The sequence below is a fragment of the Haliotis asinina genome, chromosome 5, assembly GCF_037392515.1.
Source record: "Haliotis asinina isolate JCU_RB_2024 chromosome 5, JCU_Hal_asi_v2, whole genome shotgun sequence".
Taxonomy (NCBI): domain Eukaryota; kingdom Metazoa; phylum Mollusca; class Gastropoda; order Lepetellida; family Haliotidae; genus Haliotis; species Haliotis asinina.
The window spans coordinates 18041828-18113916 of NC_090284.1; the positions used below are offsets into that span (position 1 = coordinate 18041828).

At 40.0% G+C, this 72089-nt stretch overlaps 5 protein-coding genes across 5 annotated transcripts; all 5 read left to right on the forward strand.

The window, feature by feature from the left end:
• Nucleotides 1-2067: 2067 nt before the first annotated feature.
• Nucleotides 2068-5538, forward strand: LOC137284998 (uncharacterized). The gene is made up of 4 exons (XM_067817102.1): nucleotides 2068-2168; nucleotides 2776-3351; nucleotides 3593-3700; nucleotides 4275-5538. The coding sequence occupies exons 1-4, from the start codon at nucleotides 2166-2168 to the stop codon at nucleotides 4401-4403; spliced, it is 816 nt and encodes a 271-aa protein (XP_067673203.1). The 5' UTR covers nucleotides 2068-2165; the 3' UTR covers nucleotides 4404-5538.
• A 10870-nt stretch (nucleotides 5539-16408) lies between these two features.
• Nucleotides 16409-18744, forward strand: LOC137283423 (uncharacterized). Its single transcript, XM_067814896.1, has 4 exons — nucleotides 16409-16483; nucleotides 17113-17763; nucleotides 18149-18253; nucleotides 18591-18744. The coding sequence occupies exons 1-4, from the start codon at nucleotides 16409-16411 to the stop codon at nucleotides 18693-18695; spliced, it is 936 nt and encodes a 311-aa protein (XP_067670997.1). The 3' UTR covers nucleotides 18696-18744.
• Nucleotides 18745-24991: 6247 nt separating this feature from the next.
• Nucleotides 24992-28487, forward strand: LOC137283654 (uncharacterized). Its single transcript, XM_067815263.1, has 4 exons — nucleotides 24992-25288; nucleotides 25527-26219; nucleotides 26830-26937; nucleotides 27796-28487. The coding sequence occupies exons 1-4, from the start codon at nucleotides 25136-25138 to the stop codon at nucleotides 27913-27915; spliced, it is 1074 nt and encodes a 357-aa protein (XP_067671364.1). The 5' UTR covers nucleotides 24992-25135; the 3' UTR covers nucleotides 27916-28487.
• A 3904-nt stretch (nucleotides 28488-32391) lies between these two features.
• Nucleotides 32392-36290, forward strand: LOC137283793 (uncharacterized). The gene is made up of 4 exons (XM_067815480.1): nucleotides 32392-32538; nucleotides 32901-34073; nucleotides 34188-34295; nucleotides 34759-36290. Exons 1-4 carry the CDS (start codon nucleotides 32392-32394, stop codon nucleotides 34960-34962), a joined length of 1632 nt encoding a protein of 543 aa, XP_067671581.1. The 3' UTR covers nucleotides 34963-36290.
• A 507-nt stretch (nucleotides 36291-36797) lies between these two features.
• LOC137284623 (uncharacterized) lies at nucleotides 36798-41772 on the forward strand. The gene is made up of 4 exons (XM_067816512.1): nucleotides 36798-37344; nucleotides 38954-40273; nucleotides 40678-40785; nucleotides 41007-41772. Exons 1-4 carry the CDS (start codon nucleotides 37213-37215, stop codon nucleotides 41232-41234), a joined length of 1788 nt encoding a protein of 595 aa, XP_067672613.1. The 5' UTR covers nucleotides 36798-37212; the 3' UTR covers nucleotides 41235-41772.
• Nucleotides 41773-72089: the final 30317 nt, after the last annotated feature.

The following is a 72089-nucleotide window of genomic DNA, read 5'->3' on the forward strand; positions in this document are numbered from 1 at the left end:
TGTCGGCATATCATAAGCAAACCATATGACAGCGTATAGAAATGTTAGACCGTACTTAAATCGTTAAAGCCACTACGTCATCTGAATAGATAGGAAAAAAAGGTCGGTGGAAGTTACTATCCTTGCTGTACACCATGTTGATCATTAAATGAGTCATAAGTAAATCAGTTCAACTTTCTGAACATTATCCGTTCATACAGAAAGAGAAAACGTCCATATGGCCTAATATCCGCTAAAAGTGTCCATCATATTATAGTGAATATGTCACTGCTCACCTGAAATACATGTAGTACGAGAATAGATGGTGGAAGTGACAATGAGTTGCACATGTCTAGAATTAAAAGGGTTAAATGCTTAATATGTTCATGGTTGTAGCCGTGGTTGCCGTGGTAAATCAACTTTTGAACCAACAATTCTTGGAGATAGAGCATGACTGATCGCATAATAAAGTCATGAAACGTGGCGGTATCCTCCCCTTGCACAGACAGGGAGTTCACAGACGCCTTAAAACAACACTGAGTTAACAGATTAGCTATTACCTGTTACCTACACGTAACCAACAGAATAGTCCAAAATAAAAACGCAAGAAAAAATCAAGCTATACAGTAGAAGTTGTCTAAACCGGCACTCATTCGGATTGAAGAAATAACCCAGTTAAGAAAACATGCCAGTTTGTAGTAACTTTAAAGTCACTTTGGCAATATTTCAGCCATATCGTGACTAAAACAATATGTGGATTAACAATAATGAAAGGTAGATTGTACATTTATGTCAACGAAGGACAGTAAAATAACTAGAATACCCAAGATATACATGTAAAACTAGTAATTAAATCTAAAACATTTAGTTATAGGGGAGAATACAATAATATAGATCGCCAACAACTGAAGGTAGATCGGCCAGATTGTAGGGATGATGATAAATGTACAAACCATGGGCGGGACTGAGATTGTATGCCGGTGTTGACAACTTGCCGGACTGGACAATGCCGGTTTCAACAGCTTTTCCTGTATTATTTATTTTGAAAGACATTAATATTTGAATTTTGATTGCTTCAGTATAAAAACAGAATGATCATTTACATTGACATTTGGGTTTAACATTCTCGTCTAACGGGGTCTGGAATCATCATATTGAAAACATTGACAAAAAATAACATCATTGGAGCATTCGGAAATGAAAATTTCTACAAAATAGAACAAAACCTCTTCGGGAATTACTTCCAACTGTAGTAAGCAACCGGACACGTTACGAGTATCGAAACTCCAACCGTATACAAGACTGAGATACTCAACATAATCTTTTATTCCACCAGCAGTTAAAATGTGGAATAATAACCCCTTGGATATTTGAATTTGCGTCTCTGTTGCATCATTTAATCTTAAATCCGACTGAGATAAAAAAAAAAAAACAACAAAAAGCATGTGGTATTTTATGAAACGCTTGAATTATCTTTGCTAATACCTTGATCGTCTGTTTTCAGAAATCTCACAGATAACTATAACTCTCATTGTTACAATGACACTGGTCTGCATAAGCTGGGTGGAAATTCCCTAACTACAGGTCAAGCTGAACCCGGAAGAATGTTTTGCTACATACATGTCGTGGAGTTCTGCGCAACGTATTTTATTGATATTTTCCGTTTTGTCTCAAAAAATGAAACAGTTATCAGAGGATCATTCTGTCAAATTGGCATTTGTGTAGAACTGCCCTCACCTCACCTCACCTCACCTCACCTCACCTCACCTCACCTCACCTCACCTCACCTCACCTCACCTCACCTCACCTCACCTCACCTCACCTCACCTCACCTCACCTCACTGAAAAACTGTGAAAATCTAAAATAAAAAACGTCGGAGCTTCAGTTTGGAACTGATCATTTGAAAGAATCCGGTGCGTACGTACATTGCTTTTCGTCGATATGTCAAACGTATATGAAAGTGTTTTTAAGTTAGAATGTATTTGAAAAGTGTATTAAAGACATGTGGGACTGACTCATGTGATAAGTCGCATGTTATTCTAAATATAAGCATGACGAATGGTACTTCAAATCACCAGTGATGTTACATATTACAAGTTTACTCACCCATATATCGTAAAGGCTGCTCGCTACAACCCGACAATTTACCTCCGCTACCCTTCAGCTGTCGACCTATCACATCTCAATGGTAAGTATAACAATAATTATCAGTTCATAACACATATCATATCAGCATATCATGATAACCCTACTTTATATCGATTTAATTTACATCTCAAAATAATTACGTTGGTGAGAGTTTTGTTTTCAAATAATCTCAAAGCACCAAGAGTATACTTTCTTTAGTGCGTATACAAAACAAATATATTTTTAAAGCTAAATAGCACATTCATTTAAATTGAGGTCGCTTTGCCACACGTTTTAACAGTTGTTGTGGATTTGAAACAGGATACGCTACGAATGTGAATGTCTGCTAAAGTACTAACTCATCAACAAATATTGTGTTTCCGAACATACGAGTTTCTCTTACTGCATTTACTGAAAATAATGCTACCAGAATATAATGTCCCCGTGGTCTAGTGGATAGAACGTGATGAGGGAGAGCGCAAGATTGGTTGTTCGATCCCACGAGTCCATAAAAACTAATTGTGCTCTGATTACCCTTGACGGTCTCAATGTAATTATATTGCATCAAAATGTAGCAACAGGTCCTTCAGCAACGATCACATTTGCAGGAAGAAGGAATATTTTCATGTTTAATGTCGTCCTCAACATTTTCTGTCTCGCCACTGTAGGAAGTGCTCTACAACACTGTTGAAGAACAGGCTCTGGATGCCATCATGACAGCTGTACAGCTCCTTGAAGGTGGATCTCAGTGCTTCCACCAGCATCGCCATTCAGGAGAAACAGGAAGAGGTACGGGAATAAATAAAAACGACACACGTCATATGTCCACGGAGAGAACAAACCTAACGTCCCCACAGACAGGTCACATTGCATCGCTAGCGACACCTCCGATTGTGCCTGAAGATCTCGCAAATGGCGGAGATCCTTCCACTTCTAGTGCAAGGAGCTCATCAGGACTTGGAAGAAATGAAGTCTTCCCCATTTCGGGCGCAGGGGACTCTACTCAGACGTACCTAGGTCCTGTATCAGGTATATCTGCTGAAGGCCCGGTATGTGACGAAAATGCAACCGCTACAGGAACTGTACCTGTTCCTCTGTTTGTCCAACGTATGGCAGATGGGATATCTAATTTTGACGAAGATGACGATGATCCTTTGAGTGGACAGACGTCGACCCAACCTGCAGCTGGTACAAAGCGAAAGACGTCGCGCACCGGAAGTAGAATATCAGTGATGGTCGTTAAGGTAAGCCAGGCTCGCCTACTTTCTTGCAGCAATAAGAATCTACGACCTGGGATAGCCTTATGGTTAAACCTTCGCTCGTCTCACCACAGACCGGGTTCAATTCCAACATGGGTACAATTTCTTGTGTCCCCCTGAGTGATATTGCTGGAATATTGGTAAACGTGACGTAAATCCAAACTCACTCACACTCTCTATTACCTGTTGATATTGATACTAACACTACCTCATCCATGTGTTTCAGAGTAACGGCAAAGAGCAGGACAGACAAAAGCGCATCAAAGCGAGGAACATTTACCATGCACAGATGAGCAGGAGGAGACGAAGATTCAGACAAGCTGTCCTGGAACAGGTAGGTCCTGCATGGCTAAGAGCATTTTGGCCCCTTGAGTATCTTGAGAGTTTTCAGGCCTGCCCCAAAGCAAATCATTTGTAAAACACGTGATATCAGGTTCGGCAAGCGAGTTTGTTCAAAATTGTCTCTGTTTACAAAGCAGAAAATACGTACCCGGTGGGATAAGTGATGTGACTAAAACCTTCTAGGGGCTCAAAAGCAACTTATGTTATCTGGGATTATAGTGTATTGTCTGAGCTTTGACCATACTGTCAGTGTGGATATAGCGCAATATAAAGTAGTGTCCTGATCAGACCAAAACTACAATAGTCACATACACTTAACAATGTGTATATTGTGGCAAACCAGGAGATTGGGATTCGAAACCATGACCATCGAATCCTCGCGTAGTCCTCGCGACTCTGCATAGGAAAACATGTATATCTGACAGATGGATTATTTATCATATCATTTTGTATACATTGCACCGAAATTTCTGCTTACGTAAGAATTACATGTAATATTTCCAGATCTAAATTGACCGTAATGTCACAGAACAATGCGATAAAATGTATGTTGTTTCCTCACCCAGGAAACAGCCTGGTTGCAGAGAGACATCTCCCGACTGGAAGCTGACATCCGGTGTCTCAGCGAGGAAATTGACGTATTCTCTGACGTACTGATGAATCACTCATGCCCAGATGTCATCAGTGACTTGTGAATAATTATTATAAATATAATTAGCTCTCGTCGACTGATGGTCCTCTGAAGGACGATAGCCACAAGCAGTGACGGTTCGTCTCGAAAGACACCGTCACTGAATCGCCGTCCCGTCAAAATGGTATGGTAAAGGTCAGTGTGGGAAAATAGTCATTGGGACATGAAGACATTTGTTATCATGCCCCGATATCAGAAAGATGCAACACACACACACACACACACACACACACACACACACACACACACACACACACACACACACACACATTTGGTCTAAACTCAAAAGATTTCTAGAAATTCAAAAATAATTTCAGCCTCGTTGACATGAACAATGTATGTCACCACATTCCAATAACGGTTCAATGCTCGTGATGTTAATCATTTGAGTGTGTGGTCCAGATACGATAATTTACAGGAAGACGTCGTACAGCATAGATATTGCTTATGTTGTGTGAACACCTGGTGTCCTTGCTGCAGCCACAGTAGGTGTTACCGTGATAACCTTTTCATTGATACCTTCCATTTATATCGACTTTGTTATCGACAATACAAGACACTATTATGGATGACAACTTCTTTAATTCTTTTAACACGACCTTTCAAGGCTAATTCTTGCCCCGTCATTGGGAAGCAACCAACATCAGAAGATTAGAACCTCAGATCAATAGAGATCAAGGCGTGTACCTACCCTCTGCCTGGTGTGTCAACAAGGACTCATAGACTCTCAATCTATCAGCTGTGTAAACAACCATGTACTGTTAAAACATTCCTCCTTTCATCTCCCCTCTGTGATTGTACATACCTAATTACATATATGTGCTTGTATATACATCTTACCTCTCTGGCTTCATGTATACCTATATATATTCTGCAATGTTACCTATGTTCATTATCCATCTGACGAAGGGGCAAGAATTAGCCTTGAAACGTCGTGTTAAAAGAATTAAAGAAGTTGTCATCCATAAGAGTGTATTGTATTACCTCACCAACTTCTAAATGCCTTTGAAGAATTTTGTTATCGACACTATGCAGATATGCATGATTTATACAGGAAGGGCTGATATATAAAGGTGATTTAAAATGTGTGACTTTTAACTGCGGGTACTTCATATGACATAAAAAGTCATTTTCAAGTTGAATTAACTTTATTGTTTTTGCAAATAGAACAAATTGTTCCTAACTGTAAATATGTGATTTCTCATTGTAACAGCTTAAACTGGCGCATGATAAATTAAGGCAAAAACTCTCGCAAAATAATTCCATTTGGCAAACAGAGCAAAATCAAAGGAAGTTAATCATATACATTCTTGTACTTAAATTTGAAGTTTTTGTCACCTATATACTTCCCTGTCGAACCGAGATTCGAAACCAGGATCGGCTGGCGTGCCAAAGTCTGTAATTCTACACAGCTTATTGTAGTTGTGAATTATATGAATTTAATTACACTTGTGGCGTCCGTCCATTTTATCCCCGCTCCGCTACTTTTCAAAAATAGAGCGATGTGTACCAGTTTCAAAGTAAAAACTTCGATTAGACTGTAATATCCTCTAAACTCTCCATTCCTTAACATTCATGTTTTGGGGAATGGAGAATTACACAGACAAAACCCTGTACATAATAATATTAGTTAATTGCACGGATGTTCATCTCCATACACAATGATGTTTATTTATGGCGACTTTTTGACCAGAATGCTATGGTTACCTAATTCGCTTACGTACTCACCCAAATTTTTGAGTTATGTAGCAGTAGCTTTTTTTTCGTAGCCCCCTATGGCGACATATTACAATTCGCCATAAAAATGAAAAGAGTTGAAATTTTTAATTTTTAACATAATCAGTGTAAGTCACATTGACAGACGGAAACAGGATGGCATTCAAAGATAAATCGATATATCGATCAAAGGTCACGCGAGTGTTGGATAAGACCTTAGTGGAAATTTCCTGCATGGGACATGATGCAATGGTTTGTTTATAAACATATCCACGTGAGGTTCAACATATACAGTGTCAAAATTTCCTGGATCACTTGAAGTCACCATCATCCAACAGCAAGATATCTGACACACCAAAACAATAAATCACGAGCTTGCAAAAGAAATCAACTTGAGCTTTTCATAAAACTATGTCAGGCCTTTAATTCACGGGGTAGAGGGTAGGGTAACCTAGAGGTTAAAGCGTTCGCGCGTCACACAAAAGATCCGGGTTTGATTTCCCATGTGAACCCATGTGAAGCCCATTTCTGGTGTCCCCCGCCGTGATATTGCTGTAATATTGCTAAAAGTGGCATGGAAATTAAACTCACTTTAATTATCGTCTATAATGTTCCAGCAATATCAAGGCAGGGGACACCGCAAACTGGCTTCACACATTCTACCCATGTGGGGAATTGAATCCGAGTTGGTGACGAGCGGACGCTTTAACCACTGGACTACAGCACGGCCACTCTTCACATTAATACCGCCAATGCGGTGTACTGGATAGAGTGTCTGCTTGCAGAGTTAAAGGTCTGTTGTTCGATCCCGGTTGTGACATACCAAAATATGGTAAACGTGTACTGTGAACCTGACTGGCGCACTTCGTTAAGGAGATAAAACATGGACTAGTAGGTTTGGGGTTTACTGCTATGTGAGTTTGGTTCCACTGGAGCTTGATGTCTTATTAGGCTAAAGGCACACACACACACACAGAGAGAGAGAGAGAGATAGAGAGAGAGAGAAAGAGAGAGAGACACACACACGGACACACAGCGAGTCGTGTTTGGTGCTGCAGAAATACTGCAAATGGAGCAAATATGGAGTGAGTTTGGTGGTACACCGCTTAAAATTAGCAGTAATTCCAACAAGATTACGGCGGGGAACACCAGAAATGGACTTCACTCCACTTATACTCATGTGGGGAATCGAACCAAGGTCTCCGGCGTGACTATCGAACGCTTTAACCATTTAGCTACCCCTACCGCCCTTTGGCGCAGGTACCGTTTGGGGGGTTATTGATGGCATTGGGTGCGTCTCACTTGGCTGTAAACCTGACCTTCAGATCAGGAACTGGATCAGAGATCCTTCAGCATTGGATATTGATGTATTGGACCAAGCTGCCTTTCAAGAATGGAACACAAAACCTGAACGACAAATTTAATGTCAGATACAAGCAAACAGGAGGGTCAAAGAGGCTAATGCTGTTGGCAGACTTTACACCCGATTTTGACATTGTGATTGGTTATTGATACCTGTGTGATTGCTTGTAAATATTAAAACCCCGCAGGACCATCGTTATCAGCATTTCGAAGTGTGCTGCTCAAAACAAACTTTAGCTTTTGTTCTTTTAGCGTCTAATTTTGCCATCTAATTATTATTTGCTCTTCTTTCCTATGGTTAAATACCTACATATGTGCTACCCACCAAACGTTTAGATGTAAATAAGGCCGCTAACTTCTGTTGCCACTATTGTTTCAGAAATCGATTTTGTAGGATGACTGATTATTCTCTGATATTCTTTAATATATCAACTCTCCAACATCTACATATTGATATCAGTATCTATCAACTATCACGAGAACATGTCGTTGGCATATTTCAATGTTTTTCGTGGACCCCATCATCAATATGTAAAATATTGATTGAAGAAAAACTATCAAATCAGCTGATTTGGCCACTATGTTAAGGGGATCATGCGTATGTTTTGTTTCTTTGTTGTTTTACGCCGCACTCAGCAATATTCCAGCTATATGACGGGGGTCTGTAAATAATCAAGTCTGACAATCCACTGATCAACATCATGAGCATCGATCTATGCAGTTGTCATACGATGATATGTCGTGATAGCAATTAATCTGATCACCCGATCCCGTCAGTCGCCTCTTTCGACAGGCATGAGTTCCTGAAGACATGTGTGTTTGTCTGTGTCTGTATCTGTGAGTGTCTATGTCTGTGTCTGCCTGTGTCTGTGTGTATGTGTGTGTCTGTCTCTGTGTGTGTGCGTGTCTCTGAGTTTGCGTCTGTCTGTCGGTATGCCTGTGTGTATCCATGTATCTGTCTGTGTATCTTTATGTTAGTGTGTGTATGTGTGTGTCTGTGTATGTTTTCGTGTCTGTGCCTATATGTCTGTGTGCCCGTGTGTATCTGTGTGTCAGTATGTCATTACCTTTTTGGAACAAAGGCGAGTGCAACGCTATTTTATATACATATGTCATCATTTTTCATGACAAGTTGCACGTACACCGGGTATATTTATGCAACACGTCATGAGGCTTTTAAAAAGGTCCATTCAATACCACGTGCTGGTTACATGTACACCCCATACGAATCCTCGATGCGCACTTCCTGACTTGTTCAACCGACCACTAAATTCTATCATCGATACGGTTCGAATACATCTCCGTATCAAACTGTGTCGGGTTGGGGTGGGGACGGGGATCCAAATGTGAAGGGTGAATGATAAAAAATTTAAGATAAATACAATATTTTACTTTTCAGCTATTATTTGATTAGATTAGATTGGATATTTATATAGCGCACATATCCACGCACTAGTGCATGCTCAAAGAGCTGGTATTTTTCCCTCGATCACCGGATGTCAATCTCAACAGACATCGTATTTCAGTCTCAACTCCCTGGGGAGTATACAACTCTTGCTGCCACTAGGCGCACCGAGTTTATTGTGGCTCTCTCATCCTATCGAGGTACCCAATTCACAGCTGGGTGGACTGGGACACATAGTCCAGTACTTTGTCCAAGTTTACTGCACGTTGCTGTACCCGCAACTAGGTGTATGCACGTGTTCAAGTGGCCACCATCTGGTCATATACCAACGGATGCGTGGGTTCTTTGAAGTGCACAGGGCTGTGTACTGTACACTAGGGGTTGTGACAACACTGAAAGAGTCTGCACACAGAGTTGACTCCAAGGTTTTTACACCCGGTCACAGGTGGGATCGATCCCGAAACCGAAACCGAAACCGAAACCGAAACCTCGCTGGATCACAAGCCTGGCGCCTAAGCCAGCTCGCCCACCATGCCTATTACCTCAGTCGCTATCTGATTCCAACATATTCACATTGTCGCAGTACCATTACAAGAAGCTAACTTTACTAAGGCTGACCTTAAGTCTCATTCTTTAACATTGCACTAAGGTAACCTTAGTGACTTACGATCACCTTAGTGCTTTGTGAAAGGTGATCTGTTAACCTTAGTGCAATGTTACAGAATGGGATTTAAGGTTAAGCGTCATAAAAGTTGCTTCGTGTAATGAGCCCTAAAGCTGTATTGACTCCTGAGCTGTGATAATGTGCGTGGCAAATATACCACTGCACAGATAACGTCTGACATCAAGTTTTATGTGGAATGCTACAGCAACTGACAGGAGGTCGTGCTTACGGCACAGATGTTCCGCCGTGTCCGGAAAATGTCACATTTCATGTAATTTTAACTTACAAACTGAAAACTTCAGAAAAGGCTTGTGGTAGTGCATGTGTGAGAAAGGGCGTGTCTGAAACATTTGCTGCTGAGACCGGAAATACCCGCAAATGTTTCTTATGTTCCTTGGAAGCAGGAAATATTTACAATTTGGAACATTCTTTCCACGTGCCTTTGACATAAACAACTCTTCATATCCTCCGATGTCTATTTTAGATACGCTTGTTGTACAGTCAGTATTTCGTGGGAGGTTAATTTGACTGAATTCACAAGGAAATATCATATCGTCTTTAAAAGAAAGGGTTTAATTAAAGTTTCCTTGAAATTGACTTTGTAACGACACGGACAGCAATATTCCAACTATATGACGACGTCTGTAAATAATCGACTCTGGACCAGACAACCCAGTGATCAACAGCACGAGCATCGATTTGCACACCTGGGATACGCAGACGTGTGTCAATTAAGTCAGCGGGCCTGACCACCCGATCGCGTTAGTCGCCTCTTACGACAAGTTAGGGTTGCAGAAGATCAGTTCTAACCCGGATCTACACGGGTCTCAGGAATCGAACCCCCGATTTTGGGGGCATCAGTTCCCCTAATTCACCATTTCCACTTTCTAGGCTAGGTATATATCTAGTCCACGAAACATGTTCTAAATATGATGCAATGACTTGTTTACAAATATGTTCATATGGTGCATGTGTCCGGACGACCTAATTCTTTGGTTAAAAATGAACACACGTTACAAAAGCATTTGAATGACACAGTCACCTAAGGTTACACTGACACATTTACAGTGGAAACTCTGAACTCTGGTACACAATGATAAGTGGTGGCGTAACTTTCATAACTAAAATAAATTTTAATATACCACTTAATTTATCAATGCAATGGCTTTCTAGTTCTGACTTTGCCCTATGAAGAACACGTGCGACATTAATGTATCCACACTGAACGAGCCCGACTACCTGACCCCGTTAGTCGCCCCATACAATCATGGGTTTCTGAAGACCAAATATAACCCTGATCTTCACGGAGTAGACTTATTAAACGATGTAAGATAAACAAATTAATTAACTATAAAATGGAGACATCGCGAGAACCTTCCGAATATCCTTGTTCCCGAATCTTCAGATCTAGGAATTTCTCCTAATTTAGCGATACTGTATTTGATATATAACTTCTTAATAATGTTGCATAATGGCCTAGAGTTTTCATTTGTTTACTTTTTGTCCAGAAAAAAATTCAAGGAAAAGACATGATAATGACGCAATGACGTGTTTATAAACATGTCAGGCCAAATACGTACATATTTCCGAACACCCACAGATTGTGTGTAATTAAAGAATACACGTATACACCATTTACATAACAATGTGAATCACGTGAAGGGTGACTGACACAGACACCAAGCGTCACACCAACAAAGTGTATAGTGTAAACTCTGAATATTGCTACATCACTATCTCGAACTCAATATATTTTATGATAGCTATTTACTATCTGTACAGAAAAAAATATCTGGAATAGCAAAATAAGTAACTCATCATTTCTTGGAAATTACAGTACATTTAGGTCACTTCTTGAACTGTATATTTTCCTATGCGCATTTAACAAAGATCTAATGAAAAGGTTAATGAAATTTGGATGTCAGTCACATAACCTGAAAAGTCAAAAACAATGTTTTTCGAAGATAATGGTTTTATATAATGATTTAGTCTGTAATAAATATAATTCGAAATTGCTTGAAGATGAATATATACTGATATGTCCATTTTATAATGGAAACAAATGGAATGGAATCTAGAACAAATTACTTTGGTAGTGATTTGGTATAAAAGGACCAAATGAATGCCAGAATGTCAACATATATAATTTATTCTCATATGAAAGACCTATCATTCCTCCGTTTCAATGGCTGTCTGAATTTTTTCTAGATAATATGAGTAAAATCCCGTGAAGGTACGGGTTAGAAATGGTCTTGAGCAACCTATGCTTGTCGTCAGAGGTCACTAACGGGATCGGAGGGTCAGGCTCACTGACGTGGTTGATGCATCATCGTAACCCAAATGCCTAAATCGATGCTCATGATATCGATCACTGGATTCCATCTCTCTGGAATATTGATATGTGCTACGTTAAGCAAATAGGGGTTTTTTTGCTTTTTTTTTTTTTGGGTGGGGGGGTGGGGTGGTGGTTCTTAAGGGTCTACGCAATAAAGTTCTGACATTTGAACCATCATGTACATTATCCATATGTAGATAGGTGGGCTAAAGCGCCAGGCCAGTGATTCAGCGAGGTTGGGGTGTCGCGATCGAGCCCAAAAGTGACCTGGTGTAAAAACCTTGGACTCAACCTTGTGTGCAGACTCTTTCCGTGTTGTCACAACCATTAGTGTGCAGTACACAACTCCGTGCACTTAAAAGAACCCACGTATCCGTTGGTATATGACCAGATAGTGCCCACATGCATACACCTAGTTGCGGGTACAGCAACGTGCAGTAAACTTGGACAGAGTACTGTGACTATGTGTCCCAGTCCACCCAGCTGGAAACAGTTGTGGTCTGTACCCGGCAACTGTAACCTGGAGGCACCATGGGTCAGTGATTATGACCATGCAATGCATGAGAAAGTAACTAGGTCGTTTGTGTGTTACATCTCACCAGATTGCCTTAAAAGTGTCATTAAAAAGTCCAAATCTAATACAGCTCCAGGGCCTGATGGCATTCGAAACCGGTACTGGAAACTGTTTCCCTGTGTCCAAGCACCACTCCTTCACTGTTTCAATTCTCTTGTGGATACAGGTGATGTTCCTCCATGGTTCTGCAAAGGTCGCACAATACTCCTTCCCAAAAAAGGAGACTTGACTGATCCCAAAAACTTCCGCCCTATCACATGTCTAAATACTCAATATAAATTATTCACAGGGTGTTTGACAAACCTCGTGTCATGTTACTGCTCTTCCAATGAGATAATTTACAGAGAGCAGAAGGGGGCGAGAAAGGGATGTTGGGGGTGCAAGGATCAACTTCTTGTACAGAAAATGATTTTGGAAGAGGCTAAACATACCACCGCAACCTCTCCATGTGCTGGATAGACTACAAAAAGGCATACGACTCTGTCCCTCACGAATGGATTCTGAAGTCTCTTCAGTGTATTGACCTCCCTGAGCGACTACTTGATTTACTCAAGTCTTTAATGAGTTGCTGGTCGACTCAACTTGAGATGTACTCGCAAGGAGAGGTGCAGACATCGGAATCTATTCCAATCAGAAGGGGAATATTTCAGGGGGACTCCTTCAGTCCATTGCTTTTTTGTCTGTCTCTAAATCCTTTGAGTTTCCTGCTCAACGGGGAGGAAGAGTACCATCCCGGACCTCCTCAGCACAGATCCCCAACACCTCTCACTCATCTCCTCTATATGGATGACATCGAGCTCCTTGCCAAAGGAGAGACCAATTTGAAAGAACAGGTTCTCCTTGTCGAGTCCTTCTCTAATGATACTGGAATGACATTTGGACTCGACAAATGTAATACTCTTCATCTGAAACGTGGCAAGGTAACTAATGATGGATCGGTCAAGTTACAAGGGGGAGGAGTTATTGAGCATCTTGTGGAAGATCAGGCCTACACCAATCTTGGAATGCAAGTTCGAGACAAGCTCCAGAATGCCCTGATTCAAGATAAACTTCTGACCGAGTATAAATCTCGTTTAAAGAAAATCTGGAGTTCAGAGCTAAATGCTCGAAACAAAGTCAAAGCCATCAATACTTTTGCTGTGCCAGTCCTCTCCTACTCCTTTGGAGTAGTTGATTGGACAAAATAAGACATCCAGAGTCTTGACCGCCTGACCAGAAGGATCATGTCTGATAACAGAGCACACCACCCTCGTTCCTCTCTTAATCGTTTATATATGCCAATCAGTTCTGGAGGTCGGGGTTTGATTAATGTGCAAGCTCTTCACGACAGAATTTTATTGTGTACTTTTGCACATATTTATTTGTCAGATGATTCTCTGGTGATGCACGTCAAGATTCATGATGAAAGCAAGAAATTCCACAGCTACTTTCAGCGTGCCAAGGTTGTTGGACACAATTTGAAATTTGAAGTTGATTTTGTTGATGGCGATGTACTGCTGGACGGTACAGTGATGGGAGTAAAAAAGGTGAAGTCTTTCACCAAGTCTGCCCAGAGTCGGTCCTTTGTGGAGAAGCTGTCTGAGAAGCCATTGCATCGTGTGTATATGCAGTGTGTGGAACAGAACAGCAATCCAACCGACTCCTTCGCCTGGATGAAGTCGGCTGGTCTCAAATGTGAAACTGAGGGCTTCCTTTTCGCTGCTCAGGACCAGTCACTTCCCACTCGAAATCGCCAGAATGTTATTCTTAAAGAAAACATCAATATGAAATGTCGTCTTTGCAATAAATTTACAGAGACTGTCCAACACCTTGTCAGTGGATGCCCTTCATTGGCACAAACAGCATATCTTAAAAGACATGATGGCATGGCTCGCTGCTTTTATTATCGTCTCCGCCATGCCTGTGGCTTTGACTCTGAGGTCCATCCATGGTACGACCCTGAACATGTCCAGGGCGTCCTGGAAAATGATGCTTTCAAACTTCTCTGGAATAGGCCAATATACAGCCTGAGACGAATTCCAGCAAACAAACCTGATCTTGTCCTTTTTGATAAAGCCAATGAAATTATTTATATCATAGAATTGTCTGTCCCTTTTGACAGCAATGTGATTAGCAAGATTCAGGAAAAGCATGATAAATATGCGGGCCTCGCCTTTGAAATGTCTCGCTTGCATCCCAAGTACACTGTCGTCAGGCTCCCCATTGTTCTCGGTGCCCTTGGTTTGGTACCTCCTGATCTCTTGGCGCAGATCAGGAGAGTGCCCGGGTTCTCCACCAGGAGCACAGCCCTTCTGACAATCTGGGTAATGCAGAAGGCTGCAGTGTTGGGGAGCCTCCATATTCTCCGGAAAGTTCTTGGTGGGTTCGACTAGGCAGTGTTTCCTGGGAGAAGTCCCATTCGCTGTCTGGGCTGCGTGTAGAGGGGGCGAGGGCCCTGAGCTGATGATGAGCTTGACCAGCCTGACTGTGCCAGGATCACCCGAACCCTCTCTGCTGCATTTTCATTCTAATCTGTAAAAAATAATAATGGAAGAAATACCATTCATTTTATCATTACGCAATAACATCCATTTTAGGAGTTTGCTCTACATAGTAGTAGGAAGTGCCCCAGTGATCTATGTGTACTAAAGCGAGACCACGTCATCCTGCAGTGGTTATTGTCATGATGTAATACCGTAAAGACATATGTTTCTTTTTTGTAGCAGCCCAGCCTTATCATCGATCCCAATGTCCACACGCTGAAACAAACTGACATCAGCCTGTAATAAGTCTTATAAGCGATGTATTATCAACAAATTAATTAACGTTAAAATTGAGTACCTGTTGACTCTACTTCTGTATCCATCTTCCGGAATATTCAGTGAGTGAGTGATTTCTCCTACTTTAGCTAAACCGTGTTTGACATATAATTTCTTTGCAGTGCTGCATAATGACCTATAAAAAAATCTATCCTTGTCAAATGCAACTACACCTGCGTGACGTCATATGAGTGACCAAGTGTAGGTTCACACCGCCTTTAGCAATATTCCAGCAATATCACGGCGGAGCACAAAAGGAAATGGCCAACCCCATTGGTCCTCCTAAGGTTTAGAGTATTTCTGTGTAGCAATGCATTAACAGCACATTGGCGTATTTACAAACAAGTAGTTAACCAGAGAATATTTCAGACGTTCATATTTTACTAACTTTAAATACAAGTCTAGAACTCTCAGTTGTCTGTATTTAGAGATGAGTGTTGTGGGTATGGGCTTGTATTAGGATTGTTTCATATTTTGCCGACACCCCGATTTCCATAACTTGTATATTCCCATTATAAATACATTCAACTATCACACAGCAGCAGCCCGTAAATATTCTTCAGTCGCTTTTAATTCCAGTTATTACTGAAATGCTCTTTAGTTTATAGAACTTATAATTGTCGACTGTCCACATTCGCTTTCCCGGGCGTTGCTGGGGTGGTATCCTCTTTTGCCTGTCGGGCAAGTTGTTCATTTAAGGAGTAAGAGCACCTCGGGGCATGGTCGACTGGGTTTGTTTGTTTTTTTTGTTTTACTAATCCCACCCGGCCTTCGTATATTTTTATTCATAAATTGGGATTGGTGAACAAGCTTTACAGCTTCTATCAACACCGCTCCCATGCATCATAAAACACGAAATTGTGATTCGTGAGCTGATACTCACCCGCCCTTGTCAAGGAATGACAAATGGTCATCATGGTCAGCTGTCCCCAGGGTTTGTTTTCCTAGTTTTAATCAAATACCGATGACCGATGAATAATGTACGCATGTGACATACGACCATCTTCATTCACAATCACCCGTTCATAGCGCTCATGTTTCTAAATAGAGAAACACGTCATGGACAAACATTAGTACAAAAGCGCTCACAAACAAGCCCCATCGTTTTACGCTATAAGCCCGATAACTCATCTCTCAGCCTGTTAAATACTCGATATGGACGCCATATCGGAAGTCGATGTCATGAAAGAGACTCCTGCTGAGATCTTAAGTAATACATTTGACAATAAGGTAAATCACTTTGTATTTTCAATGATGAATACCAAGAGAACAGAGGTAGATAAGGAGAGACTACAGTTTTGTTTCGTAGTTAAACTGTAATTTTGAACTGGTCTCTATTCAGATGTAGTAACAAGTCACCTTCTTTAAGCTAAGAAAGGAGATTGCCATGAATTGTTAAGTCTCACTTAATTGAAGTTATATAAGTAGAAAAAAAGTTGGTTTTCTTCAACATATTTGAGTAACTAATCTTAGTGAATGTATTAAAACGTGTACCGAAAATAATTGTATTGCTTTTATCTTTACCATCATTTTAATATCATATTTGGCCTTGAAATTGAGTAAGTTCTTTCGGGAAACATTATAATATTTTTGGCCAGTATATTTTAATTATTTATGTTTAATATGAATACACAAAAACGTATCAAAATACTTGTTCGGAACATAATCGTATTGCTTTTATCTTTATCATTTTTACATCATATGTGAACATGGAGACGTTGTTTTATATCATATGTGAATATGGAGACGTTGCTTTATATCATATGTGAATATGGAGACGTTGTGACCTATTTTTGTGACAAATACTAAATCCTACATTAACATTAGAACTCCAACACCAACGTGTCTGTTTTCAACAGGTCGAACTAAATAATGACCAACAACAAACAGTCGATGTCTCGTGTCTAACGGCACAGAACCTTCACGGTAACCTGATGGACAGTGACGTCAGCCCTAGTGTATCTAGACTGCTTGATGACGTCATGAATGTTATCTATGGTGAGGTCCCGCGGTCAGTGTTGCAGGACTTGATAAATACTGACGACATGAAGGTCAAGAAAGGAGGACCTCCTTCACTGCAACCAGGCCCTATTTCAGTAGAAGCTCAGTATCCTTCATCACAAGGCGAACAATACCACGAACAAGGCACCGGATCCTGCAGCAAGCAAACGTTTGATAAAGGTGTAGAGAATACGGCAATCGGGGTAGGACGAAATGAGGTCAGTTCGGACTTTGTCAGAACCGTTTCGCTTTCACCAGAGAAGGCCGAAAGTGCTGGACACAGCACTCCTTCATACAACGGCCACCTCACACAAAGTGCCCACAATGACATCATCGCATATCTGAAAGGTCCTGGTCATTCAACAGGTGGTCTTTTCAACGACCCCATCGGAGACAACCAAAAGAACTCAATTCCCGATGGTGCTGAAACGCCCTTACTTCAGAAGACAGTTGGGACCCATGTAACCCTGGCAACAGGGAAGGGGAGACCGGAGGATAAACGCCATCAGGTATATACACATGTAATGTGGAAGCTGCCTAAACCGGCACTCATTGGGACTGAATAAATACATGTAATCTGTTTTAGGCAATGTAGAGCTGATGATAATGTACAAGCCATGGGTGGGGATGAGCTTCCATGTCGGTGTTGACAACTTGCCGGATCGGACAGATGCCGGTTTGGACAGCTCCCACTGTACTTATATGTAACACACTCAGGAACAATTCCCCTCGGTCCATCCCCCTCCGCTGTCGAGTGGACAAAGCGTCTGTCTGGGGAGGTTTAGTCGGTTGTACGATCTCCTGACCTCGAATTCTAATTTTACGCCGCTTATATGAATGAACCATCCTGAATGACGCTTTAAACCTTCTTTCACATCTTGTCTTATTCTACAGGCCCGTCACTGTGACGACGCATTGGCTAGGAGACGTCAACAAAACAGGAAGGCGGCCAAGAAATGCCGAGACAAGCGACTCCAGAACCTGAAGGGTTTGGAACAGGTGGGTACTTTGACAGGTGCTTTAGCGGGTACTGACCTGGAAACTATTATGTGAACTTTAACTGCGGGTACTTTGTTGGGTATCCTGACGGATAATAACATGAGTGAGATGATACTATAACGTATATTTGAACGCGCACTAAAATGACTGCCACAGACTGTGGCCGGATACTACACGGTACGGGAGTATACTGACGGAGAAAAGAAAGTATCCACCCTCGTTTGACGACGGCTAAAATTACACAAGCACGAAATGACGGTTGGACGGTGATGTTTAGTACAGACACTATCATGAGAGATGTTAGATTTAAACATACTATATGTCGATGATATTTCAGAGGGTGAAACTTCTCCAGCAACGCAGTTATTTAACAGAAGTAAGACAACAGCTTCTACAAGTTCGAACAAGGTTGAACCAACACTGGGGAGATAACCGTGCATAACACTGATCAAATCATTCTTCCATCACTCTTCCTTAGCGGAAGTTGAATAATACCGGAAGTTGGAGGCAGGTTTCAGCTGAATGACTGTGCAGTGGTTTCCTGAACATGCGCAGGCAACAAAATTATGACGCAAGCCAAGCCGGGAAGACAACAACGCTTGCTGACACGACCTTAAGAAATAACTGCTCCCTCTAATGCATTACATCTGAGGAAGAAATGGTCACATAGTTCACTCATAATATCAACATGCAATTTATATAATAAAAAGTTCGAAAACATTTGATTTTGTCTCTGTTGACATCTTGGCTAGTTTTGTTGGTCAGAGCGTTTTGACGCGATACATGATATATTTGAGCATTACAGAGTATGATGCAGAACATAATGTCTTTGAGCATTACAGAGTATGATGCAGAACATAATGTCTTTGAGCATTACAGAGTATGATGCAGAACATAATGTCTTTGAGCATTACAGAGTATGATGCAGAACTGAGTATTTGAGCATTTACCGGGTATGATGCAGAACATAATGACTTTGAGCATTACTGAGTATGATGCAGAGCATAATGTCTTTGAGCATTACAGAGTATGATGCAGAACATAATGTGTTTGAGCATTACAGAGTATGATGCAGAACATAATGTGTTTGAGCATTACAGAGTATGATGCAGAACTGAGTATTTGAGCATTTACCGGGTATGATGCAGAACATAATGACTTTGAGCATTACTGAGTATGATGCAGAACATAATGTCTTTGAGCATTACAGAGTATGATGCAGAACATAATGTGTTTGAGCATTACAGAGTATGATGCAAAACATAATATCTTACATATTAAGATATATATATACAAAAAATATTAACCATGCTTTCATGCCAAACCACGTCGGAACTACAGAGTCAAACAAATGTTTTAGTAACAATGCTGGTCAAATCTAAAGTGTTCCCAAATCGCTTACACGAACTGATTTCGTTCTATACTGAAAATATAAGTGAGTGAGTATAATTGAACGCAGCCATATACTACAGCAATATCACGGCAGGGGACACCGGAAATGGGCTTCACGCGTTGTACCCATATGGGGAATCGAACCCAGGTCACGTTACGAAGCAACGAGTTACCCGCTAGGCTACTCCACCGTCCGTAATAGCCTAAACAAAGTAGGCAATTAAAGGAAAGAGTTGTGTAAAAGCATGCACAAAAAATCCGAATACCTTTGTAGAGTGTTAGTTCACAAGGCGCATTCTCAAAGCACTTTCAATGAGAGAAAAGGTATACGTAATGAAATATTTGTTTGAAAAACCCTATGAACAATATCCTGAAATAAGGCCAATGATTAATAACAGGAAATAATGTCACTGATCATTTCACTGGTACAAGTGTAACAAGGTTTATCTATTTGTGGTTCCGTTGTAAGCTGAGAATCAGCAATGACGCTAACGTTTCCTACAATGTCAGCGAAAGGGATTGGCGCAACTTCGACAGAGGTAACAGGAATGTCACGCAATTTATGTTTCATGCTTTCATCGACACTAGCGACCTATGCTGGTCGCATTGGACGCGATCAATTGATTGACAGGTTGCCATAGCAACCCGACGGGGCAATAAATGCTCATAACATCAACCACTTCACGGACGTATTGGGCATTACAGTGTTAAACTCTGAACGCATATTTAAAATATCCAGACAATTGTTTATCAAAAGGCTACCGCCCGGAATATCAAAGTTCCCATGTAATTATTTTGGATTGTATTGTATTGCTTAAGAGGCGAGCAGCGTAGCTTTGTCTGTACAGTTCCAGGGATGTACAGTAGCATAGTGGTTAAAGCTTTCGCTCGGCGCGTCGATAGCGCGGGTTCGATTTCCCATATGAGTACAATGTGTGAAGCAAATTTCTGGTGTCTTCCACCCTGGTGTTGCTGGAATATTGATAACAGAGGCGAAAAACCATTCTCACTCACTCACTGTACCGTTTTGTCTCTTGAGTTGAGTTGCCTCTTGAGCTGTACATACACAAGCAAGCAAAATAAACTATACGTCCAAGTTGATACAATCACAAATGATTTATTTGTGAAAGTTGGACATATGACACAATACTCACACGCTCTTTTTTTAAGAGTATATTGTGACTGAAAAATACTGGTAACAAAAAATATAATTTCACATACCACGCAACTATTTACGGTTATTTTAGATATCTCATGTTCGATTTTTTTTTTTAAATATACTTTTTTTACAACCCAGAAACAAAATTGGCGTCGTGCAGGTGAATACGCGTTCCTTACTCCCGGCTCCACTGAAACAGCTTAAACAGTGAAGAAATGTTCCGGTTTCGACAATGTTCCAGATTGTAGAGCTGATGATAAATGTACAGGCCACAGACGGGACAGAGATTTCATGTCGGTGTTGACAACTTGCCGGATTGGACAGATGCCGGTTTGGACAGCTTTCACTGTAGTTTACACAAAATGATCGAGCCAAAGATTATTTATTGCCGCCTGTTGCAGGAATTAACGATTTTTAATCTTAAGACATTTGATAACTTTTCTTTCAGACTTCTGTTAAATGATAAGAAAGTCGGGAGTATTTGTTTTACCGATCAGACTACAAACAAATACTTTAAAAAGCATGGCATATCATTCTAACGTACTATGCATGAACGCTCAGTCTCCTGCATTTAATCCGAGAAATCCCAGACACATACACCGTTCTCGTAACAGTAAATGTTTCAACGGACGAGTTCACTTGTTCTCAATACTGGGCCATGTCTCTATGTCATTCACAAAAACAGATCAGACGTCGTTGAGATTCCTCGGAAATAGTGCATTGGGAAAACCCATGACGACACAACCAGGAACACGTCCGATTATTATCGGATGGTAATGTATGTATAGCCTGCCATCCGTGCATGCTCTCTACAAGTACTATCACACCAGCAGTTAATAATGATTTTCTACTAGAAGAAAACAAATTCGATAATATGCCTACAATGATTACTCAGTGCCATATAGAAGGTGGTAAAGTGTAATATATGTTGTGTTTGGGATTATACTTTCTCAGTAAAGTGCTTTTGTCGGATTGAGTCCCACTTGGGATTCGAATCCACTCCCCCGAGTCTATTTGCCAGCACATAAAATCAGCCGCCTACCCGCTCAGTCACCGCCCCTTCCACGTCGGACTATACTGAACAAGAATCCGTACTTTACTAAGAAAGTATAATCCGAAATATAACATATGTTAAATATGACTGCATTATATACATATTTCAAAGTAAAATGAAAACACAATGCGAAATGAAAAGGGACTAAAAATAATCACTACTTAAATACAGTGCAAGAGGGATGGCCATATTATTAAAAAATAATATAGAACTTTGTGTCATGACTTTAAAATAGATGACTGTAGTAATTATATTAAAGCTGACCCATTTATTGATGGTATTAGAATGACACTTGTAAATGTATATGGACCTAACAAAGACGAACCCAAGGACGAACATATTTATGTATATATACATTTGACAACCAAACTCTAATTATCTGTGGTATCCAAATGTAGATTTAGAAAAGTACAAAAAATATTAAGCTCAAACCTAGGCATCTACTGATAGAAAAAATGGAAGACTATGACTTTGTGGAAAATGAAATCAATCAAAAAGAGGCATGTTTCGATTTTTCCATGTTTGCTCAGATATCCTTAATATTACACACACCTCAGACATACTACCAGGATACGGGCCTGTCCACTCAGTCATTACATTAACCTTATCAAGTTATCTTAGTAACGAAAAAGGAAAAGGATATTGAAAATTCATTATTTCACTATTACAGAGTGAAGAGTACGTTGATATTGTCAAACAATGTCTTCTTAGAAACTATACAATAATATGCTTGAGACAGTCTTTCTGAGGAATCAATAAAACGAAAAAAGAAATTTCAGACCATTTGCTTTTAGCAACTTTCCTTGTGAAGGTAAGAGTGAAATCTGTTTCATTTTCTTCATATGGAAAAAACGAGATTATTGATATCAAGGCTCTGGAAGATTTCTTGAAGATTGAAAAAAGATTTGACTTCCTCATACACGGTGATCCAACATACTTTATTCTCGTTTTAGAAATATAAGTGAAAATGCAAGGTAACTGTATTATGTTCTTCTTGAAACGAAGTTATCTAATGTGTCTGCTGTATTGCTTTTAATGTATTTCGAGGAACCTTCGAGATGGTATCCACGAGCTTCGGTATTGGATAAATTTAGCTTTAGACCAAGATGATAACATGGGGAAAATATTCAGTCAAAAGTCCACCTTTCGTCAAACACAAAAGGGGCATTTTTCTTCTTTTTGTCAAAATGAAAGGTGCTGTCGACAAGGTGCTCCTCTCTCACCTTACCTATTTCTTGTTGTGGCTGAAATATTTTGGTGATTCGCCAAATCCTGATATTAGGGTTATCATTCATATTTTATAGACAACAAACTCAGAAGTGAAGATAGCTTAAAGGACTCCTACTAATACTCTTAATGATTTTTAAGAAATGAACTCGTCCGTCAGACCTCAAAAGGAACGCTGATAAGACCAGGGCTTTGTGGATTGGAAACAAAAATAGACCAAGGACTGATCTTTGTAGTAACATTTAGCACTTTTGATAATGTTCCATCAACAAAGAACAGAGACACGCTGTCGTCTAACAAATGGATAACCTGTGGCGTTAACAGGTGTGTGTGTGTGTGTGTGTGTGTGTGCGTGTGTGTATTTGTGTGTGTGTGTCTGTGTGTCTGTGTGTTGACTCTGTGTGTATACACACATACACACATATATATATGCGTGTGTATGTATATATGTGTGTGTAGATAGATAGATAGATAGATAGATAGATTAGATTCGTCAAAATACAAGGGAAGTTAACAATAACGTGCATACTCGTAGTAGTTGTAGTAGCAGCAGTAGCAGTAGCAGTAGCAGTAGCAGTAGCAGTAGCAGCAGCAGGAGGAGTAACAACAGTAGCAGCAGTAGCAGCAGTAGCAGCAGCAGCAGCAGCAGCAGCAGCAGCAGTAGTAGTAGTAGTAGTAGTAGTAGTAGTAGTAGTATGATATTCGTCGGGCCTCAATACCATTTCGCCATTCAACAAATCTCCCATTATGGTGGCAGTTGGTCAAGCTTTCAAAACTAGCTAAATATATATAATAACTTTGCAACCTCTCAGGCTTGCACAAAAGAATTGGCTTGTTACGCGCCTGGGTGGGCGGGAGTCGGAATGCAATGCTCTATTAGATGGTATGCTGACTTTATTTGAACGGATCAATAGGTATAGTTCAACATCCGTATGCTACTTTACGACTTTACTGAATAGCTGTAAACGTGTGTATCGATCAGTGAAATGCTGAATACAGTCCACAGAACTATCTGATTTAGTACATAGAGTACACTGTTTGCCGTGAATATGTTAAAACATCTGTTGCGTTTATTTGTGGACAACAGTGACAAACGCTATTACATGCAGGTTACGAGTTTACTAGGAATGACGTGTGGTCCGATAACAGTCGGATTTGTATTTGAAAGGTACGCTCAATTCGTGGTCGTGTGGAAAATAATTATGATTTTATGTTTTACGGTATTCCCATTGTTAATATTTACCCTTAAAATCAGATAAGCAAAGAAATCTACACACTGACGCTTGTAGAAAGAACAAGTACAATAGTCTGTAATACAGTAAAACCTGATTGGTTGGTTAGGTTGGTTGGTTGGTTGGTTGGTTGGTTAACGCTGTACCATTTCAGATATATTTCGGCCAATAACCATATATGGACCAGACAATCTAGTGACCAGCATCATGAACATCGATCTACACAATTATGATCCGATGACATGTCATCGGACTAATTCTTACCCAGATCTTCACGAGTCCAATAAAACGGACTATTCTCATATAAGATCAGTGTTACGGAACATTACATATCAACACCTGAGCTCTACCGGGATCGGGTAGTCTGGCTCGCTGACCAGTTGCGCAGATCGATGTTCATGCTGTTGATCACTGGATTGTCTGGTCCAGACTCGAATATTTACAGACCGCCGCCATATAGCTGGAATATTGCTGAGTGCGGAGTAAAACTAAACTTACTCACACATTCACTCACTCACTTACTCCTGTATGGATTTAAGTACCTGGTTTAAAACATATGTCTTTCGGAAACAAAACATTAATCAATCACGTATCAACACTGGGAATATTTCATGGTTGACGGGAACGTGTCGCAATCACCCCGCTCAGCTTGTTTCCTAAGGAAATAGATATCGTCTAGTTCTAAAATTAGACCCACGTCAAATTAAAAACCATGAATGTATTTATTCACAAGTGTGCATCAGAATACTTTGTGGCAAGAGACCTGCATGTAGTATAGAGGTATCTCGTGTTAATGTTATATACTGGGGTGGACGACAATGGACCAGCCTGTCCAGCTAGATATTGATGACACGACACTTGACGCCACCATGGACGTCCTATTCAGCGGGTTTGTCTCGGGAACGCTGACGATGGTACCGACTACAGGGGCGGGCGACGTGACAGAGCTCCAACGTGGATTGGGAGAGTCGGTAAGTAATGGGCACCTACTGAGGGAGGGAAAGAGACCAGAGAGAGAGAAAAGGAAAGAGGCGGACGCGGAGGTGTGTGTGTGTGTGTGTGAGAGAGAGAGAGAGAGTGAGTGAGTGAGATGATGGGGGATGGAGGGAGAGTTGGGTGTAGGGGGTGCCAGTGAGTATGACAGATTGGGTTAACTGAATCGTTTTTCACTAATATTACACAAAAATTCCCTTTTCTCTTTACTTCAAGGTTGCTACTCAACAACTTCACGGGCAAGCGAATCCGCCTACAGCGAGCGCCCAATCCCAACGAGCCTCACAAGTCTCTCACTGCGAGCAGAGTACGGCAGTGAAGATTCAAACGGCTGTCCCATTTGGACAGGCGTGGGATGCGGCCAGAGAACAGATGCTTATCGACGTTCTCAGCGTTGTCGCAAACCCTGTATCCTCGGACGCCGCCCTATCGTCACTGCAGCCGGAGGACGGCGGACAGGCTTCCCAACCATCATTACAGACGGAACAGCCTAGTCTCTACACAAACATAGCGCCATCTGGCGTCAACGATTCCACTCACAGCAGTGGGTGTGTGTTGGGCGCTCCTACACAAGACAGAGGTTCAAATTTACCTGCTTTTTCTCAACTGGCTGAGCTGATTCAGGATTACGAGCATCTATCTGGGGCAAACGTGGTTCGGAACGACACTGGTCAAGACGGTTCAATGTCCAGCCAAAGTTCTCACACTCTGGAGACAGTACAGCTTCAGGATATTGCATTGCAGGACAATACGGGTCATGTTCCTGAGGATGGCAATATAGATCAGTGTACACCTCAACATAAGTCGAGTACATGCTGCCAGACTCGCTCACAGACAAGGAATAAGGTACGGAGGTCTAGGTCCAGAGTCTCGGTGAGCTCCGTAGACGAAGAGTCGCAAGAGTTTAAGGTAGGTTCCTGTTAAGGAAAGTAATTTATGTTTTTCTTGTTACAAGGATGTATACGTATATTGTTATACCCTGCCGACCAAAAGAAAAGTTGCAGTTGACGAGAAAATTACAAAGGTTAACAAAAGTTACTTTGGTAACATACAAGCACAAGACACTTTAGGCCGAAAACACGACTGGGATATCCGTATCATTCACTATTGCACAGACATATCTTGTTTGTTCCATATTTTGATTGTATTAAACATTTGTGTATACTTTGTGCATGTCAGTTGATAACTGGCTGTGATTTAAGGTTGTAGATTTAATGAATATAATACTGCCCCTCAAACCTTGCTAATCCGGAAACCGCATAATCCGGGCAGTTACCGTTAAGACAGGCCTTAGTAAAATTGGAGGGATATTACTCCCCATTCATGTGTAGTGTATTTTGATTTCACTAGGATGGCTCTGTTAGATCCTGGGTACGATATGTGAAGTTCATTTCTGGTGTCACCCGTTGTGATATTGCTGGAATATTGCTAAAAGCGGTGTAAAATTAAACTCACTCACCCACTGTTTGAATTTACGAGGTTTTGATGTAACACTTCAGACCCAATCGTTTTCACACAGGAATACCTTAACACGCTCAATCCCCAAGAACGAAAGCGAGAGTTGAACCGACGGGCGGCCAAGAGATGTCGTGACAAGAAGTATGAGAAGGAACTGGAACTAGAGGCTGTAAGTTGAATGATCATTGTGTACGCTTAATAGCATGCTAACACGTGCTTAGACTTTTCCTGTATGTTTAGTGCAATAGAATACTAATCTTACTGAGGAAAAATACATTTAACATAACCAAAAAGATATAACACTAAACAAATAAATCTGTCCATTTATTCTAAATAAATCTAGTTATTCGCCAAACATGGAATACAGCCGGAGAACTATACATCGTGAACACATTTTTCGGATATTCATTCCATGGAAAGGTTAAAGTGAAAATATTGTCCGAAAGAAATATGTTGTGAAAACAATAAAGTTCCGAATTCTCATTTTCTAGAAAATAGATCATACTATTTATCCCGTAAACATTGAGTTGTGATAAATATGTCTTTTCGTGTGTTTAATCCACGGTGAGAAATAGTGTGTAACTTAGCCGTACAAAATCTGTTTACCTTTTGCAACCCCACCCCCACCCCCACCCCCTTTTTTTCCAACTAATTCTCAACTGATCAACACCACCACCACCCTCCGCCCATGAAAACAATAATTGTACGACTCCCCTGTAAACAGAGGGGACATTCGCCTGAGACACTGTGTCGTGAAAACAATAGCTGCTCATTAATTCTCGTCATATATTATAACATCTTCCCTATCCATACCGCTCCACCATCCTACCGTATATCACATGTCCGCTAACCGTGGAGGTCCTGGCTACTGTATGAGCCTTAAGTAACACATGCTTGTTGTAAGAGACGACTAAAACCAGACTCACTCACTCACTCACTAACATGTCCGCTTCCTCACGAAAGTTATGACTTTAGGTTTGTTATGTACAACTATGTTTTTGATGTAGTTTGGTTTTATTTGTTCCAGAAAGCCAAACAGCTGCGGGAAAAGCGAAATGAACTACTGAAAGTCAAGGCCCAGCTACAGGAAGAAAGTAACACTATTGCCTCCAATCTCCGCCAACACGCTTTCTGTCCCAGACGTTAGGCTTCTGTGGTGGAGATTCCAGATTTTCAGCCAGGGCCTGTTCACAGGAAGAAGGCAACTCAATTGCTTCCAATCTCCGCCAACACGCTTTCTGTCCCAGACGTTAGGCTTCTGTGGTGGAGATTCCAGATTTTCAGCCAGGGCCTTTTCACAGGAAGAAGGCAACTCAATTGCCTCCAATCTCCACCAACAGTCTTTCTGACATGAGATCGGCAATGCACCATGGGGTTAAAGAGAATTTTACAATTTGAAGGGGTTTGACATGAGATCCGCAATGTAGCATTGGATTAATAGGCATCTTACTCTTCCATTGGGTCTGGCATGAGATCAAAAAAAACATTTAAGGTGGTTAGGATCCTCGACATTATAGTACTTGGATGAAGCAGGGACTCTAGTTTTGTGTACCGTGACGAAAGAGCCATATAGCCTTCGTTGGTTTTGCATGGCTGAGGAACTGTTTTACCCTTTAGACAATTTCACTGCACGCATAAATATCTGAGATTCAGGTGATTGACTAGAATGAATGATAATGTGTAATTTATCTAACTGATTTTGATTAAAAATTATCAGTGTCCACTTGTCATGTGATCTGTGTCAGCTTGTTGTACACTAGGGAGTGTGTGGGTGAGTGTGCGAGTATGGTTTTACGCCGCCTTTAGCAATGTTCCAGCATTAGAACGGCGGGGGACACCAGAAATGGGCTTCACACATTGTACCTATGTGGGGAATCGAACCCGGTTTGCGACGTGAGCAAGCGGACGCTGCAACCACCGCCCATGTACACTAGGAACAACTGGCACGTTTCTAAGGAGATATCACGGACTGACACGAATATAAACGTATACCTGGATGATATGCATAATAGATAAGCATGATTCAATACACAAAGTATTTTCTGGGAACAGCATCTAGTCAGTTACAGGTGTACGTCAGGAGAGGGCGAATCTAAGTGAATGGGTCAGTGGCTCTATCCCCAGCTGCATCGTACCCTATGATTACACCGTATTATAAAATACAGGGGAAGCTGTCAAAACCAGCAACTGTCCAATTCGGCACGTTGTCAACACCAGCATGAAGTCTCAGTTCCACCCGTGGCTTGTACATTTATCACAGTTCTACAATCCAGCAGGTTGTCTAAACCGGACTATATATACCCACGCACGCACGCACGCACGCACGCAACGCAACGCAACGCAACGCACGCACGCACGCACGCACGCACGCTCGCTCGCTCACTCGCACACAGGCAAGACATGTGCTCATATACAAACACACCAACACACACTAATGCATGTATAGAATTCCATTATCCTTGAACACAACATTACTACGCGTGCGCTATGGAATGTTTTCACTGTGGGGGAAGGCTGTGAGACTGGCCACATGATGATGCTACCTCCATACCACGACCAATCGTCTGCTGCACAGTAAACAGTGTGGAGTGTGACTTAAGCTCTAGACACCCAGACCAAATCCCCAACCGGGTTTAAAAAACAAGCCAAATAGAACAAACAACATCGACACTTGGTAAAAGTTGTGGTTACTGGCGAAGAACTAGTGTCTTCGGAACATTTCCTGCCACATTATTTGCAATGAAGATACATACACATATCATTAGTCTAGTGTCCCGCTGGACATGTGCAGGTTTTTTGTTGTTGTTTTTTTTTTCTTAGGGTCCTCCTGGACACATACAGATTGTCTGGAGTCCTCCTACACACATACAGATTCTTATTCCAGTGTCCTCCTGGACACATACAGAATACCACACTAGAGCATTCTCCTGGACACATACAGATTACACATAGATGATTAGTTTAGTATTCTCCTGGATACATACAGATTACATACAGATTATTAGTCTAGTATTCTCCTGGATACATACAGATTACATACAGATTATTAGTCTAGTATTCTCCTGGATACATACAGATTACATACAGATTATTAGTCTAGTATTCTCCTGGATACATACAGATTACATACAGATGATTAGTTTAGTATTCTCCTGGATACATACAGATTACATACAGATGATTAGTCGGGTATCCTCCTAGACATTTACAGATTACATACAGATATTACGTCTAGTGTCCACATGTTAACGTCCATGCAGTGGCACGCTTATCACTGCAAACATAGCACATGTATCTACGGTTACACAGTATATACACTTCGCCGTACAGCTTCATTTTTCAAAACGTACGTGACGTGTTTTCTCCACGTGCGTTACCATAAGGTACTGCGTATGAATACAACTGTTTTATTGAGCACATCGGATAACCCTTGACAGAAAACCCGACCTTGAGACGATCAGATGAATAACGATGCATCACTGCACCCTAGCAGCGTTCAAAATAGCTACTGGCCTGCTAGCCAAATGCCAGCTGATTGTCAATCGGGCCAGTAATATATGTTAAAGCTATCCCAACTGGCAAGCTGAAAATCTGAGATAATTTGTTCTCTGTTTGATGCACATGAATATGATGAAGGCAGTTATTAAGATGTTAAAAGTCCGCCCACAAAATTTCTCGATGTTTTGTTTTTCACTTGTCCCACGATTTATTTAAAAATGTTAATATCGTTGCGCAAAAAGAGATCGTGAACCATTACAACATAAAAGTTAAGCTGAACATCGTCAATTACCAAACATCACACCATTTCTGACAGATGATACCGAATATTTTGCAGAACCAGTGAGGTATTATGTGGGCCACCAATTCTGTGACTTTTCAAATTAATTCACACAATGCATCCCAGTCAATTTTGTATATTTAGATGGCAATTGTTGGTCAAGATTTAATGAATAATATCTTCTCTCCCAAACCTGGTTAGATCGGACACCACAGAATCCGGACAATTACCTTAAAATTGGAGGGGTATTACTCTATATTCATGATCTGTTAATCCAAGAGTATTTAATTTCACTGCGATAGTTCATTCAAATTCAAGAGGTTCCGAAGTAGAACTCTAAACCCAGTTATTTTCACAAATCAAGGATACCTCAGAACGTTTCACCTCGTGCGAAGCAAGCGAGAGTTGAACTGGCGTGCGGTCAAGAGATGTCTATATTGTAAATTTGATGGCCGTCTCTCCGTGCACGTGTTGTTGGTCATTTCGTTCGGCAAAAAGCGTTAGTAACTCAAAGTCAACTCAGTCCCATGGAACATGTTTGAGATTATGTTTGACATTATGCGGTGTCGTAGTGAGTGAGTGAGTTTAGTTTTACACCACACTCTGCAATATTCTAGCCATATGGCGGTGGTCTGTAAATAACCGAGTCTGGACCAGTCAATCCAATGATCAACAGCATGAGCATCGATCTGCGCAACTGGGAACCGACGACCTATGCCAACGAGCCTGACCACCCGATCCCGTTAGTCGCCTCTTACAAGCAGAGTCGCCTTTTATGGCAAGCATGGGTTGCCGAAGGTCTATTCCACCCGGGGCCTTCACGGGTCGGGGTGTCGAAGAGATCCCCTAGTACAAAATTGTATTGGAACACGCCTCCAACAAGAATGGACCGCACAACATCAAATTCAAACGTCTGATAAAGTCAGTGGGAATAAGGATTCTTGATGTTAAACGCTTGGTAGGTGTAACGCAGGTGTTGGCATTGTGTTCAGTTATTGATGCGTATGTATGCTCTTCTAAACAGGCAGGCAACCTGAACCTTCAGTTTGGATAGGAAGTATAGACGTCAGCAAACATTTCAAAAACAGACATCTAATGTACGCAACATGTGTCTCGATCACCACCTCTTAACACAACGCCCCGGTTACACGTGCACTGGGTGTCATTCTAGATTTTGACATTGAGTTGATTTTTACGCCAAAAGCAATATTCCAGCAATGTTATTATTACTATTATTTAGCTTCTTGAAAATTCCAATCGTTCACATGGAAATCTTAAACTAAATGCACCACTTTCAAGCATAATACCAACACTCACAGAATGAAGGATGAACCAGGAAGCTATATAAAAATTACTTCTGATACCCAGAATGCGAAAGTATTCGAATTTGAACTAATCTGACATTAGGTATAGGTTGGCGTGTTTTTGGTCGTACAAAATGACTAACCTGCTGAAAAAAATTATGCATAAAAATTAGAATTCTGACATATCAGAAGTATGCCTCTAAAACTACAAACTCATGGGCCTGCGAATAAAAGTATATGAATGCAATCTATCCAGGAAGTATAAAGATTGTTCAGATATATAGGTGTGTGTTTAATCCTGGACAGGCACGTGGTTGAGAGTACAGATTCATCACGAGACAGAGCAAGCAAGATGATGCAATCACTCATGGACAATTTTTCCGCCACCAGAGAATGACGTGGCGTTTTGAATAGCAATAATCGCTGGCTGGCGAAGGTAGTCTCTCAGCAGCCCATTGACTCGCGAGCAAGCTTTGGTGACGGTCGCAGAAAAAAATAGCGATAAAAAGGCGTTTAGCAGAAATCGGACAGGGGAATTGAAATGGAAACCAGTGAAAGGAAACAACACATGGATGTAAGCGGTGTGGATACAGACAATCCCACAAGATATCTGAAGGCGCTTTTCGGCGACAGCAGCACGTGGAACGAGGAAATCCTCTTTCCAGACTTGGATCAGGAATATTGTGAGGTGAGTGGTTTACCGTTAGACTGTTCTGGAAAATGTTTACACCAACGGATTTTATTCTGATTACATAATGAAAATAATAATGAAAACGTGGTTATCGCATTTTTAATGATGCACCTCATTTCGACAGCGAGTACCATTTGTCAACAATTATCATTAATCAAGACATATTTTTTTTCGTTTCTTTACAATTTGTATATCGGAAAGAAATACGTAAATACATGCAGCATAGATCAATGCGTTTACATTTCAGTTGGAAAACGGAGTTATTTCATTCACTGTGATGATAAAAGCTTTAGTTATGCATCAATTATTCATGTTTAAAAATAGATGTGAATAGTAAATTAGCATGCCCTGCTCCATAGGTTGAAGGAAGTCCCCTTGACGTGTCGTACGCTTCAACAGTTGACAACCAATCAGAAGTCGGAAAGACAGATCACGTGATGCACACTAGCCAATCAGGAAGAGATGCAGATATGCATAAGAGTACGAACCAGACGTACCCATTCACACCTACAAAGGGTCCTGAACCTTACGGAACAATCATCATGGAACAAGCCTGTGCCACCCAATATGAAACTGGTAGACATTGCGGAACTGAGGTAAACGACACAGAGGCCATAGATGTTTACTTTTTCCAAGAAGCAAAGGCTACTACCGTTGTTCCTCTACCAACGACCTGTCCTCCTCTACCAACAACCAATCCTCCTCTGCCTACCGTTGCTTCACTGACTACTGATGTGGACATTGAGGGCGTCCTCCCTACGCTCTCGGGCGCGGTGGGGACACCGGGAAGTTTGATCGTGCAGCTTCACGGAAACCCAGTACAGACTCAACATCCTATGCTGCAGAACCCGGATCAACTGCCAGCATCATTTACCGACGGCGCTCAAGACGTCCAAACTGCTGCTGGACCCCCCATACAAGATGCTATTCCGTGGCAGCTTGACCTGTCTGATGCCGACCTGGCCGATATACTGCAATGGATCCAAAAGTTCGAACCTACTTACCAACCGAACCCTCCTTCTGGAGCTGCCACTGCTAGTGGTATTCCTGGTATTCCTGATGAAAACCTTCCCCCGTTGAGTGGTGCCCCAACAACAGACTCAATGATGGAGCCTGGATCCACCATCGTCGGATCAACGACGGATCCTTTTACCACCCCCAGGACCCAACAGTCCGTCGTCATGGGAGCACCGACATCCAGTCCCGAGCTTTCCGAAATTAAGATTTTTCCCCCTGGATCCACGTTCATTCCTGCAGATACCCACATCTTTCCCAGTCAGATGATGGTTGATCCAGATATGGACCTTGCAGATCTTGACGTTCTCTGCCAAAAGCACGCCGATCAATCGTCCCATCTTGGGGACATTCCGTTTCCGGAACCGGAAGTGATTAGTGTCACAGCGGTTGCAGCACCCGGCGTTCCTACAAATGCCTCAGTTAAACAGGGGCTGAAGTCGAAGATACAGCTCAAGCGACACCAGAGAGGGGAAAAGGAACTCATGGTCTCATTCGTCAGCCAACCGCCAGGAGAGGTAGGATAGCCATTCAAACTGGTTCAATATACTATCATTCGATGAATTATATTCAAACTGATAAATATATCGATATCTGTGTTATTTGCTAACATTGATTTTTTCCCCCTGCAGTTGACCGAAGAAGAAAAGCAGAAGATAGACCTGAGAAAGAAGAGAAACAAGGACTCTGCCAACAGGAGCAGATTAAACCGCCAGATGAAGATGAAGAAATTGATGCAGGTACTGATGATAGTTAGACATGTCACTTGATAATTGTTTCACTGACATCCCATTATGAATGGTTTTCCATTCAGGACATTTTTAACTAACTGTGTGTGTCAATATCGACATCTGACGCTGAATATAGCGAAGTAAATGTGATTGCGCCGATTGAAGCAGTGCTCCTGTACATAGTTCCATCACTAATTGAGGCAAGTAGCATGAAAGTCGCATGTGTTTACTACATAATGAAACTCATGGGCACAGGTGTTGATTAACGATATTTGTCATTTATTGAGTCAGATCCTGGTACGACTAAGAAACGCAACTCTGTATGGCTAACTATTATGCATCATAAGTCTGATCAGTCTTTGTCTTCGCTAACCCTAAAATGCATAGTAATTTTATAATTTACTGTTCAAATCATTCGAATTCCAGTCGTGCAAGATGAAACTGCAGTGTTTTCATATTTTCCATTTAACAGGAGAATGCCGAAGCAGAGAAAGAACTCGAGATGCTGAAGTCAGAGGTGGAGAAGTCCAGAAAGGTCAGGGACGTTTTGCAGTACTGGTGGGAGAGGCGTCTTTGTCACGTGACAACGGGCTTCCGGAAACCGCCGTTCCACATGGGAGTAAATGACTTGCTGGACGCCCTAGAGAAATACTTGGCATCGGAAGCCAAGGTCTGAATTAGGAAAGGGTCTCATGACATGTTCGTGCAAAACCCAATGCACGACGTTCCAATACGCATGCCCGGAAGTATATGCACTAACCATGCATGTCACATGGGCCGCTGTCATGTCCACGAATATGCTAAGAGACTAAAGGGCAGTTTCTTAAAGCAAAAGGTGCAACTCAAAAGAAGGTACGGGCCAGGTTTTGTTTTGATTTATGGGGGGAGGTTGGGTTTTTTGGTTTTGTTTTTGGTTTGTTTGTTTTGTTTTGTTTGTTTTTGGGGGGTTTTTTTTGGGGGGGGGTATATTTTTTTTATTTTTTTTTATTTTAGGGTGTTTAATGGAGGGGAAGGGTTGAGTTAACGTCTACGCAAGTGGGATACGGTGACATGTGTCGACTTAGTCAGTGAGCCTGGCCACTCGATCCTGTAAGTCGCCTCTTACGATAAGCGTGGGGAGGGCCAATTCTAACCCGGGTCTCCAGTTTGCACGTCGAATCTTCATATCACTGGGGAGCAGCTAAAAGCCAGCCATGACATATTATCTCCATAGTGCTATGTTTGGATCAGTTGTCCTTAACTTCTTTTGAGGAGTACACCTAATAGCTGTGCATACATTATGGGAACAAAATCACACTTGTTTAGAAAATTTGTTACACAATGCGATTTGTTAATGCGTATATATGTTAACTGAATTTCCCAATTCTCCAAGAATTGTTTGTAATTGTTTGTGGATTTAATGACAGACTGGGCTGAGCGGAACTGAATTCATATCAGGGATTCGTGATATCTTTTAAAAAAATCATTCGGGATGGTATCAGAGAGGACAAATATCTGTTACTGACGTTTGAAGCAAACCTATGTTTGGTGTTGTTGCCAAGTACCTGTTACAACGTAGGGCAGTCAGACAAGGGCAGGATACATATCCTACTCAATAGATGTTAAGAATTTCACATTGTAGCATGGCAGCTGTTGTAATGTGAGAGATCGGGTAGTTCTTAACTTCCCATGGGTAGTATAAATTATTTTCGAGAATATGACATTCACAGAAAATCGTCTTTATATGTAATCTTTAACATATCATCGAATGTGCTATTATGGCTCGTCACGAGAGTTCGAGCTTGTCGTGTTCGAGATATACTGGACAAAAATAGTTGGGAACATGTAAATTTCGAAATTATTAACAATGACATATTTATTCATTGACATACTGATGAAATATCAATCATAAAAATACCAATATCCCTAACTTATTTTGTCCAGTATTTATACACGGGGCTGATATTTTATGCGTTGCCGAATGTCCAGAAAATGTAACATGACATATATTTACAATACAGCCAAAACATATTTAGTTATCTGTATTCATAATATCTTACCTTGTGTATATAGGACAACGTTGACACATGTGTATCTTTCAGTAAATAAATGTTTATGTCAACCCAATCAACATCGCCTTTTCTACAAGAATGTGCGTTGCTGAAGTTCAAATCTGACACGGATCTTCATGTGTCAGATACACACAGACGGAGGGGCACACAGACAGGCGCGCGCGCACACACGCAAGCACGGGTGTAGGCAATGATAGCCACACTTGTTTTATGAGAATTTACATGAACACACACATTATGCCTGAACCCACATACAGAGACAACCATACAAAGCCTGTCACGACTCACACAGCGGTACGGTTCACAGTCCGAGAGACAAGAATGTTGATCAATAATTCGAAAGCTGTGTTCTGTTTATGAGGGACACACGAAATGTCGGAGCTAATAATACTAACGTTTGTAGGTCAGGTTCGCTAGTATAGCGCATTATGTCACTTGGGGTTTCCCCGTCTATTTTTAGATCAAGTCGGGCAGGCCCAGAGATTCAGTTGCCGTTTTGGGCTTGAATCTGACGGACGTATATTTTGTGACCTGGTAATATTTATGCGGACTTTCATTAATGGATTGAAATCGTGGATACTGATCTTCACATACTGGCAAAAACAGGATGAAACTGTGATACCGTCGACTAAATGAACGGTCGCAATTACAGAAACATGAGAACAATCAGCTATTGCACTTAATTGTTTTAATTCCCGAATTCTCACGGGACCAACCTGCTTGTGTCTGATTGGTTCAAATCGTCACGTGACTACAAGTGAATGGCAGATTAACAACAACGGTACAGTTTAAGTGTAAATACCCACGACCAAACTGCATATTGACAGAGAGACGACCTCACAGTTGAATCACAGAGACATTTCAAAGATTCCACTATGGCACTGGAAATCCCCAGTGTGAACAGCACTGACCTCAACAAACTTCTTTTCAACATGTTCAAACATCCCACATGTGGACCACCGTTGCGAAGCCAAATGACCACCTCGATCGTCCTAGACAACTCTGATGTAAGTACATGATAGTGCGTTTATCTGTGTATTTAAATAATAGTTCGAATTAATTTCCATTTGACTTAAAGTTTAAAATATTCCTGATATAAAGGCAACATTTGGCAATGGTATATATTTCTTATCTAGGTCTCAACGCATAACCTCCGAGGACAATCGAATAATACTATTAATAGCTCGAGGAAATACCCAAGGGACTTTTTAAAATATTAACATTCAAATATTAATAAAAATGGTAATGGTTATTTATTTCCTCATATTTATGTTTCATTTATTGTCTTTGGAACTTTTTCACATGTTTTACATGTTCAGTACTCATGTTAGTCTGTCTCACAGTCCCTGAACCACATTATTTTGCCTAATCTTCTCTGCAGTGCTAAAGCCTTAAATGAAGCAAGTGTAGATTTCTTCAGGTTCTGAATCTGGGTGTGGGTCTCCTTTTAAATGAAAATGAGTTTGTTTGTTACTATCAAAATTATTTATATTCAGAGAGTGAGTCTTAGTCTATACTCGTGTATATACGACGACCTCTTTCATTTGTTTACAGACTGATTTATTCAATAGAGGCCATTTATTCACTAAAGAATAGCTGTTTTAATAATCCACTATCACCTCATAGCACAGCTATTTTGTATGTATTTCTAGTGTTAAATTTTACCATATTTGTCAGTTGATTTAATAAGAAGATATACTTCTAAATCAGAAGATTAAAATTTTACTTCCAGTTGTCCGATAAGATAAACAAAAATTAGAAATCAGTGTAGACTTCAGATATATATTCTATAGTTCCAGTTGATACGCATTATTCATGAAATGTAGTCGACATTGTAAACAAAATGTATCATCCGTATACAGCATGTTCCGGAATTCGGCACGGTGACATTCTTCCGGGCAGCGATGTTTACAGCGATATGTTATCGACATTAGTCACAGAATGTTTTTATAGACACTCGATGTTTCATTTAAGTCTTTATATACTGAGACCGGTAGGACAGTTAACAGAGATAGTGACTGCAAGACTGCACTGTTTAATGATCGATAAGGACTGACAGTAAGTGAGTGAGATTAGTTTTAGTCCGCACTCAGCTATATTCCATCTACACAGGGCGGTCTGTAATTAAACAAGTCGGGATCAGACAAACCAGTGATCAACATCATGACCATCGATCAAGGCAACTGTGATACGATGACATGTGTCAAATAAGTCAGCGAGTCTGACGGCCCAATCCCGTTAGGATAAGGACTGTTTAAACTATGGCCTCAAATAATATGAACAAGTGGACCGGTAAATATATTGTTAGTAAACCTCGCTTAACTAAAATTGCTCACCGTAAAAGTAGGTCAGTTATACAGTAAACTTCGGGTTTTTTTCGAACACGTTTGAAACGAATCAGTTTATAACGAACACGTTTATAAGGAACTATTCTTCTGGTCACGGCCAGATTTTAGTCAAACATGCATAAAAAGAATTCCGGAAATAACGACTTAAACTGTCTTATCCCTTTGAGAACGATGTAACCATAGTTACTGTATGTTACCGTTTCCTGTAAGATAAGATAAGATAAGATACCGTCGAACCCACGTTCCCATTTTGTTTTATGACTTCCAGACGGAACTGAGCCCTGAGCCTCGGACTCCCCAGTTCTCTTCAAGTGCAGGGCCTACATTTCAACAAAGTAACAGAAACTTCGGCTTCAATTTTCCAATCCCAGCAGCTCAGCCCCCACCAGTTCTGCCACCAGATGTTCACGTCACTACCTCAGTATCAAATACAGACCAGCCTTCTCTGCCTCAAGCCGTCACAGTGACAAACGTTCATCTCCACGGCAATACACATGTGTCAGGAGACCAGCGCCAAGTTGTGGAAGCAGAGGCCTCCGTCCAGTGTCCAGCTGAACTGGGGACGAGGTCGGCCGAGAGTCCAGTAGGACTTCAGACATTCCCACTCACCTCATCTGCTGTCAAAGAAGCATCTCCTGAACGCACCTACCCAGCCAACATACCGACTACAGTGTTAGAATCAGCTCAACCTAGCAGTGGACGCTACGGACAACCTAGTCCTCAAGATATGCCCAAAGTACTGGTGAGGGGAGAGGACGGAAAGACGACTTCATTTATCAGATTCCTGAATGACCCCATCCCCTTGCCAAATGAAATGGAGTACAAGATGCTGAATATAGAAGGATACAGGCCACCAGAGGAGTCCATCCAACACGAAACAGATGCTCCTATTGATAACAAACTCATCGCAGACATTGATGCCATACAAAGAATGGAAGAGGAACCGGTGTCAGCTGGTGAAGCTTCTGAAACTGGGCCAGGAACATACCAAACTGTTCAGTACATCCAGTATGAAGCTGCTAATATCGAGGGTGTTGGAGATGATTCCCAAGACGTGCAAGATGGTGCAGGTGAACAGGTGGTGTATTGTGAAATGCCTAACGATTGTCAGGGCGTTGGAGTTGAGTTCCACGAAGTACAAGATCACACACTGGTAAATCAAGAGGTGGTGTATTATGAAATACGAAGCGATTCTCAGGAAGCGATGGAGGTAGCTGCTTACCAGTCGATTGATGAAGCCCAGAACGCCAGTGACGTCCTCACGTACACGGAACTCACCCCCAGAACTCAACCCCCTCCACCATTTCAGACCCAGCAGGAGGATCTGCAAGGACAGCAGGACCCACAGACCCAACCGGAAGTCCAGAATGAGGAATCTCAGGAATCTAAAGAGGCCTTAACTCAGAGGTTCGGTGAAAGGTTCGCCAATGCTTCTGATGAGGCCAAACAAGCACTTGCATCTGCCTTCAAGGAAAATTCAGTGAGACCACTTCTAAAGATGGAACTGAAGAATAAGATTCAGTTGAAACGGCTGAAGGAAGGAAAGGGAGAGTTGAAAGTGACGTTTGAGGACAGACCGATCTGCGAGGTGAGATGAACAAAATAAACAAATGATATAATCTGTAATTAAATATTCAGTATATTTGAAACGGTTGATCATTAAGTGATAGGGTAGCCTTGTGGTTGATACGTTCACTCGAACACCCAGGTTCGATTCATAACATGGGTACAGTGTGTGAAGCCCATATCTTGTGTCCCCCGCTGTTGCTGGGACATTGCTCCTAAAGCGGCGTAAAACTAAATTTTAACTTACACATCATTATGTCATAGGTGTGGGATGGGCATTGACAGGGGTTTGTGTAATCTTCAAACCGGCTTCTGAAATCTACACAGGGTCTAGCTATATTTAAATGTTGGTCTTTTTATGTTAAACAGTTATTTGTGAACTTCCACTCACACTGTTTCTCACTAGTATATTCTTTATCACTCTAGCCAACTGAAGAAGAGAAGGCGAAAGCCAACACGCGGAAACAAAAGAATCGAGAAAGCGCTGTCAGGAGTCGCAAGAAGAGAGAGGAACACGTCAAACAACTTGAGAAGGCAAGTCCCTTTCAACAACATTGAAAACACTCTTCTCGATACTGGGCAGTGAATATTATACTCAACAGTAAAAGAAATGCAACTCCGTTTTTGTTACGTTTTTAAATAGAAAACAAACGTGAACGCTTGAATGTGAAACTTGCGTTTCTTTTGCTGTTTAGCATACTTTAAACCTCTTAGTACAGGCCTCTAAATTCATATTTTTACTTCTTTTTTTTCAGACGGTGAAAGAGTTAGATCGTGACAATAAACAGCTGAATAAAGAAATCGCCCAACTGAGGGCCTCCATTGCAGGGGACCTACAGCAGGTTGCTAGTATAGGGTGTACTTGTTTTACCACAGATACGAGTGCCGCCAACGTTGTCGCAGCAAGGGATGCGTCTACGAAGTCGCTCCAAGAAGCTATTAGAGATGTCCTTGAATCGGAACACTATGAATACACGTCATGACGCCAAGTGTAATGACATCTTCATGTGAATCATTCAGTCTGGAAACATTGAACATATCAACGCCAAGATGTCCGGTCAGGGCATACCAAGGACAGTGTCACTGCAAATATGTTGTCGGTGAATACTACCGCATATGGATCCTTTGATATCGAGTTTTGTGACACCAAGGACATTATCACTGCAAATATGTTGTCGGTGAATACTACCGCATATGGATCCTTTGATATCGAGTGTTGCGGCACCAAGAATTGTTGCGAATATGTTGTCGGTGAATAAAACTGCATACAAGACCTGGTATCGGGTCGGGTGTGGTCTTGATCGGCGACTGGACTGTGCGAATACTTTTTGACTGTACCATGTGTGACAGCGTAACTGAGACAGAACGTAATTGTGCGTATGTGACACCATATGCTTGGTACATTGGACTCATGCTGACGCATCATTGTTACTTACACCCGGTGTTTTACTTGTACAGAATATCACACAACAACGCTGATTTGTTTGTGTATTATTATATGAATAAATTATTGGTTTTGAATTGGTGTGTGTTATATCCCACAGGACTAGTTGTCGAGTGATCCACATTGTCGGTTGTCTCGAAACCGAATCATTGGAAGTTTTATCCATATCCTCACAAGTTCCACAACGAGTTTAGACCGTCTTTCTTGACGGGGTGCCGCTTCCGTGGCGCAGCGGTTAGCGAGTCTGCGGGAGAGCAGAAGGTCGCGGGTTCGATCCCCGACCGCGTCATAGCAAAGACGGTAACAAATGGTACTAGTTGGTCCTTGTCTGGTGCTCGGCATGAATGGGCACAAGGATTGCTCACCTCGGAGTCAGTAATGTGTCTGATTGGGGTATTTATGCATAACTGCGACACTGAGGTTATCTCAGTGGGCCAACACTATTAAATCAGCTTAAGTCTGGGCGAGTACACACATACACACACACGTCGCCATGAGTGAAGTGTTCTTAAGTGTGGCGTTGGCTGTTGGGGCGTTGGTTCATTTACCCGAACAACTGAGTTCGACAACAACGAGTAAGGTCATGACAGGATGGATAAAACGTGCCCACGAGATATGTAACCCAAATCCACACCCCCTCCACAACCACTAACCCCACCCCTCGATCACCACTAACCCCACCCCCTCCACCACCACTAACCCCACCCCACAAAACCACCCTTACGTCCTTGTGTTGAAATGGGCATGTTCTCGATAAACAAAAACAACCCTCGAGATAACCGAACTCACTGTGAGTTTAGAACATGGTGCGAGCTATTTGGAAAATAGGAATTGTTTTTTCGATGCCATTCGTCTTGTTTTTATTCTAAATTGCACGATAGACACAACCTACATACCATATGTTAAATGAGGGATTACACTTTCTCAGTAAAGTGCAGATTCTAGTAATTTTGCTGGGTTGACTCCAAGCGGGATTCAAACCCGCACCCGCAAGGGTATGTTAATGTTACGGACACCAAGTGTTTTATATGTACACAATATCACACAAAAGTATTGCTGATTTGCTTATTGAAGTAATACATGAATATATCTTTAATTAACCTTTGAATTGTTATATCTCCCACAACACGATTTCTGGATGTTGAATAATTTGCATTGTTGGCTATCTCGAATACGGATGAGTTGAAATTTATCAAAATCCTCATAACTTCAGAGACGAAGTTAGACTATATATTCACAACAAGCAGGAACCTTGGTGGTTAATATAAAATGTAATACATCTGACCACATTCTAAATGGCATTGTGTATTCATAGACACAACCCGCGTGAAATTATTACTGATATTCACCCCAGTAATGGATATCTTACAACAAAAATTGTTTTATTTAGCTCATGCATGGTGAGTTATCACGCATATTTCATAGCGAACATTGAAGGAAATTACGCAGTTAAAATTTGCAGTTATATATATGCATGTGGTATTTCCATTCTATTTGTAGACATGACATGTGGATTTTCCTGTGGTGTGTTCCGTAAATATGTTCAGATAATTCACGCAGTTGTGCATCTGCGAAGCTGGACTATGTTCAGTTAATGTGTGCATATATTAGCACTTAGTACATATGGGGACGCAGATATGTACCTAATCTATTTCATGATCACTTGAACGCGTGCGGGTTTTACGCGGGGATTCCCCTTTGGCGTTGAGCCAAGTCGACTATTGAATCAGGCCACCTGTGGCGTCTGAAGCTCGACGTTCGGAGCATAGTTTTGTATACTGCTGCCATGGCAACCATGCTCAACGAACAAAACGTACTGAGTTTCTATTTTTAATTAGAAACATTCTTGAAAATTTTGGGCCATAGTACGAGATGTGGAATGGCTGCCATTTAAGCCACATTTATATATTTTTAATGTTGCAGCTCTGTGACTGCTCTGTCCTGCTAATAAACGCGTCTGGACCACACGATCGAGTGAGCGGCACAATATGCATCGATTTACGCAGTTGGAATACGAGTCAACAACCCGATCACCTGATCCCGTTAGTCACCTTTTACGCTAAATATTGGTTGCTGGTGACCAGTTCCTCGATCTGTCCGGATCCAGAGGGGACTACCGGGGACAAAAATTGCCATTCAACATCTCCTATAAAGCGGATGTTGTTGCACTTTTGCAATAACCCATTTTCAACCGTTCGAGGGACACTCCGGGCTCCATGTTCACGGTAATTACGCGCGATATGTTGAACAGAACGGATTGAAAGTTTGTGTGTCGATAGAAGAAGCTTTCATGTACCCACGATTTTTATATGTATGAGGTGACATCCATTCATCGACTTTATCGGGATGATAAATATCGCCTTTCAGATCGCGTTATCGCGCCTTCTGTATCTGCCAATCACAGTAATATGGATTGTTTATGACTCGCCCGTTGAAGATGTTGCATTGTAAACCAAAAGTTACTGTGTTCTTTCATCTGATTGGTTGAAAAACATGATCACATGGTATTCGATTCCCGGACTGTTCGCTGCGTATTGACACGCAGAAACATCGCAAACAATTGTTTTGTTGAGTCATTAACAGTGGTGACGTCATTCAATCATATTGTAACGTAGAGCAGGAATGACGTCACAAATGAGAAACTCCAGATGCTACCATGGGAACCAGCTGAAACCGCCAACTGATGACACTTCACTGCTGTACCGGTACTCAGCGTAAACGAGCGCAGACAGTAAAACCCTTTGGTTTACTTTTGGTTTACTATGTCGATAAACATCATGTGTTGGCCAATTTCCGGGTGTTATTGCGGGTCGGTTCCAAATGTATTCCCGTGCTTCTAATTGGCCAACACATGATGTTTATCTCCTAATTGTAAACCAAAAGTTACTGTGTAATCTAATTGGTTGAAAAACATGATTAAATGGTATTAGATTCCCGGAAACTGAAAGACTATTCACTGCGTATTGACACGTAAACAATTGTTTTGTTGTGTCATCAACAGTGGCGACGTCATTCAAATCATATTGTGACGTAAAGTTAGAATGACGTCACAAATGAGCAACTCCAGATGCTACCATGGGAACCAGCTGAAAGGGCTAGCTGATGACACTTCACTGCTGTGTCCGTATTCGATGTAAACGAGTGCAGACACTAAAACCCCTTTGGTTTACTTTTGTGTTTACAATGTCGATAAACATCATGTGTTGGCCAATTTCCGGGTGTTATTGAGTATTTGAAGCACGGGAATATTTCATTTGAAACCTCCGGCTCACGCCGTCGGTTCCTAATGCATTCCCGTGCTTCAAATACTCAATAACACCCGGAAAGTGGCCAACACATGATGTTTATCTCCTAATTGTAAACCAAAAGTCACTGTGTTCTGTAATCTGATTGGTTGAAAAACATGATCAAATGGTATTAGATTCCCGGAAACTGCAAGACTATTCACTGCGTCTTGAGCTCGCAAACAATTGTTTTGTTGAATCATTGGCAGTGGTGACGTCATTCAAATCATATTGTGACGTAAAGTAGGAATGACGTCACAAATGAGCAACTCCAGACGCAACCATGGGAACCAGCTGAAACGGCCTGCTGATGACACTTCACTGCTGTACCCGTACTCGATGTAAACGAGTGCAGACAGTAAAACCCCTTTGGTTTACTTTTTTGTTTTGTCCGTCGGTTCCAAATGCATTCCCGTGCTACAAATACTCAATATCACCTGGAAATTGGCCAACACATGATGTTTATCTCCTAAGTGTAATATTTTTACTGACATCAAATTGGTTCAAAGTTGTGACGTCACAATGTTCATGTCGCTGTCTTAATACTTTGCTTGACTCGCGGAAAGCTGAGAGTCCTAACACTGGAAGCAATTTCGCCACAGTTTCTGTCAAATTATGTTGGCGAGTAATAAACAGAATGCTAAATACCATTTATTAAACAAGTTAATGATGTGGTATCAAACGAGCGAAAACATATCTTTTCTATGCGGGCATAATGCAGATGTTCTCATATAAAAAGCCTAATACATGCATCGTGAATGTCTCTCTTGTTTTAACTGAAACCAAACCGTACGCTAAAGGGTAGTGGCCACTGTCTCAGGCTGTGACTGTTCGGGAAGATGTGTCTTTACATAGTGATTTAGTCATAGGAACTTTTGAGGGTAAATTTGTCATGATTTTTTAGATACATCAGAAGTATCAATGTTCGAGATGCTCTCTTCCATAAACGATTTCTCTACGAAGTTGACTGTCAAACCAAGGTTTGTTTTTGGGTCTAATTGTAACATTCTGAACTGGGATACATAGGATCATTCCAATTAGTTTCCCGTATGAGATTATCTAAAGTATCATAATCACCGTTTTTATACAACCAAATCTGCTTCTTGTATGCACTGTTAACATTTACAAAGAGTGAAAGATAGACACAGGTTCCAAAAAGCAGAGGAATAAAGTAAACAATCTTCACAAATTAGCCAAAGAGATTTTTTTATTCCAATTATGCAGATTTTTATGTTCTCACTCTACCCAAGCAGCAGATTACTGGAAGTTTGTTTTGTTTGTTTGTTTGTTTTTTGTTTTGTTTTGTTTTGTTTTTATTTTGTTTTGTTTTGTTTTGTTTTTTGTTGTGTTTCTGTTGTTGTTGTTTTTGTTGTTGGTTGTGGTTTGTTGTTGTTGTTGTTGTTGTCGTTGTCGTTGTTGTTGAAAGGTTCTACTTTAAAGTGACCCATTCCCCCTTTCGTGACTGATGTTTCCGGAATACATTCATCATTAATACACTTTGACTAAGCCCAAACATTGAATAAATGTTTTGTGTCTGTTTCCAATATCACTGATGAGGCTGACATAATAACATTACCAACGTTACCGTAAGGGAAGTATCGGATATGGTTAAGGCTTCACCTGCAAACCCATCCAGTGAACCTAGTGGTATTGATATGAGAATGTTAAAACGAATCTTCACACCAATAACTGAACCTCTTTGTTTACTGTGTAATTTTTCTTTGAGTCAGCGTGTTTTCCTTCAGTTGGGTAGACAGGCATTGTTACCCTATTTTCACAAGAGGAGATAAATCCCTCCCTATTTATTAGAGATCCATAAGTTTATTATCTACCATCGGGAAATTATAATGTTAAAGCATGTGCATAACCATTTCAATAAGCATTTGAGTAAATTTCATTCGGGTTTTACTAAAATCCACTCTACCAAATCTCAACTCATTGAAATTTATCATAATATATGTTCAGCTCTAGACACTCATTATCTTCATTGTATAGTTTTTGTGACATTTCAAAAGCCTCTAACAGGGTGTGGCATAAATGGTCATTGCACAAATGAGAGAATTATGGTTTTCGTGGACACTTACTTACTTTCAAGCTACCGGGTAGACGACAGAGTATTTTTCCATCAATGTTATGTTATCGAAAGCATTAAATGTTATTTAAAATGTTGCCTGTCCTTGGGCTATTTTTGTTCCTTGTGTATATCTATGATTTAGCTGAAACTCTATCATATGTCACATGACTGTTTGCAGACGAAACTTCAATTAGTGTTGCTGGAAAATATATCAAAACATAGAAGTTACTCTTAATTGTGAAATTAATGACTGGACTGTCAAATGGTTAGTTACGTGTAATCCAAATAAGACAAAGTACATGCTTTTTTAGAAATGGATATTGTCCACAAGTTCCTGACTTCATTTTCAATAATGAACATTTTCAATAATGAACATTTTCAATAATGAACATTAAATCACCCCCTCTGTATAAGTACGTTTGTATGTCGACCGGTTAACGTAGCTGTCTAGACCCCGAAATATCGGACAGCTGTCCTGGTGCTTGTCACTTGGCATTAATGCATTGTTGTTTTCAGGAAGTTAATGATGTTCTTTGTTGTTCCTGTATTCAAGTTTGAAAACCTACATCCGAGACTACATGTCATTACGCGGCATAAAGCCGTAGTCGGCAGTGAAGCAAGTACGATTATAACGTCTCTCTGGCGGCATAAAGCCGTAGTCGGCAGTGAAGCAAGTACGATTATAACGTCTCTCTGGCGGCATAAAGCCGTAGTCGGCAGTGAAGCAAGTACGATTATAACGTCTCTCTGGCGGCATAAAGCCGTAGTCGGCAGTGAAGCAAGTACGATTATAACGTCTCTCTGGCGGCATAAAGCCGTAGTCGGCAGTGAAGCAAGTACGATTATAACGTCTCTCTGGCGGCATAAAGCCGTAGTCGGCAGTGAAGCAAGTACGATTATAACGTCTCTCTGGCGGCATAAAGCCGTAGTCGGCAGTGAAGCAAGTACGATTATAACGTCTCTCTGGCGGCATAAAGCCGTAGTCGGCAGTGAAGCAAGTACGATTATAACGTCTCTCTGGCGGCATAAAGCCGTAGTCGGCAGTGAAGCAAGTACGATTATAACGTCTCTCTGGCGGCATAAAGCCGTAGTCGGCAGTGAAGCAAGTACGATTATAACGTCTCTCTGGCGGCATAAAGCCGTAGTCGGCAGTGAAGCAAGTACGATTATAACGTCTCTCTGGCGGCATAAAGCCGTAGTCGGCAGTGAAGCAAGTACGATTATAACGTCTCTCTGGCGGCATAAAGCCGTAGTCGGCAGTGAAGCAAGTACGATTATAACGTCTCTCTGGCGGCATAAAGCCGTAGTCGGCAGTGAAGCAAGTACGATTATAACGTCTCTCTGGCGGCATAAAGCCGTAGTCGGCAGTGAAGCAAGTACGATTATAACGTCTCTCTGGCGGCATAAAGCCGTAGTCGGCAGTGAAGCAAGTACGATTATAACGTCTCTCTGGCGGCATAAAGCCGTAGTCGGCAGTGAAGCAAGTACGATTATAACGTCTCTCTGGCGGCATAAAGCCGTAGTCGGCAGTGAAGCAAGTACGATTATAACGTCTCTCTGAGTGAATATATAACAGCATTTCATATTGTACACAGCTATGGCACCTGAAATAAACAGACGGCCATCAAATAACGATGTCTTGTTTGTTCCGTTTTAACAACCATCAAACATGGTGACTGCGTCCGACCGTTTGGCTTAAAACCACCTCCCGTGCTAATTACAGGTTGATATTCATTGTCAGAATTTGATTCACTTATTTGTAACGTTTCTTTCGCAAGAATCAAATACCTTTTTTTCATATTTCATAGCTACATATGTCAAGTTCTCTTGAAACAGTTTATATTTATAACCGATTTATAATTTGATAACGTAACATGTTGTATTTGGGATTACATTGATAACGTGCATATGCGGAAAGGTGTACACGTGACAAGAATTGACAGCTGTGAATTGATTGACCTATACCACTTAATGTTATATTTAAAAACAGCTCTCTAAATGTCTGTTAAATGATGTTAAATAATTTAATATTGTCCATAGCAACCTACATCTGGAGACGGCCGCGGAACATCCAACACATTGGTGTGGTGGTTTCTGATGTACAAATATGGTCATGTGAGGGCTAGCCAAGCACGGTACCAAATAAGGGAAGAAGGTGAAGGTCGCGGGCGATGTTTCATAGCTGAGAAATTCCACATACACAGTGACTGATGCAGAGATCAATAGAAAGCAGCAGTGAGCGTCTGGGATGTTGGGGGTGTTGGGGACGTCAAAGCTGATGAAGGAGACTTTCTGCTCCCAGACTGACACTGATATGTATGGTTCCTGTTAAATATCACAAAAACACCCTGTCAACCTGTCAAATATATCCACCAACAAGGTCAGGCCCAAAACATAAACTCGGTGTCCACAACCACGCCTAGAAATGTACATTTTAAGTTGTTGGATTCAATATTTTCATGATTCAATGTATTTGAAACGTTTTTCTCATCTAGTTCTGCGAACTGATTTCCATATATTTTTATGGCGCTTTATGTAATCATATCACTGGGGTGTATTAATGAACTTTGTTCTTAACATAATTGATCAATATTTAGCGTTGAATGTCCGGAAATGTGCACGCGTTTCGTGCAATCTGTTAAAAAAATCAAAATCATTCATTTTTTGTGAAATCAATAGGAAGCCATGTTAATTCAAGTCAGGTCCTTGACCTTGACCCGTATGTAGCTATGAATGACAAAGATGATGTGGTTCCATTCACAACGTCTAGCACAGGCCCAAAATAGCAACCGTTGTCTGAATCAATACCGTTGAGCCTTCTGATTGGTTATGGGGTAAATTGAGCCACGCGGACTGTCGACGTGGAGCTCTAAATATAGCACAGTTCATACATGACTCACGCCCAGGGGACAGTTCATTCATTCATTTTGAAAGGTTTAAATGATTTTTTATGAGATTTAATTTCTTCGAAAATTGCGTTTCTTTTGCTGTTCGATATAAGTATTTTTTCAATGTGAAGAGTCGTATTTCCATTTTCATAAAAAAAAACTTTTGTTTAGCAACATTGTATATAGATTGTACTGTTTCACCTATACAACATAGGGTCTGTAACTAACTAACACCCTCCACGATGTACAACAAAAAAGAAAAAAAATCTGCTCCTGACCACGTTGGAACGTTAACATATATAAAAAATATATAAAATATTCAACATGTGTCTTATTCATATCTTTTCAAAAAAGTATAAAATGGAATTGATAGATGAATTGGACCAGGATTCTCCTAATGTTAGCAGCAGATGGTAACAGCTTTCAAATCTTTATACAAGTGTGTGCGAGTGAATGGTATTTTTACTTCCTGGTTCGAGATCAGCCGAGGTTTGAAACAGAGGTGCTTGTTATCCCCTACAGAGGTGCTTGTTATCCCATTTGTTGTTCAACATGAATATACATGATATGTTATAAACTCTTAATAGTCTTAATGCAGGTGTTACGGTAGATGACCTGACAACTTGGCGCTCCGCCATATTAAGTAGTCATGGTTCTGTTTGCAGAGAGTGAAGAAGACATACGAGGTGTCCTTAATACATCACGGTGTCATTCAATAGATTAGAGATTAATAAAGAGAAATCTAAGCATGTCCAGTTTATATATCTGTTGCTCAGATGAAGTATGTTAATGTTAATGTTGGTAATGCGGTTTTTGACGTTATTAATAGTTATATTTATATAGGTGTACTGTTTACATATCACTTTGATTTCCATGTAATGGCACAGGCGGCAGAGAAACCAGCAAACTGAGCCCTGGCCCCGAATTTTCGAAACAAACTGAAGTCTGAGTTTTGACTTAAGTTCAAGTTTTTGCTCAAATGAATGAAAGGAAATTGGTATCCAGCTCAAACATAGTAGACAATCTGAATTTGGTGGACAGATTTCTTTAGTTGTTTGGACTTTTTTAGTTAAAAGAATGCAGTTGAGATAAAAATTCAGCTGTTTCAAATTGTCAAACTCAGTTTGAGATTTGAGTTAAAACTTAAGTTTGTTTCGAGAAATCGGGCCCTGGAGCTGCTTGTTTCCTAGTATGCATTTCCAGACTTATTCCAACTTATATGACAATACGGTGTGGTCAGTTCTTGACTAAGGGGGCGGTGGGGTAGCTCCGTGGTTAAGCGTTCGCTCGTCACGCCGAAGACCCGAGTTCGATTCCCAACAATCGGTACATTGAGTGAAGCCCATTTCTGGTGTCCCTCGCCGTCATATTGCTGGAGTATTGCAAAAGGCGGCGGCGTAAAACTATACTGTTGACTACGGGGCGGCTATTTGGGGGTAACAATGATGTTTCATCCCAAATATGACATATGTTGCATGATGTTTCATCCCAAATATGACATATGTTGCATGATGTTTCATCCCAAATATGACATATGTTGCATGATGTTTCATCCCAAATATGACATATGTTGCATGATGTTTCATATGTTAATGAAGTGCATCACAGGGTCATTAGATTTTATCACTTGGTAAATATGCCCCTAATTAATGTTGCATTCAATAGGGATATTGGTTGAACAGCGCCTATTGTCAGAAAGGGTATCAAACAATGGTGTCGATTTAAAAATATGCCGTGTGAAAAAGTACGTTTTTTAATTGGACTTAAAGTTTGCTATGTATGGAGTTAAAAGTTGGAATAGAAGGATACAAAAGAAATTTCCCGGTATTAGTTTAGGCTATTTGTTAAATATTCTTAATAAAATTTTTAAAAACTGTCTTGTCTGTGACTATGTACAAAATGGGTTTATGAATGACTTTGTTATCAATAAATTGGCAATCTATGTTACACAAGGTAAAGAGGCAAAGTCTTCGAGTTTAAAAACTGTTTTAAACAACATTATAGAACAAAATACCATGTTTCAATGAACCTGGTACGGGTCGGCTCTTACCAAGTTTAGGTGTGGTGAGGCTCCAATTTAAACTGAAACAGTTCGATATGAAGACATCCCTTAACAAAGCAGACACTGCGTTTATTGTAAAGGCAATCACTCTCTTTTATTGATGCTAAATGTTTGCGTCACACGCCCCTATTGTTTGCAGTTGATAAGCCATACGAAAGCGAAACACCAAGAGAGTCCAAAATTGCTGACAAAGAAGGTTTCACAGGATGTGGGGTGTTTTTACAAATCTACATGATGCAACGTTCTTGAGCAAGTAAGTGGCCTTGAACCACATAAGCGTCATGACACACACCCTGCATAGTCATTCACAAAAATGAAAACGAGGCTCAACATCGTTCCGCCAGCAAGAGGATGAATGCCCGCCTCATCTAGAACATTACTGACGTGTAATGCAATCCCTGCATAAGCACAAGCAGCGAGTGAGACAGACAAAGCCATTTCCTGGCCCCTCAAGCTATCTAACCATGCTGTCGCATCTAGAATTTAATAAATACCTCAGATCATAGATTGAAATATGAGATCATTCGTTAAACTGCTATATTTTCAAACCATCAGTCACGGACCGTAATATCAAAGCCGATGTAGTTACAGAGACGAAACAATTTAAATGTGAGACTTCGCGCTGTGAACAGTGATGCTGTGGAAAGGCCAGGTGTTCATGTTTTCTGAAGCATAACTCCGGTCATCAATAACCTTAATGGCTTTTGCGACTTTTTGAAATTTTGTCTTGTGCTCTGAATAAAACACACAGGTGCCTTTCAACGATAAGCAGAAATCTCATAACGGCATATTAACATACATAGATTTTAGAAACCATACAGTGTTGCAGTCTTGTATAGAGTTATAGAAATTATGCATTGTTGTATACACTTTACAGATGTTACACAAGGATGCATTTCGTACCAGTCCCGTTACCAGCTCACTATGTGACAAAATAACATCTGTGGCGAAAGCACATAGTGTAAAATAGTTCCAAAATTCACACAAAATCTAAGCCGTAGTTTCTTCAAAATTGTTAATCGGCAAGAAAGCAGTATTATAAATCTATCTTTGGCAAAAACAAATCCGATGCAAACAACAAAATGGTTTTTACGGCCTGTAAAAACTATAATGAAACTCTAATGCGGTCAAATCAGGTCAATAAAAGGCGATGTGCTGAGAAAATATACACGACACAAAAATCTAATCCCAACCAAATTATAATATTTTTCCAAAAACCGTGAAAATGCTGAATCGAGGCAGTTTTATAAAAGATTTAAGAGTGTGAATGAGACTGTTGAAAGCGATAATGTGCACATCGACATGCGTGATCTGAGAAAATATGGCATGTTAGATTATCTAAATACAGAACTCGAAATGTCATATTCACTTTATAAAAAAATCTACTGTGTTTTCATATAATTGTTGTCCTTTGATACTGTTCTTTTGGAGAAATGCTTTATGGAATGAAATGATTAAATTTAATATAAGAAACAAGTGTTTATAATTTACAACATGTATTAACGTATTAAATCAGGATAAAAGAGGGAGATACTTAATGCCCTTTTCTGTTTCCAGTTGTTGAAACTTAAAAAAAAATCAAAAACGATTTTTATTTCAAAAGGCTATGTAAAAATAAGAAAAGGTTTAAATTTCTTGATGAGATAATACAAGTTATCCGAGAATATTTAAACATGGGAATTTTTAGCGCAAATGTAAGTTTGCTAAAGCAATTGAGTGAATTGCAAAACAAGGAACAAGAGCGCTGTTTCCTGTTTTGAAAACTGTTAGGGAATCTGAAATTTTAATTGAATGTCAGCTAAATATTTTAATCAGTGCGTTTTATCAGTTTTATTATATGGGCCAAGTTTTGTGGATATGAAAATGCATATATTTCAGAAAGAACGCATCTGAAATGTTGTAGATGTTCTATTGATATCGATGTAATAAGAAGCAAAAGCTACCGGTGTAAAAGTCATAACGTCAAAGCAAAACTAACCTCATGGTGTGTACATTGTAATAGTGAACGTATCGACTTGTTAGGTATTCAGTTTGATATTTTAAATATTGTTAAAAGTGTACTTCAAAATATCGGATTGTCTCTTATATGGCAGTCCCACAGTTTTCCTTTAGTCCTGGTTGAAAAACTATTTTAAATGAACACTGAAACTGTCCAGCGTTTTTATGCGTTTTATCCCTGTTTCAATTATACATGTATAATATATTTATATGTAACTAAAACATAACTACACATTATAGTGCATTAAAATATAAGTCAGTTATGGGGTATATATACTGAGCAGCAAAAGAAACGCGAGGTCGAAAAAATGAAATCTCATAAAGGTAAGCGTTCATGTTTATGTCTTCTATTTAAAAACGTTGCGATTCTTTTGCTGTTGAGTATATTTCCGTCATTCTTATTTCTTTACCTTGTATACCAACCGGCCTGTGGTCACAACGAAATGTGTTAAAACATGGTATTTGTATAACGGGGTATACGTAGTTACCTGGCCCCGTCGGTCCCCACATCAGGAGATCCATAAAGCATTTATTACAAATGTGTTGGATCTGTCTAATAAAGAGACGGGGTGCAAGGCAAGACCCTGGTATCTTTGAAAATATTCCATAAAAGTACGTGCTTCAAATATTCCTGTAAATAATACAAAAACATTGTGTTACAATTCATTGGTTTTGCTTCGTGGTCTTTGTCGTGTTTTGATAAATTTGGAAACTGTCAAATGGTAAATAAAACACATGATTGTTTGACATGTAAACCCGCGATACTTCGATATCAACAATCCAAACACCTCCACAACAATGACTAATTAATAATATGAGATCTACCGATATGCTTGATCGAAAATAAAACATCCGTGAGTTTTATTTCAATTTTGAAACATGTTTACGAATTATAAACACCTATGTTGTTGTCAAGCGACACGAGTGATATTACTCATCATCACGTGGGCCCCACGCAAATGTCACGTGGACTGTCAAAGATCAAGGTTATAAGTAATAGGTTCCTACTTGACGAACATTCCTTCCACAATCCTGTAAGTAACAGACAGCCTTTGTTCTACTGCATGTCCTGTCAGTCCAGACAGTGGGCGTGGGCGCTTATCGTCAATCTTAAACGTGAATTCCTCTAATTTGTCTGGTGAGGATTTCCGGTGTGATTTGTTTGTTATTTAACGACGCACTATGCCAGACAATCCAGTGACTGGCCACTAGGGCTAGTTAAGTGAATGTCCCAAGTCCACATACTTCACTGACCCTTCGAAATATCAAGATGAAAATGCACGTCGGTCAGAAATGGTGTGACGTTTGGTAATACAACATATTTTATATTGCGATCCTCGCATGGCAAGCGATAACAATTATCACGAAACTTTTGAGGACGGATTTTAATAACTCACTTCATCATACTCATGAGAAGTAAATAAAAAACAAAACATCGGAGAAATTATCAGCTAACCAGTCGGAATAGCTGTAACAATATATTACTGGCCCGATTCACAATCAGCTAGCATTCGGCCAGTGGTACAGAATCTATTTCGAACGCTATTTGTAACTAAGATGTTCTTGTACAATTGGGTTCACGGGTAAATGCTTATTTGCGATACATTGTAAAATTGTACCTGGTCGACAGAAATGTTGGTGTCCAACAACTGAAACAAGCCTTATGGACGCTTGGAGAGAACTAAACCCAGATATTAAGAAATGCACATGGTGGAAAAGAACCCCGGACTTTTTCTTAATTTCAGAGAATGTATTTAACATTACCGCAAAAGCCTTAATCGAACCGGGCAATAAATCAGACCATTCTACCATTACCCTTTCACTGTCCACATCCAAAAACAAAGAAAAGGGACGTGGATATTGGAAATTGAATCCCTCGTTATTAAGAAATGAAGATTACATTAAAATAGTGTCAGACATATTGGAGGAAATGAAACTGAAATACTCAGACACCAAATACACAGCCGCGGAGTTTAAAGATATGGACGATGAAAATATTAAACTCACAATCAGTGTTCAACTGTTTCTAGAAACATTTCTGATGAAAGTCTGAGGAAAATCTATGTCGTTTGCCTCGTACTTGAAGAAAGACAGGCAAAAAACCTTAAGCATCTAGAAGAGACTATCACCATGATAGAGGACGAAATACGACACGACTTATAAAAATCCAGTGAACTGACTTTTGCAAAACTATCCAAGACTAAAACAGAACTTGAAAAATTAAAAGAAGACGAAATAAGAGGAATTCAAGTACGAAACAGAATTCAGTGGTACGAAGAAGGCGAGAAACCGACAAATTACTTCTGCCACTTGGAGAACAGAAACTATACTAATAAACTTATTAACACAATTGTAACCGATCAAGGCGTAGAAATAACTGACGGAACAGAAATAATTAAAGAACAGAAATTATGCTACGAAAACCTATATAAAACGGCAGGTGAAGTTAGCCAAGAAAGCAAAAGGTTATTTCACCATCTTGATACGCCATTCTTAGATAAAGATTTCTCCAAAGAATTAGATGCAGACATAACCATAAATGACATTGCTATTGCCATAAAATCAATGAAAAATAATAAGAGTCCCGGCCTAGACGGTTTTCCTATAGAATTTTTCAAGTTTTTTTTTTAAAGATCTCAAAACATGAATTCAAGGGTATATTAAAGAATCTTTCGATAACGAGTTTCTCAGTACAACAATGAATAGAGGAGTCATTACCTGCATCCCTAAATCAAACAAAGATCGAAGATTTCTTAAAAACTGGCGACCTATTTCTCTCTTAAATGCTCTAAACAAAATCCTCAGTACTTGCATCACAAACAGACTAAAGAAATCATTAAATATTCTTATTAATGAAAATCAAACGGGTTTTATTCCAGGTCGATGTATATCAGATAACATAAGACTTCTCTACGATATTATGTTTGAAAATGTGAGATTAAACAAAAAGGCTTTATTAGTATTGATTGATTTTGAAAAAGCATTTGACACGGTTTCCAAAGAGTTTATTATGATGGTTCTGAATAAATTTGGCTTTGGGAAAAAAATACAGAAATGGGTTAGTATTCTAATGGCTAATGCAACTTCTTGTATTCTACAAAATGGACATTTATCAACTTTTTTTCCAAAATGAAAGACAAGGTTGCAGACAAGGAGACCCAATTTCACCTTACTTGTTTTTGTTCGTTGCCGAAATACTCGGGATTATGATTCGTGATGACGGCGAAATAAAAGGAGTCACTTTAAACGATATCGAATACATATTTGGTCAATATGCTGATGATACGGAATTATTTTTAGATAGATCAGAGAATTCTCTTAGGGAAGCAATTAATACTCTATCAAGCTTTTATAGAATGTCTGGTCTGAAAATAAACGTCGATAAAACCAAAGCAGTTTGGCTTGGATCACTTGTTGAAAGTAGGATAAAATTAAACATTGACCTTAATCTAGATTGGCATGTAGGAAACTTTGATGTGTTGGGAATAACACTGAACGCTGCTTTGCAAAACCTTTGAGTTATCAACACCAGAAAGAGACTAGACAATATCAAAAGAATTCTTTCAAATTGGCGCAAACGCAGTCTGACTTTGATTGGTAAAATACAAAATAACACTATTTAGTACTTTTAGTAAAAATTTTCATTTTAATAGTTATTAGGAGACTTGTAAGCTGTGGGGATACAATGGATAAGATAAATGGATCACAAGCTGAATTTAGACATGGATATACCGCTGTTGAAACCATATTTATGTTACAAAGTACAATACAAAGATATTTTAATTCAAAAGGAGGAAATGTTATGCCCTACTTATAGATATTTTGCGAAAGCCTTTGATTCTGTCCAACAAACTTTTATCTCTATTCAATGTCATGGTCTCAGGAACAAAATGAGTAAACTTTTTTCTAATATGAATGAGAACATAAAGACATGTGTGAAAAATAATCAAGACTTTTCGGAAACGTTCGAATTACAACGTGGTGTAAGGCAGGGATGTACACTTAGTCCATTCCTGTTTTCATTTTTCATCAACGAGCATGCTGTTCAAATCGAAATTTTCTTCAAGTGACGTACAACATCATCCAGAAATAGTTAGCTTTAAGCGCAAAAGGCACTTATCGGTATTACGAATACATTAAGTACACTTGGAGATAAAGATTTTTGATGCAAAATAAACCAAGTTTAGATATATGGAGTAGAAATATTACTTCATTTCATCAAATAGAAAGAGCACACTTGTTTGCAGGCAAGAAATATCTTGATGTTAAAATAAATACAGTTAATGGTATACGGTGAATGTGGCAGATATTCAATGCACTTGTTTACAAGCATAAAGGTTGTCAAATATTAGTTAAAACAGTTAAATATGCCACCATATCGAATACCGAAAAAATGTTATAATATGATCTTATTGCATGATGGAAATGGACAAAGAAATTGGACATCTCAGGTTAAGAACGCCTTATTCTCTATTGGCTTCGGAAATGCTTGGAATGCACAGTACGTAGAATCACATACGTAATTCATTCAGCCACTAACAATACGACTTAAAGACATATATCTTCAAACATGGTGTGAGAAAATATTTATGTCAAGAAAGTGTTTTTATTACTCAAAATTTGATAAAAAATCTAATAAAAGATGTATACTTATCATGTGCTAATATATAGGAATTTAGGCGATCACTATCAAGATTCCGATGTTCATCCCACGATTTTTTTAGTTGGAAGTGGCAGGTACAAAAATGTTTACAAAACAAGCATGAATATGTACACTTTGTAATTAAAAGGAATTGGACATGAATATCATTTTCTTCTCACCAGCCCATCTTATACCTCAGTACGTTATAAATACATTAAAAAATATTACTATATCCATCCAAGCATCACAAATTTCTCTACTCTTATAAGCAGTAAAAATAATAATATATTACAAAATCTTACAATGTTCATTCACTGTGCAATATTGTATAGAACAAAAGTTTCATCACTGTAATGTTAATATATTTATTTATGTAATTCCCCATTATAATTATGTGTGTGTACTGTGGGCCTCTGGCCTCTTCAGTACGAAATGAAGACTGATTGATTGGTCCATTCAGTTTCCGATGAATATTAAGAAAACTGCTACTATTTAAACAACATACGTTAGACATGCCAATCAGGTTTAACATGGCTGTCTATGAGATAGATTAAAGGTTCTACTCTTCTTAATCAGGTGTTATTTCATAACTAATCAACGGAAAGATGAAAGAGAATTATGTACATGCAGCTGAAGATGACGTCCAAGATTTACAACGTTCTTAGGTTTCTAATATTTCTTGCTAACGTTTCGTCAAAACATTATTGGAACGTTTCAGGTATTAAAACGATACGGAAACGTTTTCAAAACGGTTTCAAAACGTTTCTGTGGTAGCTGGTTCTGTCTTCTTTAAATGTTTTAACTTGTTTCAAAATGCAAACAGTAAGATGATCTTCCAGTTCTCGCTCGAGTCTACATGGTTTGAATTCCCATTAGTATTGCACTGCGACAAACCACATGGATCAGAAACCAGACAGAATAGTTTTCTCTGATGTGTTTCCAGTCCTAAGATACATTAAATCATCGAGTTCCGGTTTCCCCTATGTGTGAAGTCGGTCAGTGATACACCAGTGATGCACGTATACACCAGGATATCGGTAGGTTATTGTTGTCAGCAAAACCTGAGTGAGCTCACGGATGACCCTCCGAGATAGCTGCTTTTCTGGGAACACAGGAGAGATTAAACCGTAAGTAACTAGTCCTGTTAAAAGAGAGTTCAAGACAGTACACAAAATACACAAAATAGGCTCGCAGACCTGGTCGGCACATGTCATCGTATTCCAAACGCGTAAGTCGATGCTCATGATACGAGTCACTGGATTGTCTGGCGCAGACTCGACTATATATAGATTGCCGCCACATAGCTGGAATATTGATTGTCAAAGAACAAAATAAAAAACAGAACTCAAGACAATAATATTTTTTACATAGTGCTAAGACCCCGGCAGTGACAAATACATTTTGATGAAAGTTCCTTGCTTTATAGCCTCCTGTGGGCTCATTTGGATTCGGCTTGATTGCAAAGGGTTTTGAGATCGAAACCACACGGTATGTACTTAGAGGAAAAGTCGAGACTAAGAACTGCTATACCCAATTGTTTTGAACTGATCTTAAAAGATATCATTAAAAATTAATTATCAAATTATGTTTTACAGATTAAGATAGGTATGCAGCAGAGAGGGTTCGGGTGATGCTTCCACAGGCAGGCTGGTAAAGCTCATCATCATCTCAGGGCCCTCGCCCCCTCTACACGCAGCACAGACAGCGAATGGGACTTCTCCCAGGAAACACTGCCTAGTCGAACCCACCAAGAACTTTCCGGAGAATATGGAGGCTCCCCAACACTGCAGCCTTCTGCATTACCCAGAGTGTCAGAAGGGCTGTGGAGAACCCGGGCACTCTCCTGATCTGCGCCAAGAGATCAGGAGGTACCAAACCAAGGGCACCGAGAACAATAGTGAGCCTGACGACAGTATACTTGGGATGCAAACGAGACATTTCAAAGGCGAGGTCCGCATACTTATCATGCTTTTCATGAATCTTGCCAATCACATTGCTGTCAAAAGGGACAGAAAATTCAGTGATATAAATAATTTCATTGGCAATTATTATTATTATTAATTTATTAAAAGTTATAAACATATGTCTGCCCCTGACTCATCCACTTCACCTGCATTTATAGAAATGAACGTAAGTATGCATTAAAAGAAATGAGTTATTCTATATTCAGTCAGTACCTTATGTATCATTGATTCCGTCAGTGTATCAAGATTAGGTTTAGTGTTTTGTTTACTTTTTACATGGGTACCTAGTAGGATCCCTGCATCGGTTTATACATAAGACCAAAGACAATTGCCATAAAACAATTCGGTCATATTATTTCAGAGATGAACTTAAAAACCACTTTATTAGTTTGATAAGTTCAATATTATTGAATAAAGAGTATTAAAAGTACAATATTCTGTTTTCTTAGAACATTATGGGCAGGTCCAACTCAATAATTGCTAAAAGAAATATCTGTTAAATAGAAGCGGCAAGCATGCATGGGAAATCTAAAAACAGTGGATTGTACAGCTGTGACTATGTCATGACTATGCATGTCGTGACATGTCACGTGTATACATTTGTTTCAGCAGTATCAGTAAGCAAAGCCAATCTGGACGCTGCATGCTCTTGTTTGTAAACAAATCCAGTCTGGACCAGACAATCCAATGATTGTCATCATGCGATACGATGACAGAGCACGTGGTTATGAATCACTATGACATAATAATACCAAGAGTTTGCGAAAAGGTGAACGTGCCCTGACCCCACCTTCATAAACTCATGCACAGTGTGATCATCTGTTGACCTGAAATAATTCGTAAACTTATGATATAAATCAGAATACGTAATTGTATCGGACATCATTTTTGTCAATACCAATACCACTTCGTGAAAGCTTTGAATGTTGTGGCCTTGACCGAACAATTTTTGAGCAGGGCCTAGAGTTTCGAAAATCTCTTAGCGCGAAGAGAGCTTTGAAAATCTAGGCCCAGGGCGGTTTTGACGCTCTTCGAAATTTTGGCAAAAAGATCGTGTACTACATTAATTGTGAAATGTACACACAAAGACTGGAGCTGTCGGAATAATGCTCGATATGAGAGGGAAGTTACAGTAACAATTTGGGAAGTTTAAATCATCTCTTTTGTCATGCAGCCTTGTTTTGTCACTCTGAATCTTTATGCATAGATCTAAATATGGACCCGTGAAGATCCGAGGTAGATGTTCATGCTGTTGATCACTGGATTGTCTGGTCCAGAATCGGTTATTTACAGACTGTCGCCATACAGCTGGAATATTGATGAGCTCGGCCTAAAATTAAATTCACTCACACTAAATATGAAACAGTGGAGGCGGTCTCACCTATCTTTTAATTCGAAGGTCAGGGTCTCGTTTTACAAAGCGATCGTTGTGTTACGGCTGTTGTAAGTTAACGTTAAAATTTAGGAGTTACGGTCATCTTAGAGTTACGGTCGCTTTGGAGCGGGACCAAGGCGGGTAAATCAGTGGAACGCAATTGGCTGTTTGATGGTCATTGAACGATATCAAATCACCAATATACCTCAAGCTAAAGTTAAACTTCTTGGCCAAATTGTTTCGAATTTGCCAACCCACGCATAAATTCACATGCATAAAGAAACAAATCCGCAAAGACGAGGGCAAATTACCCTGTATGATTCTGACTATAACATGTGCTTATGAATCACCTCAAAAACGTGGCATGCGTGACAGTCTAAAACATATATTCAGTATGTTCTCACGCCTGTGCAGAAATTCACATGCATAAAGAAACGAACCCACAAGGAGGAGTTCAATCTACCCCATAAGATTCTGACCATAACATGTTTTATGAATGACTACAAATACGTCCCGTGTGTGACAGTTCAAATATTATATTCATTATTTTCTCACGCCTGTGCAGAATATACCATTTGATTCTCGTCTTTCGGTGCTAAGAGTTGTTTAATAAAGATTACAGTGTTTTCGTGTTTAGTTTGAGCCAACCACTATAAGTCTTTGTTCTGATATTACCACACACGTACATGATGTGATATCATCGTCTCATCGTGTACGGAATGAACCACACATGGCAATTAATGTACACAGTCTGGAGTCTAGGCAGGAACACAGTGTACGCATCATCTCATACAGTGCAAACCGGATATAGGACGCAGTACGTCCGTACTTTGGTTGACAGATATGTCGTCTAAACAGATATGCCAATCAAAAAGGTTTATCTAAAGGCAAAGCACAGTATACTTCCACATGCATATAGGCTACGCTACACTTCGATATGTTTCCAGTAATCATTGGCGACATATATGCATGTTAATGAAAACACAATTCTTTCACCTCTTGCGCATCGAGCCAAATTCCACCAGCTAGTGCACTTTCGCTTTTACTCACATACATCACCATGTTACCTTAAATATCTACCAGTATTCTATTTGTAAATAGATTTACCAATGTATGTGTGAATTCATGTGTCAAAGCTGTTTGGTTAAAACGTTATCAATCAGTTCATCCGCAACAATACAGCATCAATGTAATGGATTATAGCCGAGAACTGTTTGTTTGTCTGCATGACATATAGCGCGTAACGAAATAACGTCCTGACATCGAGGATGGGCTTTATTGACATTTTCGAACACAGCCAACCTATGTATATATTGCACTAGCATATTTTCAAAGTATGTTATCGCAAATCGTGGTGGAAAACATGAAATTGCTTTAAAAATCGAAGAAATTATTTACTGCAATTTTACAGAATCCTAGTCATCTGTTCCGAGTTTGATATCTCAGACACAGTTGTGTCAACAAACTCGATGTTTGATGATTCTAACTTTGGTGAATATCGTTATTGAATTGTGACTATAGCTTTATATCATCAATGATATACTGAGTTTATTGTTCATGCATACACTAGTCATTATGATGTGATGCAAATGTATTTGTTTTTATAATTATTCATAACATCCAGGCCGTTGCAATATAAGTGATATATTGTTGCATTTTGTAGCAAGACGAGTTTATCTATACCGTGTAGGAGGTCTTCGATGGAAAAGCCTATCTAGTACAAGCTGGTTTTGGGGGGAAGTAATTGTGAAAGCATATTTGGACTATCTCCAGTCACTAGTTACAGCTGCAACATATGTCATATTTGGGATTTCACTTTCTTAGTAAAGTACAAATTCTAGTACTTTTCTAAATGGCATCGTGTTACAGCGTTCAGAAAATGGTCATGTGCAAGAGGTTTTCCAACTTCAGACTCGTCTCAAAGGTCTCACATGACCTTTGCAAATCCTGAACGTCTTGAACTACTCATTTCAGGTTTTTTCTAACCAGTTCTAATTAACAACTTTCCAAAATACCAGTTTCGTGTCATATTTTTGAGATGAGAGTCGGATGAACCCCAAAGCCCCATAAATTAGCATACCCTAACCTTCCACCCGTGCGGACATTGGTTTCCTTTACATCAACACACATGTTGTAGGTGTTAACGTGGTCTGGGTCAGTTTTTGCAAACATGCCCAGCATCCCATAATACAAGCAAGTACAAGTTGGTTGTCTTCAAGGATATCTTTCATCCTGTCCAGAACAGTCCCATGAGGATCTGCGAGGTTTATTTTGGAATCATAAGGTACATGACTTTTCCCTCTGTGTTGGTGGTTTTCATGCTTGATGTGAAAAAAGTCCCTTTGAAACATATGAAACTTTACTGTATTTCATTAAGATGTTGTCGGGTGATTACCACGATTCAGAAAACATGAACACAATATTGTAAAGGAGAAATGAACTTGAATCAACCAAACCTGTAAAGTTCAGAAACATACAGGGATCTGATTCTTCGATCTGTGGCAATTCCTTTTCTGCAACGTCATGGCCCTGCCTTAACATTCCAACAGGATAGTGAACGCCCTCATACGGCAAGGGTTGCTATGGATTTCTTGCAACACAACATTGACTAACTGCATCAGACTGCAAATGCACCGGATCTCTCCCCGACAGAGCATGTTTGGGACGAGATGGCTCGACGTCGTTTGACTCCTGTCCCGCTTGTGAACTCGTGACGTCATTGTGATTGGCTTTTCAATTGAACTTGTTGTGGTCTCATGATCCGTCCATTAAAGTTTATATGCACCTTTGACACTGTTATTGCTTACCAACCGGTACAATATTTTGTCAATGCACAGTTTCTTTATGTCGCTAGTAAATTTTGATTTTTGAATGCGGGGATTTGTCAATGTCTTGCTGTTGCCAGTCGTAAGCAATCGGAATATATCGGCAGGACTCGGGTATGCGTGATGGCATTGATAAACAATATTGGAAGAACAGGCAAGGACGTTCTCGATGATGGTTAATACTAACAGTTGAACTACAGTGTGAAATGAAACTAGTTTTTGACGAATATAACTCGCTTGGCGTCTGCTATATGGGTGCATAATCTTATTTGATTAATATACAAAATCGTACAAAATACGCCAAGCAGGCAGGTCTGAGAGTTATGTTTGTTGACTGGTACAGTGGTGTCGATAACACGTATTGATTACTTACTAGTCTGTCCAAGCTGACTTCAACCATTACCTATTTTTATGCATTAACGCATATAGACTTTTGTCATTCATATTTGTTGGTACCTTGTACAGTAGTACCACGGTCGCCATTGTCTACTAGTGAAGTGTCATCGGTGTTATCTCTAATACAACATCGTGCTTTTGATTTTAACTAAGTTGTAGTCTTCCATAATGGTATGGAGTATCTTCTAGACTGGGACTGTATACCCACTCATTTTTGTAGACTAGTCCAATGTACTTTTCAATGTTTAATTGATCATTCCTTTCGATGAACAAAGTATTTTTTTTGGATTCCCCCAACCAGAACAAAGCCATCACGTTATTTGTCGAGAACTTGAAACAAACATGACGACATATTTCAAGCATAACATACTCGCATCTGTGGTGCAATTTAAGGATCTAAAGGTTCTTGCTTAAAACAATCCCTTCAACGTCCAGTTAAGTACCAACAGGTAGCGCCCTTGTGACGTCAGAGCCAGCGTGGCGCCCCCTACATCAAGCTCGCTGTAGACACTACATTGTCTGGGTCTGGGAGGCAATGATGCGTGGCCGTCTACCTGAATACTTAACGTGACGTCATCGAGGTCTTGTGACAACTGACGTCTTAGCTGGGGCATTCTGACCTCGTCACCACCAGCTAAGTTGAGTTTGATCACACAGTCGCGTTGTCACCGAAGGGACTGTTTCAGTTTCACTCAAATTTAGAATATTATAATAAAATTCAAATTTCTTTTTAACGGAGGCATGTTGACATAAATGTGTTGAAATATCGGTATGTTATGCACATGATGTATAAATGTATTTAACCATAAAAGGCGAGATATCTTGAATCTAAGGCTACCTGTCACATGTCTTGTACTAAATACATCTGAGTATTTATAGGGTCGTGGATAATTTTAAGTTGTCAGTTACCTCATTTTTGTAGACTAGTACAATGTACCTTTGATTGTGTAATTGATCATTCCTTTCGACGGACAGACAATTCTATTACGTCATTACAAGTTACAACGTACTTTCCTTCATATATTAACGCTTCTGGTATATGATTTTGGGGTTGTGTCATCTTGATATCGGAATTTGTATATTAATTCACTGGATAGGTGATTGGCAATACAGTAGTCGATGATAATGTTGAAAGAATTTGTCCGAAAATAACATATTTAATTAGGAACTTTGGTTACTTAGAAATGATAATATGAAATAACTGGAAACCGTACAGTGATAATACTTTGACAGCACTATCAACCAACTGTATTAACAGTTATCAACTTGTACAGTGATGATGCATAGGAGGGTAACGTTAACTAACTCACGTGTTAAAACGTGGTCACGTGTCTTCCATATTTCAAAAACAATCCCTTCAACGTCCAGTTAAGTACCAACAGGTAGCGCCCTTGTGACGTCAGAGCCAGCGTGGCGCCCCCTACATCAAGCTCGCTGTAGACACTACATTGTCTGGGTCTGGGAGGCAATGATGCGTGGCCGTCTACCTGAATACTTAACGTGACGTCATCGAGGTCATGTGACAACTGACGTCTTAGCTGGGGCATTCTGACCTCGTCACCACCAGCTAAGTTGAGTTTGATCACACAGTCGCGTTGTCACCGAAGGGACTGTTTCAGTTTCACTCAAATTTACGAATATTGTAATTAAATTCCAATTTCTTTTCAATTTCTTTCCTTTTCATGTTGACATAAATGTGTTGAAATATCGTTATGTTATGCACATGATGTATAAATGTATTTAACCATAAAAGGCGAGATAACTTGAATCTAAGGCTAATTGTCAAATGTCTTGTACTAAATGCATTTGAATATTTATAGTCATGGAGAGTTTTAAGTTGTCACTTACCTTGCACGGAAGGTGCCATTTCCCTTCTTTGAAGAACGCCCCAAAAACCATAACATCGTTAAACCTTTCGTTAACTTAGAATAACGATAGGCCTAACGCTGTTTCTGAAAGAAACGGTCTTGATTATAGTACAAATACCCCTGTGTCGAACTTGACCTACTTCGAGCTATCCGAGGTTCGAAACAACCCATAAATAGTAGCATAAAGACATCATTAAGTTCGACACATTAAGCATTCGACACAATGATATTTGTATCAAAAGAAAAAAATTAATTAATATAGGCCATGAAGGGCGAATGCAAATCAATGTACAAACACAATAGCATCAATATCTGCAACTGACAGTCCAATGTTACGTTTACTTTATGCATGTATATGCGTTTATCTCGTATATTCACCGGACGGTGGGATAGCGTGGCCAATTTCTGGGGTCCCCCGCCGTGATATTGCTGGAATATTGCTAACAGCGGCGTAAAATCATATTCACACGCTCGTGTATTCACACTCGAATGCTTGCCATAAATTCACAGATGAATACAGACCACTTTCAAGGCGTATGAGTGAGTGGGTAAGTTTAGTTTTAAACCGCACCTTCAGCAATAATGTCTGATCATCGATCTACGCAAATGGGATAGGTTGACCACTCGATCCAGTTAGTCGCCTCTTACAACATGTACATGTTGCTGGAGAATATTTCTTCACGGATTTGCAGGTATATGCATGTAACAAATCAGTATCCTAGCAGTATCACGGCGGGGGATACCAGAAATAGGCTTTACACATTGAATCCTTGTAGGGAATCGAACCCGGGTCTTCAGCATGACGGGCGAACACTTTAACCACTAGGCTACCACATCGACCCTGGAAAGTCTTTAGCGAGAGGCTTCTTTAGTGCGGTACTTCTGCCGAATCACGACACCGAAAAGACACGTGGGATTGAAATTAGGTAAAACTATCAGATGATGAACATATATGAAATAATATAGAGGAAAATATCATTATATTCGAAATTCTAGGCATCGACATTGGTCGACAAGATCGACACAGTACAGATATAACATCCATCCAAGTGTCCGTATCTCTTTAAACGACCAGTCGAGTTTAAAGGGTTCGAATTATTGAGGTTTTGCCGCATTTCACATGTTAGAAGATAAAAGAATAGAAATTGTGAAATGTAATGATCAACGATATAACCAATCGGAAAATATATTGCCCTTCTTAATAACTAATATTCAGCAACTGCGTGACAAGCATTTCAAACCGTTGTCAAGGGAACGTTTTCATTGACACAAAAAATAAACATAATGATGATCACTTTAAACAATTACGAATTATTGATACTAATAACAGAATAAGAAACAAAACAAAAAGAAGAATAGGAAGAATATTGAAACACTGTATTTCCTCTAATAAGCGCCCGGGCGTATATTTTTCATCAAGGGCGCTTATTAAAGGCCCGGCTCTTTTGCGCTTCCTGAGTGTACTTACCGTAATTGTTAGTAAGCTACTTATTAGCGGAAATACGGTCTATGAATACAGAAATATCTGTGTCATCTAATGTAACAAATCACCTGTCAAAGATAAGGTTATCTAATGTCATTTCTAATGCGATTTGGGCCAAAGAAGGTTACAGCTCAAACTGTGGCGTTACGAAACCAAAACAAATTCTGAAAAACTAATAACATATTGTATGCTAATCTGGACTTGCCTCTTTAAATGATAGAATTACTAATATACATCCGTGGGTGCAGCATTCAGTGCGGCCTCTGAGCAAGGCTAGTGTCTACTGCGCTGGCGTGCATGACATTAAACTAACCACATGACATTAAACCAAATATGCTACCCATCAAAAGTTTAGGCTCATTAGTGTAAATGTAGCCGCATACTTCAATCAACTGTTCTAAACTAGATTTTACAAAATATTCCATACTGTTTACACATGAACTGATGTATAATAAAACAATTTCGTAACGTTGACAAGATTATTGTCATGCGTTCAAACAAATGTTTAAACTCGGTGAAAAATGGTAAATTCTTATAAAAACTTTCCACCAAAACGCAACAGTTCACATGCACGATATTTGCGCATGCTTTTCAGCAATTTGATGAATCATCCTCGGGCAATTAATCTGCATTAGGTTTGCAGTTATTTCCCCAAGTTGGTGGAGAAATTCATCTTTGGTGTAACCATATATACATATATAACATATAGTGGTTGTTTTAAATGAGTCTAAACTTTTGATGGGTAGTATACAACGTCTGCCTAGTTAGTCTCTAAAATGAACATATTTTACAGAAAATAAGAGTTTTTAAATATAAAATTATACATGCAATAAAAAAGACCCCAAAGACTTCTTTCATTTTCTCTATACTTGCATCGGGTGCATTTGACATATTTGTTTCAGGGTCCGTATGACAGATGAGGGCGTTATTTACAATCGTGTACCATGGGGATGGTGGGGATCTTAAAAGCGATATACACACTGTGGCAGATCGACGACAAATAACTGAAAAATATTAACCAAGGCGACACTAAATAGCTTCAAACTTGTTACAAAGTTTATAGTAAAGAAAGTTAACAAAATCTCGCAAGTTACTATTTTTAAATCTACGCCTGAGATAAAACGTCAGATGCCAAACGTACTTCACATGCATTCAGGTGCTGCAAGAATAACGCTATTTTGCAGGGCATTGTTATTTGCAGAAGCCCGAAGCTCCTTCGTAGGGCAGTTGTAGAGACCGAGATTACACTGAATATAATTTTCTCCACTAACTTGGGAGAACTAACTAGAAACCTCATGCAGATGAATTGCACGAGGATTATACATCTGTCTGCTGAAATGGTGTGTAAACGTTTGTACAAATTGGCTCAAATCCAGTTTCCAAGTGGATATGCTATTGTGCCAAATCTCTTTGGTTTCTTACCAAATGAAAAAGGATACAAAAGCTGCAGATCCTATTTAAACTTATTTCTACCTATCAGGTGGTTCGAGTACGCCGAACCCCACACCACCCACCCCTTGAAAATCCCTGGAGTGAGTGAATTTAGGTTTACGCCGCACTCAGCAATATTCCAGCTATATGGCGGCGGTCTGTAAATAATCGATTCTGGACCAGACATTCCACTGATCAACAATATGAGCATCGATCTGCGCAATTGGGAACCGATGACACGTGTCAACCGAGTCAGCGAGCCTGACCACCCGATCAAATTAGTCGCCTTTTATGGCAAGCATGGGTTGCTGAAGGCCTATTCTACCCCGAGATCTTCACAGGTCGAAAATCCCTGGATCTGCCCGCGGTAACAATGAACATTAGCCTACAGCACACGGTAGGGTGGTAGGTAAGCCTAGGGGCAAAGGTCCGCACTTTACACCGAATTCCAGGGTTCGATTTTAGACATGGGTGCACTGTGCAAAGCCCACTACTGGTCTCACTCACAGCGCTATTGCTGGAATTTACTAAACCCATATTCACTCAAACACTCAAGGTGTCATATATCTAATCTGTTCTATGTTTACAAGTAGAATACTTGGTGTTAAAGACTAAACTAGGCAGACTGTTCTCGTGTTCCGGTTGTTTAAATAAGGAAACGCTGCGCCAGTTTACGAGGAGTGTTCTCGACTCGGGTCAGCGTTCTTGTATATCGGTTGAAGGGAGCATCGGTCGACCAAGGACACAGAATGTGCTTGTACACATCTAGAAACTGAGCTACTCTGCCATACAGTGATTTTATATGGATGTAATCTGTGTTACATTTGTCCAATCATTACAATGTAAAACGATGTATATTTCCACCAGCACAGGTTTAACAATGTTCGAAGGTACCAAACCGCTCGTCAATGAGTATGTGGTTTGTTTGTCATCTCTTTGTATGTGTGTGTGTGTGAGAGAGAGAGAGAGAGAGAGAGGGGGGGGGGAGAAAGAGACTGTGTCTGTGTGTATCTGGTGAAGAATTCCGTCTAGCGATGACTGAATAATTAAATTCCCTCAAACTCAGACCTTTGACATGACGAGTGAAAACTTTAACCATAATGATATGTTCATGGGCAGGTCCAGCTTTTGAGAAAAAGGGGAGGAGGGACGCACAAAAGGAAAGGGGATGGGGGCGCACCCCTGCGATGTGGGACAAACTTAATCCCCCCTCTGCATCCCCTTTGGATCAACTTATGCATGCTGGTTTACTGTCCTGGTAGCCTTGACCCCAGACCGTCCTGAATGGTTACCCCACGGATGTATAGTAATTCAAGTCAAGATTGAAAGCTAGCCTGATTCTGTCTTTTTTTCAGTTACACTATAAATCATTACCCCAGAAAATTGTCAAGTCTTTCCCTCTTGTTCCTGTGTTCAGGGAACGCTTCGTATTACTCCATACTGCACTTCACATCAACAAGAGACCATATAACAGATTATTATAGATTATAATAGATTATTTATGGTCTCTGTGTCATTATATGGTCTCTGGTATCAATTTATTGATTGGGAAACAAACCTTTACTGAGCAGTAAATTGTGAAAGCATAACATGGTACGAACGCAACATTCTACATCACACACTGAAAAAATCTTCGTTAATAGTCAAACTGAAGTTATGTCCATACGACAAGCAAATAGCCTGTCAACAATATATGACAACGCGTGGCCTCATTAAAAGCCGGAAGAAAATAATTCCGCACTTACCAGTATAATATTGACGATTGCTCAGTATCCAGTATCCTGTATCGGTCACTCAGTATCCAGTATTCTGTCACCTACAACAACAATTAGTTTTCATCATCATGATGGACTGATGAACTGCGCTGAACAGATGATGATGTTAATAGTGCTGACACAAACATTCAAATTCAACCGCTCGAACTATGGGAAATCCCCGTCTATTTATAACCTAAACTTCCCATAGCCTCAACATGTATGTATTTCCCGTGACGGTTATTCTTACAGTTGGCGTATATAGGTGTATTTAAGGTCATGGTCGTGAATTCCAGTGGTAAATGTATAGCTCATTGGTTAAAAGCGGATCTAAAAATATCCATCCGTCA

Excerpts from the sequence above, each read along its gene's own strand:
- LOC137284998 (XM_067817102.1), top strand. Across the intron at positions 3,352-3,592 it reads TATCAGTGATGGTCGTTAAG|AGTAACGGCAAAGAGCAGGA; the intron begins GTAAGCCAGGCT and ends CATGTGTTTCAG. Across the intron at positions 3,701-4,274 it reads GACAAGCTGTCCTGGAACAG|GAAACAGCCTGGTTGCAGAG; the intron begins GTAGGTCCTGCA and ends TTCCTCACCCAG.
- LOC137283423 (XM_067814896.1), top strand. The coding sequence starts at position 16,409 with ATGGACGCCATATCGGAAGTCGATGTCATGAAAGAGACTCCTGCTGAG. Across the intron at positions 16,484-17,112 it reads GTAATACATTTGACAATAAG|GTCGAACTAAATAATGACCA; the intron begins GTAAATCACTTT and ends TGTTTTCAACAG. Across the intron at positions 18,254-18,590 it reads ACCTGAAGGGTTTGGAACAG|AGGGTGAAACTTCTCCAGCA; the intron begins GTGGGTACTTTG and ends ATGATATTTCAG.
- LOC137283654 (XM_067815263.1), top strand. The coding sequence starts at position 25,136 with ATGGACCAGCCTGTCCAGCTAGATATTGATGACACGACACTTGACGCC. Across the intron at positions 25,289-25,526 it reads AACGTGGATTGGGAGAGTCG|GTTGCTACTCAACAACTTCA; the intron begins GTAAGTAATGGG and ends CTTTACTTCAAG. Across the intron at positions 26,220-26,829 it reads AAGAGTCGCAAGAGTTTAAG|GAATACCTTAACACGCTCAA; the intron begins GTAGGTTCCTGT and ends GTTTTCACACAG.
- LOC137283793 (XM_067815480.1), top strand. The coding sequence starts at position 32,392 with ATGGAAACCAGTGAAAGGAAACAACACATGGATGTAAGCGGTGTGGAT. Across the intron at positions 34,074-34,187 it reads TCAGCCAACCGCCAGGAGAG|TTGACCGAAGAAGAAAAGCA; the intron begins GTAGGATAGCCA and ends TTCCCCCTGCAG. Across the intron at positions 34,296-34,758 it reads AGATGAAGAAATTGATGCAG|GAGAATGCCGAAGCAGAGAA; the intron begins GTACTGATGATA and ends TCCATTTAACAG.
- LOC137284623 (XM_067816512.1), top strand. The coding sequence starts at position 37,213 with ATGGCACTGGAAATCCCCAGTGTGAACAGCACTGACCTCAACAAACTT. Across the intron at positions 37,345-38,953 it reads TCGTCCTAGACAACTCTGAT|ACGGAACTGAGCCCTGAGCC; the intron begins GTAAGTACATGA and ends TATGACTTCCAG. Across the intron at positions 40,786-41,006 it reads ACGTCAAACAACTTGAGAAG|ACGGTGAAAGAGTTAGATCG; the intron begins GCAAGTCCCTTT and ends CTTTTTTTTCAG.